At 37.2% G+C, this 72,089-nt stretch overlaps 1 protein-coding gene across 1 annotated transcript; it reads right to left on the bottom strand.

Moving 5' to 3' along the window:
- Window positions 1-3,242: 3,242 nt before the first annotated feature.
- Window positions 3,243-31,912, bottom strand: LOC134803748 (26S proteasome non-ATPase regulatory subunit 13). Its single transcript, XM_063776583.1, has 9 exons — window positions 31,760-31,912; window positions 31,564-31,677; window positions 29,582-29,717; window positions 27,525-27,673; window positions 25,706-25,865; window positions 24,802-24,987; window positions 24,106-24,246; window positions 4,744-5,019; window positions 3,243-3,354 (listed from the first exon to the last, which is right to left on the bottom strand). The coding sequence occupies exons 1-8, from the start codon at window positions 31,873-31,875 to the stop codon at window positions 4,867-4,869; spliced, it is 1,155 nt and encodes a 384-aa protein (XP_063632653.1). The 5' UTR covers window positions 31,876-31,912; the 3' UTR covers window positions 3,243-3,354; window positions 4,744-4,866.
- Window positions 31,913-72,089: the final 40,177 nt, after the last annotated feature.

A 72,089-nucleotide genomic window follows, 5' to 3' on the forward strand; every position in this document is an offset into this window, starting at 1 on the left:
GATAAGAATGATAAGTCATATATAGTAACAGCACCAGTCATGGGACATTTAAGAGGAAATTTGGAGTATTTATGATATTTCCCTTGTACATGTAAATGGTCTACCGCTTAGCGTGTTAAAAGATGAAAGTCCTATCCGCCTTTCATGTTTTAGGCGTGTTGTATCAAAGATACTGCAATGAGTTTCCACATAATTAACAAATTAAAACTATGCTTTTTTTCTCCAGTCATGGACACCAAAGCTCCAGTAATGGGCCCCCGGTAATGGACGTGGATCCAGTAATGGGCCCCCTATAATGGACATTGCTCTATCAGTATAAAATATTGAAATGGGGAATAAGTTATGGCAAAAAAATAAATTTTTGGTATAAAGCTTTTATCGCTGAATGTATTTTTCTTTCCACAGCCAATTATTATTGTATTAGATTCATCGAGACAATTCTAATATACCCAAACACAATTAGTTAGGGTTTATTGCGATTAAGTTCCCATGGCCACCTCCTGTCTCCATCATCAGATCAAGTCCATGTTATCATAATGTTGCATTATCATCCGATTTGCATACTTAATTACGTACTTACACAAAATTTCAACTGAATCGGAAATCGAAAAGTGGGTCAAATTCAGCTACCAAGATTTGACCCACACTAACTAACAAGGCAAGTTAAATAAAAGTTTGTAAAAACGATATTAATTTATCCTAAGTCCGAGAATACCTCCTGGTTGACATATTTCGTAACTACATTTTACTTCTGTATTGTTTAAAACATGAAATTATGGCATGGCAAGCATCATTATGTCAATTGTCCCATCATAGGAGGTATGCAGTTTTACAGCTCCTATAATGGGATTGGGCCAAATACCACTATTTTTTTACATCTGTGGAGTCACAACATAGTGTGTTGTATACCTTATCTCATGGTAAATGCAATTAACAAAACACATTGTAGTTTTCATCAAGTATTAATTAATTAAAATTTAATAAATTAACTCACCTCTCTTAGCGAAGTTGTTAAGAATTTTTAGTGATATTTTTTTTCAGTGGCACGACAACTTTTGGGTTGACGCACATTTCTTAAAAAATAACCGAATTTAATAAAAATTCAAACATAATCAGCTCTAGGACTCTTATTTATGATAGAAATATATCCAGTGTTTATAAACTACTTTTATATACTTATTTTAGAGGAATTGTGTTTTTTTGTCCCATTACTGGTTCCGTGTCCATTATAGGGTATACTACTATATGACATAAATCACTCGTATGGGCTATATAGACTAAGGTTGAGGTTGACAGCACTTTTTATTTTACTTCGTATAAAAAAACTCAGAAATACCTGTATACCAACATGACAAACATAATTTAGTTTACTTTAACTTACGGATTATTTGGTCTAATCTGTAGCACCGTCAAACGAAAGCAACCGAGAGTTGCCGAGAAATGGCCGATGTCGTAAAATGAAGATTGTTATGAAAAATTTTTCCTTACCTATTGTAAATTAAATACGCATCGGAAGCGATAGTTTTTATGCTCTAGTTCTATTCCCATATGTAGATACTTGATTTGAACAGGTTTTTCTTATCATACGTGCGTCGTATTCGAGAAACGTGTCCAAAACTTTTTTAGAAATTTGTAAGGCGCCATCTCGCTTCTTCCCTCGTTTTTTATCCCGTTCTGGTTTTTCAATTTTATATATATGATACTTATACCAGCTTATACCTAAATAATTATGTCAAACTTTAGTGTTTTAAGTCATGAATTATAAATCTAAGTTTTGCTTATAGTCAAAGTAAATTATTACTTTTAGTCTTGTATCCTTATAATTAGTAGTAGTAGTAGTAAAACACTTTATTGTACAAAAATCAAAACAAAACAGGAAAAATAACATTCGTCATTTTTTTTTTTTTACATACAATATATATACAGTGGTACTACTAAACGAAATTAATAACTAGCTTAAATCTAAAATAGGCCCTTGAGGCATTGTACCAAGGATGCTGGCGGCATTTCCTCGCTGTATCGCAATGCTGATACGTTGTGCGAGGTAGCCGCCAGCTCTTCGGTCACCAGTTACGTCAACCAGACGCTTCGCGATTTCTGCGAACAACTTATGCGCGCCACATTCGTCATTAGTACAAAGGCGAACATATCCCTTTAAGGGATCTCTTCCAGTTAACCTTTGAGCAATTAAATTAGACTGCACTTTCGGCAAATGCTATGCTGGGATGCTAGTGCCAGCCATAAAATTCCAAATTGGACACCATTCGCAGGCTTGACAAGTAGAACCTATATTGGCCCTTCGGTTTGCCAACCCCATTGGCTTATTAAATGGTTATTAACACGCTTTTATTAGGTCGACCTGTATGTAACTAACTATGTAATGGAATCTAAGGTAACAAATTTAACCATCTTCCAAGGATCGTAGCGTCATGAAAATTGGCAGCTGTATGTAGTTCTGATGACAATACAATAGTATGGTACTGTCGAACTGATCTGATGATGGAGCCGGAAGATATGAACTGGAACTTCATGATGGAACATCGTATCATAGCTGTGTTTGGATTTGTTAGAAAAGTATGGTAATGAACTTTGACCACGATTAGGTTTCAAGCGTGTTTTTCTAGTGTTTTTTAAATTAACACGCTTTTATTTTAGTATTTAGGATGTAAAAACAATTCAATTTCTTTCTCCAATGTGTATTGCGTCTCACCACAGAATAAGTAATACTATTACCGGACAGAAATGAGACTTCCTAGAAAAAAAAAAACCGAAATTTGACAGCGATTCAGGGTCGAATCATGATATCCCTTTCTAACTTATGGCACTATCCCTTTCGACTATTTAGGGTTGTCAAAATTCATGTAATTATCTTTTCTGTGGTTGTGCAGGCAAAGGGACGTCAAGTTGTGTCAACCCTAATAATTGCTCGGAGCAATGCTGAGCCGAACGGAGCCGAGTTTGCCCGAAGTCAGGAGTGTCTCCCCACTGTCTCACATTTTGCTTCAATAAGAGAGTGAGACGCACTGACATTGGACGGGTGGAATACCACCCTTAGGGTCACTTGCACCACCTCATTAACCCGGAGTTTACTGGTTAAACCTGGATTTACCATGGTTACCAGTACAATTTGACACGGGGTTAACGGTTTCATCAGTTAACCCCAGGTTAGTGGGATGGTGCAAGTGGCGTTTAGTCGCCTAAACGTATGAAGTTATGAATAAATAAATAAAAACACAGGTGTTTTATGTTGTTTTATTATTTTTATAGCAACATGCCATTTAATTGGGTTTAATACAAATACATTAATCTATGGGTAATATTAATAGCGGGAATTTTTGAACACCAGCTGTTAATCTGGAACAATAGAATGATATTAAATACATATTTGTGTTTATTTAAAATTTATACAAATCACATAAAAAAACCGGACAAGTGCGAGTCGGACTCGCCCACCGAGGGTTCCGTACTTTTTAGTATTTGTTGTTATAGCGGCAACAGAGATACATCATCTGTGAAAATTTCAACTGCCTAGCTATCACGGTTCATGAGATACAGCCTGATGACAGACGGACGGACGGACGGACAGCGGAGTCTTAGTAATAGAGTTCCGTTTTACCTTTTGGGTACGGAACCCTAATAAAAAGGTGGATTATTTATATATTAATGTTATATACATTTTTTAGGCTATAGGTAGGAGGTATTCAAAATTATTTTGACATGGTCTTATTTTCGAGTAGCTAGATCAGTGCCCCAAACGCGTTAGTTCCGCGTAGCATTATTCCCGATCGCATTTTTCCCCACTCGCGTTAGTTCCGCGTAGTATTATTTCCGGTCGCATTTTTCCCCACTAGAGTTTGTTTTTCAAAAAACATTTATTTCACCACTTAGCTAGACGCGGGGCTCCTATTTCTGGGCGGTTTGCCCTTCGGGCATCTGAAGCTACCTAACGAACCTAACCTACTTAACCTATTAATTTAGTGCGGCGGTTGGCAACCTGCGGCCCGCGGGCCGCATGCGGCTCGTGAAACTGTCACTTGCGGCCTGCGAGCCTCTCTGGCTATGTAATATTGAGAAACGACAATGTCTGATAAAGTCATAAATATTAACAAAGTGCGGCCCGCGTCAACTTACTCATCGTTAACTACGCTACTAAAACTACGCAAAAAAAGGTTGCCGACCGCTGATTTAGTGTGACGTCCATGAAAATATTACACTTTGGGGAAAAAAGTGTAGATAGGTTAGGTTCGTTAGGTAGCTTCAGATGCCCGAAGGGCAAACCGCCCAGAAATAGGAGCCCCGCTTAAAAATGCGACCGGGAATAATGCTACGCGGAACTAACGCGAGTGGGGAAAAATGCGATCGGGAATAATGCTACGCGGAACTAACGCGAGTGGGGAAAAATGCGATCGGGAATAATGCTACGCGGAACTAAAGCGTTTGGTGCACTGATATACTGTTATTTTCTTAACAATAAAGTCGCGTCAAGATCATTTTGAACACCTGGTCCGCTTAGAGTCTGACCAGCGAGTCGTGTCACAAGTTATTTAAAAAAATCTATCAAAGAAGCTGTCATTTAATTTCATAGTAATTTTATTGCCAGGTGCGGTTTGTACTGAAATTCCCGCGTTGTTTTCGTGACACGACTCACCGGTCGGACTCTAGCAACTTCTGCTGCTGACTAAAGTACACAGAGGGTGATCTAGAGTCAGCCTGTCGGTCTGTGGGCCGGGGTGAGTATCTCACCTAGAGCGTGAGCAGGTCGGGCTGCGCGCCGAGCAGGTCGGAGGCGGCGCGGGCGGCGGCGCGCCACGTGTCGAGGCGCGCCGCCAGCGCGGCGGCCGCACAGTAGACAGTAGTGTGTCTCACCTAGAGCGTGAGCAGGTCGGGCTGCGCGCCGAGCAGGTCGGAGGCGGCTCGGGCGGCGGCGCGCCACGTGTCGAGGCGCGCCGCCAGCGCGGCGGCCGCGGCGCGGGGCAGGGCACGAGGGCGGACCCACGTCACCGACACCGTCGAGCTCACCTGAGAGTAAAACACTTGTCATTAGGGGTCATCCATTAGTTACGCCACAGGAATTTATAGGTTTCTTGACCCCTCCCCCCTCCTTGTCACCCTTGATCACATTTGGCAAACCCCTCCCACCCTGGTGTGACGTCACATTTTTTCAACGAAGTCGGCATATGGCATTAAGAATTATTAATATTTCATCAAAATATTTTTGATAATAGAAATATTAGTAAATTTACGTCACCCTATTTTCTTCCCACGCACAGTGTTCGATTTCCCTCAAAAAATTTCCCTATGCTGTTAATTGCATAAATCAATCAAGGAATGCATTTGAAATGCAAGACTAGAACACCCAGAAGTCTATTTCAAATACTTTTTTTAATAAAAAATAAATTATATTTCATGACCTTGAAATCGAAAAACTACTAAATAAATTCTACAAAAGTATCTGATGAAGAAGTCGCTTTTTAATCAATGTAGTTCGATAAAGAAGCCTTTGGCGCATATTTTCTGGTTCTTAGTTTTGGAATTTACCCTCTGGTTACCGAGTTATTCATATAAATAGAGATTTTTTATTTCATTTTTTTCTCCTAAATAACTGAAAAGTGCGACTTGTGACTAGCACTGACAGATTGCTCTTAACTAGGTCAACCACTGGTAAAAAAATCACGTTACACTATCGCGGCGTTTGGGAGTTATCGAATTTAAAAATACAGTGTTAGGGTTGACCCTCAACTTGACCTTTAATTTTTAGTCAGAATTAATTCAAAATTTTCCTCTATTACAAAACTGTATATTGTTTAGACATACTCCAGGTACATAAATAAAAATATAGGAACACTGGATTGACGGGGGCAAAAGTGCACCAGTGCTAGTGAATAATTAAAAATCGACTAATCGTAAAAAACAATTTTATCCATCATTATCAAAATGGCTAAGTTTGAATACATTTAATTGTGTGCAAACCTCTTTCATTTATACTTATCACAAGTATTTTTTTTTTTTTTTTTTTTCCCTAGCCTACTTTGGTGTCCCACTGCTGGGCAAAGGCCTCCCCTCGTTTTTTCCACTCGACCCTGTCATCGGCATAAACAACACAAGTATAAACAACCGATATCTGACATTGACGGTGTCGAGTCACTTGTGATAGGGAACACCATTGCCGGAAAATGAACAGGAGAAAAACTATGATAGATCTCTTTCACCGTGCACTAGAATCATCAGATCCGTTCGTGTCTATGGCACACTACAGACAACGCCAAAAATCGTCCAGTAGGATTAGTCTACCAGAAGCAGTTCGTGAACTTCTGAAGCCGATTCATGAGGAAAACTTACAAGAGGCTGAAGTCGATGATGAAGATCTAGCTAATGATGGATTTTCGTTAATAGACGGTGATGAAAATCCATCCCATGTTGACGACTGCACGCTAGTTCTCGAAAATGAAAATGATTTGTATGAGCCACAAAATACATAAAATCTGAGACCAACTTGCGAAAAGAAACTATAACTTGACTTCTGAATTTCTTTCTTTCTTTTCTGAATTTAATGACTTTATTGTTTAACAAAGTGCACTGCACTTAAAAGTTTCTGCGTGGCCCAATGGTTGACTGGTAGAGAATGCCTTTTGGCAAGTCTGCCATTTGTAATTTCTTGTATTGTGCAATAAAGGTTAAATGAATAAATATAAATAAAGTTTCTTATGTTGTTCCTTAATTTTATTTAATCAGATTTTTTAATTACTCCGACCTTTCATATTTGTTTGACCTTTAAGTAACAACCCTAAAAAGTATAATTTGACCTTTATACGTAACTCCCAAACGCCGCGATAGTGGAACGTGATTTTTTTACCAGTGGTAGACCTAGTTAAGAGCCATCTTTCAGTGCTAGTTACAAGTCGCACTTTTGAGTTTTTCAGGAGAAAAAAAATGAAATAAAAAATCTGTATTTATATGAATAACTCGGTAAGCAGAGGGTAAATTCCAAAACTAAGAACTAGAAAATATGCGCCAAAGGCTTCTTTATCAAACTACATTGATTAAAAAGCGACTTCTTCATCAGATACTTTTGTAGAATTTATTTAGTAATTTTTCGATGTCAAGCTCATGAAATATAATTAATTTTTTATAAAAAAAAGTATTTGAAATAGACTTCTGGGTGTTCTAGTCTTGCATTTCAAATGCATTCCTTGATTGATTTATGCAATTAACAGCATAGGGAAATTTTTTGAGGGAAATCGAACACTGTGCCACGGGACGGGAAGAAAATCTCACTTCCTGGCCAAGGTAAGACGTAAAACTTTACACAAACCACGGGCGGTAATTCGTAGATCCCCAGACCGCATCACCTGCAAACACCTGCGATCTGGAGCATTTACGAATTTACCTCCCTAGGTATGTAATGTACTATTACAGTACATAGACATGGTGCTACTTTACCGCCCTAGGGCGGAATTAAGGACAATACGTGCCTATGTCAAAAATTTAAAGAGCCATATGTACTGTAAAACGTTGTACAATACACGTGCGAAAAGGTAATTCGCAACTCGTGCCGATTTAAGACACTGTCTTCGGTCGTGTTTCAATTTGTCACCACTCGTTGCGAATTTTAGGAAAAAAAAATAAACGAATAAAATTCCAAAAACTTGTTATTTAACTGTACAGCGAAAAAAATAATTTAAATATATTTTCGGTTACTAATGAAATAAAACTGACGTCATAAAGTTTGTGACTCCTCCCTTCCCCTTGTCACAACATGTCACATTTTTTTACCCCCTTCCCGCCCCCTAAATGTGTCATGTAATTAATGGATGACCCCTAATACACACTTGAAGGTTCCGTCACACAGGCGCGTTTTCCGGGCGGGGCATGAGCGTGTTATATGTAAAAGCAGCGCCCGGAAAACGCGCCTGGGTGGATTTCATTACAAAAAATTTCACCATACAAAAAAATATTTTTTTTTAATGTTTAATTTAACACGATTCTAGCTGGGTAAAGTAATAGGGGGCTGTATATTGAGGATATTTATGGAATTTATACAATCATTTGTGGCTTATATTTGAAGTTATCGCTTTCGGAAAATAAAAACGCAAGATGGTGATGACAATCATGGTATGGTAATGACTCTTTTATAGAGGGTAATGACACTGCATGTACGGTAATGACGATTTGGGAACTAATTTATATATGTATTAAAAACGTATTAAAAAAACAAAAACTTTTTTGAATTGTAAGGCTTTAGAACTTCAATAAACATTACAAATAACATGTTTTTGAAGATAAGACTAGCTACATAAATTATTTTTAGAAAATTATAAAAAATACATTTTATTCATATAAATAAATATATAACAAGTATTTTTATTGTATAATTTTAAATAATTTATATTCCGAAATAGGCAATTTATGTATTCATTTTTTTTTTTGGGTTTTTTCAATGTTAAATCATATTAACAATATTGTACTCTTATTATCAGTTTAAACCCGCATCTTCTTTTATCTACTGCATAACTTGGTATTTATATCATATTATAAAATTGCTGGCTTACCAGTGAGCTTAATTTTTATGATATATTACTTTTTTTGATAATTTGATTCATTGCATAAGTTTGTATTTTTGTTGTTTTATAAATTAACTTTAAACATAGCTATAATGATTTAAATCCATATATATGTTGTTTAATAGCTAAACATTAATATATAATCAGTGTTTTATAAGTTGCAAGAGGGTGGATTTCAAAATCCAGCGAAAACTTATGGTTCGGTCTTTATAAAAAAAACTAGTAGGTTGTGCGAGTTGCAACTTTTTTATATGTTTTTAAGAACTATTATCTTCATGTTCCTTCAATTACCATCTCCAATAACTTAATAGTTTTTTTTATATAAAATGTTTTATGTGTCTAAAATCATCACCGTCGACCGAAAAAATCTGAACCTTTTTGTTTGCAGTGAAAATTATAGCATACCTATCGTACGATTGCGATTTTTCTTTTACTTATATCTTTTCCATGTTGTTGTTTAACACATGAAAAAATATGCAATAATTCCTTCACCGAGAAAGTACATTTAAAAATATTTAAAATTTTGTCACGAATATTCGTCAACACCGTCATGGTAATGTCAATGTGAGCTTATCTCCGTGTATGAACAACGAAATACCGCTAAAGGTCCTTGCCCTATTTTTCACTTTAGTATAGAATGCCAAAAATGATTTCACTATAAAGTCACATCATTGAATCGTGAGAAATATTACGAACAAATTTGTAAAACGTAGTTTGTCACAACAGAGCATCATCACCGTTATGCTTTGGTTTAAAAAAGTTACAAATGATATATTAGAAATAATTACTGAAATGAATGGCAAACTACATGAAGTTTATTGTGTAGCATAGACATTAACTACTATTATTCGTATTCTAGAAATAAAAACAAGAAACTCTCAAATCGTCAACACCATACCCATCATCACCGGGAAAAAATGATGACCGGTGATGATTTCATGTGTATGGTGATGACGGTTCTCAGAAACTTTTCTAGTTATTTTGCTATAATTCATTATGAAATTAAGCTGTATGTTTGAAAAACGTTCTCTATGTCTTCTAACACTATATAATGTCTACCTTATAAATGTAGAAGAAGATATAACTATTTCTTTCACACTAGAGGATGCTTAGTTTTTAATTAACATTTTGACTGAAGTAGGCAAAATTTAGGTCATTTAGAACTTAGAACATACAAATGTTTTTTTTTTTATAATCTAATAATGTAAATAGAGTCTGTAATTGCATGTTAGTCGTGTTAAAACAAAGTATTTAAACAAGCAACATATATTAAGTTTTAAGCGACCATAGGCTACGGTACTGGCTCACTATCGTGATGGCTTTATGTTTTTTGATAATATTATATTAATTGATGTATATAATTACAGCAATTAATAATTATACCATTGGGTAGTCACCGGACCCAATACCTAACATTTTGTAACTTATGACATGCATTACAAGTAGGGGTCTTGCAACTTATAAAACACTGATTATATATTAATGTTTAGCTATTAAACTACATATATATGGATTTAAATCATTATAGCTATTTTTAAAGTTAATTAATAAAACAACAAAAATACAAACTTGTGCAATGGATCAAACTATCAACAAAAAGTAATATATCATAAAAATTAAGCTCATTGGTAAGCCAGTATGACAATACCAAGTTATGCAGTAGATAAAAGAAGATGCGGGTTTAAACTGATAATAAGAGTACAATATTGTTAATATGATTTAACATTGAAAAAACCCAAAAAAATAAATGAATACATAAATTGCCTATTTCGGAACATAAATTATTTAAAATTATACAATAAAAATACTTGTTATGTATATATTTATTTATATGAATAAAATGTATTTTTTATAATTTTCTAAAAATAATTTATGTAGCTAGTCTTATGTTCAAAAACATGTTATTTGTAATGTTTATTAAAGTTCTAAAGTCTTACAATTAAAAAAATTTTTTGTTTTTTTAATACGTTTTTAATACATATGTATAGTGTTGAGTCGCTCACTCGTGAGGCACCTCATTTGTACCACTCATTTTGTTAATTTGTCGCAGTACTTCATACCGCAAAAATGTCTTACATCACTCCTCTATTCATTTTACTCATTTACTCGCGCGCATCACAAACACCTCTTGCCACACAAATCATTCACACACTTCAAATTTAAAAAAACTCTTATCCTTTCAATTTCACTCGCGACCTTCAAAACTCATACGCTCCTCATAACCTCGCAAGAGAGTCCCTGGATCGCGCGAGGCGCTCGAGGTGCTCGCCCGCTCGCCGACACTCAAAACTCAAATGAAGAAACGAGTAATGGACGTAATGGTCAACTGCCGAACTACAAACCTTATTGCAACGACAAAAGGTCCACCGAGAAAAGCATTGAGTTTGTACCACTCACCGCCTCTCTGTGACATGAACACCTCAATCCTTTCAAAATGAAACAATGAATTAGAAATACCCAAAGAGGGAGTGAGACAGACACGCGCCGTACTTCAATATCGCCTCGCGTCACCACCGAAAATACGTTAAAAATTAAACACGAAAGACAACAAGCGTAAGCGCTGCAAGCTTTCATACATCTTACGCCTTTTTCATCCTAACTTACGTGTCAAAATGGCGCGAGAAATCAGTCTCAAAACGAATTTCGACGTGTTGCTTCTCTGTCGCACTTGTAAATTCGTACGTAAGTGTGACAGGAAGGCAACATGACGAACTTGGTTCGCGGTACGCCCTCTGTATACCAGGCGGGCATTTACGAAGCTTGCTTAGAAACAGAAATCCCTTAAGTAACTTAAATATTATTGAAATATAATACGGTAGCGTACACAATTTATGATAATTTCAATAAGTTTCAAGTTTATTAAATAAAAAGTAAGTATAATTTTCATAGGTAAAATAAAAATGTAGATGTAAATTATACCGATTTGAATTTGCAATACTTTTTATTAACATTCTTTGTAAACAAACGACTTCGAACTGTCAAGTTATGATTATGACATATTTATATTTATTTTGTTCGTACTTCGTTCACTACCTAGTTAATTTTAGTTCTCTAATACCTAATACCTAGTGATAATTCTTATAATCATAACAAAATATGGACATAGTTTTTGCCAGTAAATATACCCGCGGATCTTCCTTGGTGCCTTTTGCATGAAAAAATGAAGTGTAAATGTAGCCGGTGCGGCAGGCGCGAATGGTGCTTTGTTTATTATCATATTGATGATATTACTGTTAAATTATCTGAGGTGGTAAGTTAGTCACTTCTATATAATAATGACTAGTGAAAATATTGAATTTGTTCTCCTTAGTTTGTTAAAAATGTGGTAGTTTTATGGTTAATAGGTACTTATGAAATATATCACTACATATTATAAAACAAAGTCCCCCGCCGCGTCTGTCTGTTTGTGGGTTTGTTTGTATGTTCGCGATAGACTTAAAAACTACTGGACGGATTTTCATGTGGTTTTCACCTATCAAAAGAGTGATTCTTGAGGAAGGTTTAGGTGTATAATTTGCTAACCCGTGCGAAGCCGGGGCGGGTCGCTAGTGATTATTATACTTAAAATTATATCAAGTAGCAAGGAGGAGATCTAAACAATCTAACAATAAAAAAGAGCTACATTAGAACAAGTTTCATAAAAGCAGCAAATTAAGTTAGGTACTTTATGTTCTTAGTTTGATTCTAAAATTATCTTTCTCCTAAAAGTTCTATTCTTAACCTCCAGAATTGCACTCCAATTAAATATTACTACTTATTTATTTATAAAGGAAGTGATGAATACATAAATATGTATATACATTAAATATTTTTGTCGCCGTTGGAGTTAATGGAATAGTCGACGCTGAATATATGCTAGTACCTCACCTCATTTGAAGTAAGACATTGTAACACCTCATTTTAGAAAATGAGGTACTCATACAAACTCATTTTAAATTGATGTCCTACCCATCACTACATATGTAAATTAGTTCCCAAATCGTCATTACCGTACATGCAGTGTCATTACCGTCTATAAAAGAGTCATTACCATACCATGGTTGTCATCACCATCTTGCGTTTTTATTTTCCGAAAGCGATAACTTCAAATATAAGCCACAAATGATTGTATAAATACCATACATATCCTCAATACACAGCCCCCCATTACTTTACCCAGCTAGAATCGTGTTAAATTAAACATTTAAAAAAATTAATTTTTTGTATGGTGAAATTTTTTGTGCTGAAATCCACCCACGACCCCTACTTTTAATGCATGTCATAAATTACAAAATGTTAGGTATTGGGTCCGGTGACTACCCAATGGTATAATTATTAATTGCTGTAATTATATACATCAATTAAAATAATATTATCAAAAAACATAAGGCCATCACGATAGTGAGCCAGTACTGTAGCCTATGGTCGCTTAAAACTTAATATATGTTGCTTGTTTAAATACTTTGTTTTAACACGACTAACATGCAATTACAGACTCTTAAGTTGCACGATTTACATTATTAGATAATAAAAAATAAACATTTGTATGTTCTAAGTGACCTAAATTTTGCCTACTTCAGTCAAAATGTTATTTAAAAACTAACCATCCTCTAGTGTGAAAGAAATAGTCATATCTTCTTCTACATTTATAAGGTAGACATTATATAGTGTTAGAAGACATAGAGAACGTTTTTCAAACATACAGCTTAATTTCATAATGAATTATAGCAAAATAACTAGAAAAGTTTCTGAGAATCGTCATCACCATACACATGAAATCATCACCGGTCGTCATTTTTTCCCGGTGATGATGGGTATGGTGTTGACGATTTGAGAGTTTCTTGTTTTTATTTCTAGAATACGAATAATAGTAGTTAATGTCTATGCTACACAATAAACTTCATGTAGTTTGCCATTCATTTCAATAATTATTTCTAATATATCATTTGTAACTTTTTTAAACCAAAGCATAACGGTGATGATGCTCTGTTGTGACAAAGTACGTTTTACAAATTTGTTCGTAATATTTCTCACGATTCAATCATGTGACTTTATAGTGAAATCATTTTTGGCATTCTATATTAAAGTGAAAAATAGGGCAAGGACCTTTAGCGGTATTTCGTTGTTCATACACGGAGATAAGGGGCTATTCATAAATTACGTCATTTCAAATTAGGGGGGGAGGGGGGGTCTGGACATCGGATGACGGTAGCACGACGTAGGAGGAAACGGGGTCATTCGAAGCATGATTTTTGGATGATTTTAGGGGGGGGGGGGGGGGGTCCAAAATTGTCAAAAATCGATGACGTAATTTATGGACAGCCCCTAAGCTCACATTGACATTACCATGACGGTGTTGACGAATATTCATGGCAAAATTTTAAATATTTTTAAATGTACTTTCTCGGTGAAGGAATTATTGCATATTTTTTCATGTGTTAAACAACAACATGGAAAAGATATAAGTAAAAGAAAAATCGCAATCGTACGATAGGTATGCTATAATTTTCACTGCAAACAAAAAGGTTCAGATTTTTCCGGTAGACGGTGATGACTTTAGACACTAAGAAAATATACGGCGCATACCCTTTCCTGTATCCGACGCTCTTTATATATGGTATGGTAAACTATACATCCCTTGAAGCCCGAAGAAACATATACTTAATTAAATATTTTTTCCATATAATACGCGGTAAATTAACAAATTCCCAGCTGTTAGCACAAATACCGTTGCGCGTTCCCCGATTATCAACGAAGCAACTCCGTACTCGCCGCCGCGATCTGTTCGGCATCCCCCCGGCGCGCGCGCGCGCGCGCTAGCCTCCTCTCCACTGCACCACGCGTTGAAATTGATAAATGACATACTAGACAGCGACAAGCAGCTAGACATTTTCTTTTCCTCAGAGACTAAATTTTTAAGTGCATCATCTCGTTATTTGGAAAATATTGTAACCCCAAGCTCTATTGTAGAAACTGACAATTTAGTATAATTTTATTTCTTAATGTGAATATAATTTATAATATGAAATAATGATAATTTATTGAAATTTCGTTTGGATTATATAGTACTGTAATATTTGTTAATATAAAAATTAGTTCGTAATGTGACATACATACATAATTAGGATAAGTTAGTGTAATTTCATAATGACATAATTAATATAAAATGAGTATGTACCTATTTAATGACATAATTCGTAATGACTAATGAAACAGTGGATAGAATTGTATAAAATACTTATTAAAATGTATATTCACAACACTATTAGCACGTAAGGTTTATCTGTAAGTGCTGGTATGTATAAAAATAAACAAATAAACATAAAACATTTTATATAAAAAAAACTATTAAGTTATTGGAGATGGTAATTGAAGGAACATGAAGATAATAGTTCTTAAAAATATATAAAAAAGTTGCAACTCGCACAACCTACTAGTTTTTTTTATAAAGACCGAACCATAAGTTTTCGCAGGATTTTGAAATCCACCCGCCTGTGTCACGGAATCTTTACTAACCGAGAATGGTCATTACTAATATATAAAATTGAAAAACCAGAACGGGATAAAAAACGAGGGAAGATGCGAGATGCCGCCTTACAAATTTCTAAAAAAGTTTTTGACACGTTTCTCGAATACGACGCACGTATGATAAGAAAAACCTGTTCAAATCAATTATATACATATGGGAATAGAACTAGAGCATAAAAACTATCGCTTCCGATGCGTATTTAATTTACAATAAGGAAAATAAATTTTCATAACAATCTTCATTTTACGACATCGGCCATTTCTCGGCAACTCTCGGTTGCTTTCGTTTGGCGGTGCTACAGATTAGACCAAATAATCCGTAAGTTAAAGTAAACTAAATTATGTTTGTCATGTTGGTATACAGGTATTTCTGAGTTTTTTTACACGAAGTAAAATAAAAAGTGCTGTCAACCTCAACCTTAGTCTATAGAGCCCATACGAGTGATTTATGTCTTATATGACTTATCATTCTTATCAATCAAAGTAATTACTATATTATTATTATCAATTTGTATGTCGGAGAATGGCTGAAATGTGCCACCTATCGCCTTCAAGAGGCGTTTTGTCATGCAAACCTTGACAAATAGAGCAAACTAGGGTGTTACGTACACTTGAGTGGCGTTCGACGCAGTTCCGCCAAGACGTCATAGAGTGCGCTCTTAAAACAATTGAAGTCCAGAACAATTGAAGTTATGCTGTCAATCAATCTTCAGAAGGAGCACGATGAGAACGAACGGGAGAAGATGACGTCTGTGGCGGCTCCTGGGTCTAATCCACTGGTTTGCTTAAGATAAGAAACGTAACGCGTGCTGTGATTTGTAATGAGTCTTGTGCAGTAAAGATTGTGAGTTGAACATCGTATTTCATTGAAGGCCCTCGTCATCCACGATTGAAGGTTCTGATGTGCTGCCGATAGTATGATACGCCCACAATTCCCGACATCAGAAGTGTGGCCGAACACACGGAATTCGCTACGGAATTCCTCTTAGAAGCTCAAATTTGCCAAATGAAGGTGGACTGAAGGTCCCAAAAATCTACCCTGATTTTGAAAATCCCTGGCATTCCTTAATTCAAGAGTTTTAAAGGCCTTAGAAAATGAAGAAATCTCATGCTATCGCTGGTGGAAAATAAAGAAGTATCGTGATGGAAAATATTTGAAGTGAAATGACAGTTGACATATTTGATATTTTATAAATTGTGATCCAGTTTTTGCATTGCTTTTTATGTTATGTTGTGTGAAATTTTCGTGAATGTTGTTAATGTTGTAACTCTAAGTAATACGTTTACAGTCCTTTGCACCATGAAGAATGAAGATAGTTGCTGCGAGATCTCCCGTCTCGCACGGGTTGGAGCTGCGGTTGCAGAAACGTGGGTGCCTTAGTTTGTTTACAGAAGCTGAGAGGAGCTGCATATTTACTGGTTGCCAGACTGTCGCTGGAAGTTGGAAATCGCGTGAGTTGCGTCCATTGTTTTATGATTTGTAACTGTGTTGAGTGTACCTCACAAAGCCGGCGTGATGGGTTCTAGTTAGGAAAATATGAGAACAGATACCTACGAGATATCTACTCTAGCCTTTAATGGTCAGAATCAGAATGTATGTAAAAAAACTTTTGGTACGTGGACTTGTAATCTGCTGTTAAGACGATGTAAGGCTGTTTAACGATTTTCTGAGCACTATGGCATGTAATACCGTCACAACTTGAATAGCTTCTAGCAAAATGCACCTTAATTTTTTTGTGTGGAGTCGTACTATTTCAAATTGTGTCGTGGACCAAATAATATTATCGTGAGAAGCGTCACGAGTGGTTGATGCCATTATTCGATCACACTGTGAATATAAAATTCTCACCTTTAAGTATGATTTCTATTTTGCTAGCTTGTGCCTATGATGGTGGTAAGTATGTGCGTGATATTTTTTTGATATGAAAAGTAAACCGAGAACTTAGTGGTAAAGTTCATGACCGTTGACGGATAGTTCTGACTTAGTTTTAATCATGTGCAATTGTGCATTCCTTTGATTACTTAAAATGACTTCACATCCAAAATTAACTAGTCAAAACGAAACGTAAACGTAATGAGTGAAAATTGTGTTGAAGAACCTAAATGGTGATTATTTTAACCGCATCGAAACCGAAGGAATCCTTTTGTGGTCATTTTTGCAGTCAGATTTTAGAGTTTACAGTACCTACAGAACAATTTTAAATTTAGACCCGACATTTAATTTTTCAATAATTCTGTGATTCAGTGATATGTTGTTTGCGATGTGTATCTGTCAAAGGGCCATTATGATTATCAAATTGAATTTGATGAACAATGATAAAATAATTTGAAATTAATTGATTAACTTTGGATTCGATTTGACACTTGATTTGACTTACTTATCACTCAATGGGTTAAGATAATTTTGCATATTGCATGAATAATAATAGCTGAGTAAGCAGTTTGAGAAGGATATTATTCATTGATTTATTAAAACACTACCTATTTAAAGGGACACATTTTGGGATTAGATTTCTCTATGTAGGTATACCACTTTCCGCGTTGGTTTTATGACATTGTCGTAAGAAACGAAACGTGAAGTTCATGCCTCTTTGAGGATAGTTTATTTGAGAGGTTCATCACTTGAGTTGGCGGTCGCAACCGGAACCTGAGTTGTCCAGAGGGCGTTTGAGGGCTGGGTGCTGGAGGGCACAGTCCTATTCGTAACTGCAATTCATGAATGAGGGTTTCGGACCGGGCGATGAGGCTAGCTGTGTGTTGGAACCAAGCTGTTGTAAAACCAAGGTGTTGGCACTGTTATTTGGAAGTTGGTGTTGACTTGTAGGCATTGGTTGATGTATGTGAAAAGAAAGTATTAATGATTAATTATGTGTGTATGCCAAAGAAAAAAAAAACGTGTCAATGATTATGTGCAGATAGACACATTTTTAGTTTTTCGCTCGACACTCAAAGCTGTGCGCGCGTGCGTCCATTAGGGACAAAACACACGCAACGTGATTTAAAACAAATTTTAAAATTCCTCATATTATGGTTAAAATTATTGTTCCCCTTAAATGTCAAGGCAAATGACAGAACGGTTTTGGCATGCTATTTTAGTATTTTTCGGTAGAAGGCAGCAAAAATGAGACTTGAAAAAAAGGTAAAATAACGCTTTGTCTATTACACTTATTATCCAAAATTATTAAAGTATGTTACAACGTACGCTATTACGCACGTTATGGAACTAGTACAAAAAGTTGTTCGTACTCCTTACAGTAATTATAATGTTCCTTATGATCTTTTACGAAACTAGTTGTCGATGTTTAGCGAATAGAGTCGAACGCATTTATTTTCTGTTTGATCGATAAAGAAGTTAGCAAAATTTGAGTACCTACAGCGGTTTGATTTAGAATAGAAATTCTGCCACTAATACCTGTTACGCTAGATCGTTCGTTGTAAAACGAGTTGTGAACTTCATTATTAATTTCATGCATGTTCAACCTTTTTGAACCTCTTTGAGAGCTATTTGGTTTTTGAAGTATTGTGTCAGTCAGCTAAAGACAAGTCGTGTCAGTGTGTAAATATCACATAACACATAATGATCAAGTTTTCTTGCCTTTTTCTTAATAACTTTATGAAAGCGATAAAAAAAAATACAATTTGGTTTTCGTAGAAAGTATAATACTGGATTTACCTGATAATATATCAAGTTTTGAAAATTTCTCAAGCTGTCTTGTAAATGTGTTGTCCGTACAGAAGGAATAAAATAGAGAAGTCGGTTTAAACTGAACTGAACGCAATTTTGGTACGTGTTTAAACTATTTAATATGAGAATCGAATAAGTAAACTGTCGTAGTCCTATTCCGAAACTTAAAATTACGTGTCGATTAATTACAATATGCTTCTTTTTGTTTATGGAATTAATGATTGTGTTTAGGAATACACAAATAATTAATGGTGCCAAAATTTAATCAAAATATTCAGGGTAGAAAGCTGGTTTGAAATCAATTGACCTGGCTCAATCTTTTTATACTTAGGCGGGTGATCGAACGAGCGAGCGAAGCGAAGTGAAGTTCTTACATTCAACTTGGAACACACGGCTGGCTAGGGGCACGTCCCGGCATTTCGATGTTTTTAAGCTGAGCTATCAGAGGATAGTTTGATACACAATAACTTAAGTAAATTTGTTCTAATTTAAATGAAATTGGGTAAACGTGTAGTTGAGGGCATTGTATTTTAGTCATTAAATTATGAGCAGGCTCGATCAAGGTGTTATTGAGTTAGAAGAGCTTAAAAGGCTAGAAAGCTATTTGTGAGGGGTCTTGCTTTTCTGGTCATCTTATTTGCAAGATAGTATGGTCGAGTTTGGTATCAAATGAAAGTGCTCGGCTTTTATAATATTGTTTTTAAGTTTACCATTTTTAAATAATTAACAAGATAAAAATAAACATAATGTAGGTATTTGACATTTGACAAGAAAGATAACGGCTTACCACAGATACAGTTTCTTTTAATCTCTATGGTGTTGTGATGGGCTCCGCAGACCTTGCAATAAATCACATGCGGTTTTCGATCCTTTGCCGACTAAGTAGTAGCAAAAAGAATAGATAGTATAGAGGGGTTCTGTCATTGTAAATTTTGTAGTCACTGTAAATTTACTGCCATCTATCGACACACGACTAAAACTCAAAATAAAAACGTATAAAGTTATCAAAAAATGTATATATATGGATTAATGATTTTATTATCTTTATATCATTTTGATCCATGTTCATTCACTGATATCTATGTGTTAAAATTGCTAAATATGAAACGGTGTCGTCACGCCATCTAGCCGAAGATAGGCTAAAGGTGTGTGCGCCATCTATTCGAGAATGACTTTTACTTGAATTCCGAGGCACGTTTTTTCCTTAGACTTTATTCGTCTTATACGAAGTTACATATGTCTTTGGTAGTAGGTTCATTAAATTGATCTAACTTTTTGGCGAACCGCGAGTTCTCAGTTCGGGGCGAACTACTAGTTTAAATCAAACTTACTAAACATTTTAACCATGAGATAACGGAGATGATACACGCGTCTTGGGTGAGAGGCCATTGTGTGCGTGCGGCCAAGTATCTTTCAAACGGATAAACTAATTTCATAGCTGTTTTCTGTGACCCTAGCTAACATTTTGAGGTAATGATTAAAATGGCAAATAGATCTGGATCAAGGTATCAATGAAATCAAATAAGAAAATCTATTAGTGGGAACACTAAACTTTTAGGGAATACTAAACGTTTAAGTAAAGAATAGGTGCGCAGATAATGTTCATAAAATCAGTTAAATATGGAAAACCATTTATTTTCGAGAACTCAATTCAAGATGTGTTTCAACTGAGGGGAATCTCTGTGGTGAGGTTCATTTAAAAGCTAGTTTGTATTGTATCGTTATGGTGATATTATTTTCACGCTGTTTGGATTATGGTGATATTATTTTCACGCTGTTGCATTTTAAGTCTCTTAATGAATTGTTCGAAATATATCTCTACCCCATTTCCGTTGAAATATGGCCTGATTGAATATCGTGATGCTACTGATGCTGAACTTGTTCATTCACAACAATGATCTATGTGCGTGTTATTGAAAGAGTTGAGTTGAGTTGCCTGTCAGTATCCAAAAGTTATGGAGGAACTTACTTTGGTCAGGTAGGCCGAGCAATGAGCTTAGATACCTCAGATTGTTGTATTCTGTCCGCAGATGTATGCAGTGATGCATACAATGTCAGGATGCCGTGGAGGTGCAGATGTTCTGCGCTCTACAGTCTCTTTTGGGAGAAGAAGATCTCATCTTCGCTCTAGTCTACCAGTGAAAATCATAAAGGGGGATGGATAACGTACGGAGGGACCCGTACAATGTCAGGTTGGCCGTGTCGGAGAATGGCTGAAATGTGCCATCTATCGCCTTCAAGAGGCGTTTTGTCATGCAAACCTTGACAAATAGAGCAAACTAGGGTGTTACGTACACTTGAGTGGCGTTCGACGCAGTTCCGCCAAGACGTCATAGAGTGCGCTCTTAAAACAATTGAAGTCCAGAACAATTGAAGTTATGCTGTCAATCAATCTTCAGAAGGAGCACGATGAGAACGAACGGGGGAAGATGACGTCTGTGGCGGCTCCTGGGTCTAATCCACTGGTTTGCTTAAGATAAGAAACGTAACGCGTGCTGTGATTTGTAATGAGTCTTGTGCAGTAAAGATTGTGAGTTGAACATCGTATTTCATTGTAGTGATGGGTAGGACATCAATTTAAAATGAGTTTGTATGAGTACCTCATTTTCTAAAATGAGGTGTTACAATGTCTTACTTCAAATGAGGTGAGGTACTAGCATATTTTCAGCGTCGCGTCATTCTATTAATCCAACGGGCCAATGGTGACAAAAATATTTAATGTATATACATATTTATGTATTCATCACTTCCTTTATAAATAAATAAATAATAATAATTAAGGAGTGCAATTCTGGAGGTTAAGAATATAACTTATAGGAGAAAGATCCCACATAGTAACTTAATTTGCTGCTTTTATGAAACTTGTTCTAATTTAGCTCTTTTTTATTGTTAGATTGTTTAGTCCTCCTCCTTCCTACTTGATATAATTTTAAGTATAATAATCACTAGCGAGAGCGACCCGCTCCGGCTTCGCATGGGTTAGCAAATTATACATACACCTAAACCTTCCTGAAGAATCACTCTATTATGATTGAAAGGTGAAAACCGCATGAAAATCCGTCCAGTCGTTTTTGAGTTTATCGCGAACATACAAACAAACACACATACAGACAGACGCGGCGGGGGACTTTGTTTCATAATATGTAGTGATATATTTCATAAGTCTTGTACCTATTAACCATAAAACTACCACATTTTTAACAAACTAAGGAGAACAAATTCAATATTTTCACAAGTCATTATTATATAGAAGTGACAAACTTACCACCTCAGATAATTTAACAGTAATATCATCAATATGATATTAAACAAAGCACCATTCGCGCCGGCCGCCGCCGGCTACATTTACATTTCATTTTTTCATGCAAAAGGCACCAAGGAAGATCCGCGGGTAAATTTAATGGCGAAAACGATGTCCATATTTTGTTATTTTGGTATAATTATAAGAATTATCACTAGGTATTAGGTATTAGAGAACTAAAATTAGCTACAACGACGTACGAACAAAATAAATATAAATATGTCAAAATCATAAACGTTTACAAATAATGTTAATAAAAAGTATTGCAAATTCAAATCGTTATAATTTACATCTACATGTTTATTTTACCTATGCAAATTATACTTACTTTTTATTTAATAAACTTGAAACTTATTGAAATGATCATATATTGTGTACGCTACAGTAATTTATTTCAATAATATTGTAGTCACTAAAGGATTACTGTTTCTAAGCAAGCTTCGTAAATGCCTGTATGGTATACAGAGTGCGTACCGCGATCCATGTTCGTCATGTTGCCTCCCTGTCACACTTACGTACGAATTTACAAGTGCAACAGAGAAGCAACACGTCGAACTTCCTTTTGGTGACTGATTCCTCGCGCCATTTTGACAAGTAAGTTAGGATCAAAAAGGCTTAAGATGTATGAAAGCTTGCAGCGCTTACGCTTCTTGTCTTTCGTGTTTAATTTTTAACGTATTTTCGGTGGTGACGCGAGGCGATATTGAAGTACGGCGCGTGTCTGTCTCACTCCCTCTTTGGGTATTTCTAATTCATTGTTTCATTTTGAAAGGATTTTTGAGGTGTTCATGTCACAGAGAGGCAGTGAGTGGTACAAACTCAACGCATTTCTCGGTGGACCTTTTGTCGTTGCAATAAGGTTTGTAGTTCGGCAGTTGACAGTGTGGGCCATTACTCGTTTCTTCATTTGAGACATTTTGAGTTTTGAATGCCGGCGAGCAGGCGAGCACCTCGTGCCATCCAGGGACTCTTTTGCAAGTTGTGAGGAGTGTATGAGTTTTTGAGGTTCGCGAGTGAATTTGAAAGGATAAGAGTTTTTTGAAATTTGAAGTGTGTGAATGATTTGTGTGGCAAGAGGTGTTTGTGATGCGCGCGAGTAAATGAGTAAAATGAATAGAGGAGTGAAGTAAGACATTTTTGCGGTATGAAGTACTGCGACAAATTAACAAAATGAGTGGTACAAATGAGGTGCCTCGCGAGTGAGCGACTCAACACTATTTCATTGAAGGCCCTCGTCATCCACGATTGAAGGTTCTGATGTGCTGCCGATAGTATGATACGCCCACAATTCCCGACATGTATTTTGTTGTTTTAAATTTATTTTTGAGTTATATTATTCAGATTGACTTTCACGGCTTCGGCAAACATTGCCATTCGTCCGGGGAACGGGCTAAGAATGCTGAGATGGGCCAAAAATACAAAGTTGATAGTAAGTTATGTAGGTAGATTAAAGTGCATGTTCAGATGTTATTGAGCGACCTGATAAAAATAAGCAAATGTACAGTCAGCAGTCGGCCAAATATCGTAATATAATTTTGTTGCCATAGAAATAAGGATGTGGTCCGATATAGTGGCGAAATATTGAGAGACAAAAGCGGCTAAATTCAGTGGTGGCTCGGACACTTAGAGAGAATGGGAGAGGATCGTGCCGTGAAGAGAGCGCAGGTACTTGGGACAACAAAATGGGAGACGCCCGAGTGGACGTCCTAGGTACCGCTGAAACGACGTAGTTGCTCAAGACCTGCTCAACCTCGGCCATGGCGACTGGCGAGAGCTATCGCAAGACCGAGAGGACTAGACTACCTATGTTTGTATGAAAAGGCGATTTAAGGGCGGCTTCATAACGAGCAGCTCCACCTCGTTAAGAGGCACCCGGGCCTCCTGAGCAGTTGTGTTATACATAATAAGTATGTTATTATATTATAATGCAACACTAATGTAGTGTATTGAAATATGAGGGTACTTCAGCAAAACCAGTCTGGATTTGTCAGGTACGCAAGCACATGTGCTCTCCCGAATTTCGGCAATAATATCGCGATATAATAACTAACTTGATCAATATGTCCCCGGATGAGTTTCTCGGCTAAAGCCTTCATAACAAGCAGTTCGACTTCGTTAAGAGGCACCCGGGCCTCCTGCGCGATCTCGGCGAATGTCAGCTTGCGGGTCGCGGATGTGCGGTTGAATGCCATCTGAAATACAACACATATTGTATGAAAACCATTTATACAGTGTTTATTTTTAATGGGGCACTCAAGGTACGTTCCAGATCTCGTGCCGGTACACCAAAATGGTCTTAATTTTTGATTAACGATTATTAACATTTACAGGTTTTGGAAAAAAATTACAGTCAGCGAAAAAATCGTTAATTTTTAATTGTTTTTTTTTCAGGATATAAAGGAGCATTCCACGGGCTCTCCCGTACAAACGCATTTTATTTCCTGTGTTGCGACTTTTTTTTTCGGCATTTAAAGCAGGTGATTACTTTTCTGTGCATATTTTTGACCATTTGTCATAGAAAAGGATTAGTAAAATAGGCTTTTAGCTAATTAGTAAATTAGGCTAAAAAAAGACCTAAAACACTCGAGTCTTTTGGATCACTACTCCAAAAGCTTAAGTAAGGTGTTGAGTAGCACAGTGGTGGGCCCGCGGGCCGTACTTTGCCCACCACTGGACTAGCAAGACCAACAGAAGAAAGTAGTTCCTTAAACGTTGACATGTCAAGATGGGGCTCGCTGGATATTTACCTCCATGAGGCAGGTGATGGCGACCTTCTGCCGCACGCTCTGGTCGGCGCGGCGCAGCTCCGGCGCCGGCGCGGCGGCGCGCAGCGCCTCGAAGGCCGCCACGTCGCCGCGCGACACGGCTAGCACGAGTTCCTTAGCCCACGCGTCCGGGGTGTTCTCCAGCGACTCCAGGATGGGATGGGCCAGCTGGAGGCATAATACTCACTATTTAGATTATAATTCAGTCTTAAAGGATATAACCAAAAGGAGTAGCCATTAACAGGCGTTCCCCTCTGTGGAAAATAGGCGGCCGATGGTCATAGACATTATATGGACTGACGTTTATCTGACGTGGCTATTTTTACGTTATGTTATTTGACGTGCCCCTTCCCCGCAAAAATCAGCAGACTGTCGGGTATATCCTCTAAGTTCAGAGTGGTAGAGTTCTTGTTTGCCACCCGACATGATCATGACATGATAAATTTCTGATTAAATGGGGTTGGTGACTGTCAAAAATTTGCATAGACGGCGCTATTGTAGCTTGTCCCTTTTTCTATGAGATTTGGTTTAAAGGGCTGGCATCGGGGCATAAAATCTATTTAAAAAAAGAAAAATTTGACATAATTCTAGGGGTTGACCTTCCAACCCATATTGTATAATTATTTATATTGCAAATTCTACTAGGGCTTCGCCCTCGGCGCCGTCTACGTAGTAGTACTCCGAATCCTGCCGTTGAATACCCGAGAACTCCCTACAATACCATATATACTCGCTTCCATATTCCATAAAGCACGTGATGGTGACCTTCGAAGGTGTTAAGCACCGGGAACCATGGTAACTCCAGGTTTAACCGGTTAACCCCGGGTTAGCGGGATGGTGCAAGTGGCGCTAAGACACTGATGTATTTGAGAGTTATTGAACTCACCAGCTCGCCTAGATCGTAGACGTTAGGGGCGACGACCGCGGCTATAGCGAGCGAGCGCGCCAGCGCGCGGCGCTCCGGCGGCGGCAGCAGGGCTCCGCCCTCCGCGCAGCCCACGTAGCGCAGCGCCGCGCGGTAGTAGCGCGCCATGGGGCCGCGCACTCTGCGACACCACAATCACTTATTCCTACACTTCTAATGTATATTTTTCTACTCGTCTACTGTAATCCTAGAATCAAGAATTCGTATACCGAACTGCGATTGGGTACTTTTAATGTATGGGCTCCCGACTCGACTATAATATTCATTTCGAAACGGTTTAGTCGACTTCGACTATAATGAAATTGACCGATCACAGCTCGCCGCCGTCGAGAAGACGAAACAAAATCAAATTAATTATTCATTTTAGGTTGTAGAAACAGTTTCTTCATAAGTTAGAAACGTGAATGTGACACCCTTAATATAGCAACATCCATAGACTACGAAAACCGCTTAGCGTTGCTTGTTAGTCTCCATAGGCTACGGTGGCCAAAAACGAGAAAAAACTGTCTAAAAATTTAATTTAGCGCGGAGCAAGTACCAGGGCCTCATGAGTTACGAGAAGGTGTCGTTGACCAGCCCGCCGGGACGCATACGAGTATGAAGATTGAAGGTATTGCGGCTGTTCGAGTATCTTAGCTGTATACTTTTGGTATGTTTACCTATATGATTCTACTAGTTAATAGTATTTTATACAATCGTGATATAATAGAGAGTTTTTCAGTCGAGTACCGTGTTTAGGCAACGAAGCTTGCAAGTCAGGTACGAGATTGAAAAGCTTGATTATATCACTATTGTATACAAATTATCAAATATTTATTTCACTGTAACTATTGTAGGGTACGATTTTATAACATTTTATATTTGACATTATATTATATTATTTTATTAGTACTTTTCACCTGTTATTTAATTGTTTAATTTAATTATTGAAAACTTATTTACTTATTTGCTGACATGTCCCATCTTTTACTTCGTTTAATTAGATTATAAGTATGTAATTAGTTCATAAGTTTTCTAACACAATGTATTATTGTTATAGAAATAAATGAAATGAAATGAAATATACAATACTTTTTCTACTAGTTAACAAGAATAATACTTTAAACTAGTAGAATCATACAAACAAACCAAACCAAAAGTATACAGCTAAGATTCCCGCGACCCGGCCGCCGCGCCCCGCGCCCTACGGCGGGCTGGTCACGACACCTTCTCGTAACTCATGAGGCCCTGGTACTTGCTCCGCGCTAAATTCAATTTTTAAACAATTGTTTTCTCTATTTTGGCCACCGTAGCCTATGGAGACTAACAAGCAACACTAAGTGATTTTCGTAGTCTATGGATGTTGCTATATTAAGGGTGTCACATGCGCGTTTCTGACTTATGAACTAATTGTTTCTACTATACCACCTAAAATAATTAATTTGAGCTATGGTTTTGTTTCGTCCTCTTGATCGCGGCGAGCTGTGATTGGTCAATTTCATTATAATTGACTAAACTGTATCGAAATGAATATTATAGTTGAGTTGGGAGCCCATACATTAAAAATACCCAATTGCAGTTTGGTATAAGAAATCTTAATTCAAGAATTACAGTCGACTAGTAGAAAAATGTATTATTTTTCTTGACGTAAAAAAGTATTGTATACAATAGTGATATAATCAAGCTTTTTAATATCGTACCTCACTTAGGCAACGAAGCTTCTGAAAAACTCTGTATTATATCACGATAGTATAAAATACTATTTAGTACAGACTACTAAAACTAGAGAAATATAAAATACCTGTAGTACTCTGAAGCCAGTTTGTAGAACCGGCCATGCACCGGGGTGACTCCGTCTGCGTCCTCCAGCGAGCCCTCCAGCTCCTCGATGATCTTCTCCGTGGCGTCGAGGTCGTTCAGCTGTTCTAAGTAGATCTCACCTTGAAGCACCTGAAATATTAAATACATATTAGGATCATACTATGTTCATAAAGACAAATTAATTTATTTTTGACTCATTTGGATTATTATTCTTGAATGACATACAAGAAAAAACCGGCCAAGTGCGAGTCGGATTCGCGTTCCCAGGGTTTCGTACATTACACATTTTTTATCAATGTATATTTTTATGTGGAACGTGAATGAAATGTCTTTAAAAAACCCGTAGGGGTCGGATCAAAAACTAAGTAATTAAGGGGTCGGATCAAAAACTAAGTAATTAAGTCCGACTCACGCTTGACTTCACATTTCTTATAGGTTTTCCTATCATCTATAGGCAAAGAACTATTTTGTGTATTTTTTTCAACATTTTAGACCCAGTAGTTTCGGAGATAAGAGGGGGAATGGTCGGACAGACAGACGCACGAGTAATCCTACAAGGGTTCCGTTTTTTCCTTCAGAGGTACGAAACCCTAAAAAATACCTTTCTTCGGACAGGGTCTAACCCCTCTTGCAGTGAATGTGTTAAATTATCCTTTTGTCTGATATATAAGACATACAAATTCACCGCGGTCTGTTAAATAGGATAAAACTTCGTGTAACTTCATACCGCCAGGGAACAAGAGCATGCTCGATGAAAAATTCTATGGCGGTTAAAAGATTAAAAATTGTAAAAACACATGCTTCGGCAAAGCAAATATTTTTGTAAGTGTGAATCTAAATCAGCTAGGTAGTATTGTTTATTTTACGTTGTAAATAAATATTAAATATTATTAAGGACATTTTTTACACAAATTGACTAAGCCCCACGGTAAGCTCAAGAAAGCTTGTGTTGTGTGTACTCAGACAACGATATATATAATATATAAATACTTAAATACATAGAAAACAACCATGACTCAGGAACAAATATCTGTATAATCATACAAATAAATGCCCTTACCAGGATTCGAACCCGGGACCATCGGCTTCATAGGCAGGGTCACTACCCACTAGGCCAGACCGGTCGTCATATTGTATGTATGATTGTATTTAATTTACTTTTGTTATCAAGTTTATTTCATGTATTTCTTCACTATAACTAATGCTTAAAAACTTTAATAAGTAACATAATTATATGAAATTAATAGGAATGTTATCCAACAACACTAGTGCGGCATGGCCTTATAAGGGGCTGTCCATAAATTACGTCATCGATTTTCGACCCCCCCCCCTAAATTCATCCAAAAATCATGCTTCGAATGACCCCGTTTCCTCCTACGTCATGCTACCATCATCCGATGTCCAGAACCCCCCCACCCCTAATTTGAAATGACGTAATTTATGAATAGCCCCTAAGTCATCATGACATATTACGCACAGGCGCAGCTGGCGCTGATTGCCACTGCAAAGCGTGGAAAGTGTAGGATCACTACTCAGGCGAGTGCGTGGCAGCAGCAACGGCCTCCTCAAAGTATTGTCGGAGAGCCTTGACTGCCCTATAACTAAATACTGGGTCGAAGTGGCCATCGGCAGGGCCAAATAGGATGAGGCCGCGACCAATCGCGGGCCAATTTGACATATTTTGTATATTTTCTGTACCTACTAACTTAGTTATTAAGCCAAAATTGTTACTAACATTATAAGGATCTTTGATCTGCAATAAATGATTTTTATTTTATTATTTTTTTAAAGTGCAGAGTGGACGCGTTTACATTATTGATAAGGCCGTGCTGCGTTTGCGTTCGTGGCCCACAAATGGTCTCGCCGGAAGACCAGCGCTGACTGTCAGGTTAGCATTATGCTGAGGTGGGACCATTTCATGGTAAACTATACACTTTATGCTTTAAACATACTTTTTGTAATACGTTTGTATGAAATGTAGTTTTAGTTCCCCATGAATAAATGAAATTATTCTTATTCTTAAAGAATGTTTCGTACCTTGCAGAGAGCCAGTGCCTCGTCATTCATCTTAACCTTACTCTCCACCTTCTCCAGAAAGGCGATGGCATCTTTCTTGTTGTCAAACTGCTTCACAATGTGCGAGGTGATCTCCACCAGCGAGAGCGGGTTGATTCTGGAACATACAGGGGAAATGTTAACAAGAGCGCTTGGGGTATTCCCACTAGTTACCGAGATGTTACCATTGGTAACTACTAGGAGTTTTTTACCACCTTTTACCACTGGTAACTACTGGGAAAAAAAATCGTACCAAACCAGTGGTAAAACACTTTAAACTCTCGCGTTTTGTACACATATTTAATTACACAAACAGGTCTACCGCAATATAATATGGTGCAACACAGCTGAAACATTGGAATTTAAGGTAAAAACAATGAAATTATATTGCAGTAGACCTGTTTGTGTAATTAAATACTAGTGGTAACATTGCAGGCTAGCATGCACTGGGCCCAGGACAGAGGGGCTTGGAGAGCACTGGTGAAGAGTGCCCACACTCGTCACGTTCCTCAGCCATGACATGAGGCTACGAGACCAGTGGTGGTCAAGTAAATTACTAAGCCAAGCCATAGTTTATCATGTATTGTATTGTATTTTATAAAATTGTTAAGGTCTTGTTATTATTTTTGCTTGTATGTAAATTCAATGTTGACGTGTAAAAGTGCCCTTGTGGCCTATTTGCTGAATAAATGTTGATATTTGATCATCAGACCAGAAATCACCTTTGTCGTCTCACATGGTAACAAAATTATTTCCACATTGGGTGTTAACACTTGAATTGACGTGTTCCATTTTACATAATAATCCTTCACTTCGTTCAGGATTCAATGAACGTACACGCCGTAAATGCCATTTTGCTCCCTTGTGACACAATCTAAAATTTACTTTAGGAGCAATTAAAGCATTACATTTTATAAGAACAGCCATCATGAGCAAATTAGAATGAATTCGGTAATGGTTTGATGATGATTGAAATGAAATGAATGAATGAATGAAATAGCCTTTATTTCAGACAAGTATTTTGTAAATACATTTCATTTTGTTCTTAACCTATATATATCGTCGTTGAGAATGCCAAATCCGTTATGTGCACGATTTTTGATTGACAAATAGTTACCTAGCAACAAAATACATAAGGTATTAATTAATTTGATTAAAATCGCGCACATACCGTATTTGGCATTCTCAACGACGATATATATATATCTAATTTTCATCTGTATGCCTTTTGTAGGCAAAGGCCTCCCCTAACTCTTTCCATTTATCCCTATCCTTTGTTATTGTAGTCCAGCAACCTGCTGCGCTCTTAATCTGATCATCCCATCTTCGTGTAGAAAGTTGTCTTTACTGGTTTTTTGTTTTGCTTGATTTTCTTTGTTCCGGGTGAGGGGGTATTGGTCGTTATCCCCACGGGGACCAGCCGGCTTGGGGACTGTTGTTTTGTTTGTTTGATAGTTCTGTATTAATATTTGGTTTTATTGTTTTCCGGTGGCCGGGGTTAATTAGTTTTTTGGCTGTTAGTGGAATGTGTGGGTGAGTGGGTGGTTGATGATGATTAATGGTTCATATTTCATAGAGAAACAGTAGTTTTATGAATAAAAAGTTGTGATTTTTTACTTAAGGGTGGTATTCCATCTGGCCAATGTCATTACGTCTCTCTCTCTCTCTCTCTCTCTCTCTCAAAATGTGAGACAAAATACACATTGGATAGGTGGAATACCACCCTAAGGGCTCATTTAGACGATGCGAGAACTCGCATGCGACTTTCATTGCGGTTTTTGATCGGTCGGTTGAATAGGACGTAACCCAACAGACCGCAATGTAGGTAACTAAAATCGCATGCTAGATCAGCCCTAAGGCTCGTGTTATTCCGCACTTGTACAGAGTATTTCTTAATATATACGAAAATATAACGGGATACTTGAGACACAATAAAGCACAAAATGACTTGCATTTTGACTTACTTGTTCTCAAAGGTCGTTAAAAAGTTGTTGTACAGTTGGATGAGGGAGTCGCCGGTCTGTAGCGCCGGGTGGTTCACGAATTCTTGCAGTTTTAACGTTATTTGGTGCCATAATCTGAAATAACAAAGCATAGAGGTTATGGTTGTTTACAAGCAACATTTTGGACGAAAATGTAAGACAAGGTGTATGTACTTACTTTTTGTTGTATAGTTCTTCTAAATTAGCCCAATCCGCTGCTAAAGCAGGCTCGGCAGCCTGTTTTTTGGATAAAAAATCGTTAACATCAATGACTGCAAACTTTACGGTCGCCATCTTTCAAAACTGTAACGTCATTGCAAATGAAGTTAGCTGCAAACGTTTGACAGCATAAAGGCAGTATTACACTGGCATACATACCATAGATATCTAAAAATTATAAAATTAATACTAAATAATTAATTAAGTCATAGGTTTCAGTTATTTAAAATAAATTATTCTGTATTATGTGCGTATTTCGAATTCAAGTAACGTACAGTAGTAATTTACCTTCTTATATAGATTTTATTCCCCTATAATAGGCTCCACTCCACTCGTGTATAGAATCTTTATTTCCACAGGCTCTAATCTGAAGTTAGCAAAAGCAGCGCCATCTGTCGTCGAATAGCTGTATACGTTTAAACTCTACTTGTCGCTAGATAGCGACACAAATTACTCGTGTTTGCGAATTCGAGATCTAGAATGCTTTTGTGGAGCAATTAAAATAAACTTTTGAAGAGCATTGTTAGATGTTACCTAGTTAAGTTTAGTTCTTAGAAATATGAATTGTATAGCGGATATCGAGCATCCGCTATACAATCTATTAGTCCGGTGTGTTTTTTTTTATTAGAATTTTAATTTGAAGACTTACCTATACATGCCTATACTTAGCATCCAATAATAACTATTCTATGTATGCTTACCGCAGGCTATAACCATATGCCGCGTAAATTACTTGCGTAGATGGCGAGGGTAGTAGGCACAGCCGTAGTTGGGGTAGATTTGTTAGACCTGTATAGGGTTGCCAACTTTTTTTTGGTGGAATATAGTATTTTCCAGATTAAGGCATCAAAAATATATATAGTACATTTCAAAAAAATATAGTACTTTTAGATAAAATACTAAACATGGGTGTAAATATACGTTTAATCGGAAATATAGTATTTTAGCGTACTATATATTTTTCCAAAAGTATATAGTACAGAGAGCCAAAATATAGTACAATGACTACAATGTATATAATATAGTACGGTTGGCAACCCTAGACCTGTACCCCAAAAGCATAAAATTGTTTTAGTAATTCACCGAATCGCATTTCACCTTGAATGAAAAAGATATCACTAGATTTTTTTACTAGACGCACTTTTTCGCGTAGCTTTTGACATTAGTATGATTAAATTGTAGTATTTAATTTTTTGTGTAGTATGTTACCGTAGACGCATTTCGCCGTGATCGACTTTTTCGCGTAGCTTTTGACATTAGTATAATTAAATTGTAGTATTAAATTTTTTGTGTAGTATTTTACCGTAGACGCATTTCGCCGCGATCGACGTTTGTTTGGGACTCTAATTTGTGTTAGTTTAAGAAGATAATTAGGTTTCTTTTAAGGAGTAATAAAGCAGCTTTGTGTCTTAGATCATTTGTTTTACTTTCTTTAACGCCAAGTATCCGAAATTAAGAATTACACCCAAGTCTACAGAATCATCAATCTACTCAATCTTCATACTGTTGCGTTGTATCACGTCGCCAATACAATACACGATCGAGGTGAAATGCGACTAAAGTAATAAACGATTGAGTAATAACGCGAAAGTTAAATGCACGATCGAGGTGAAATGCGACTAAAACTAATAAACGATTGAGTCACAACGCGATATTTAAATGCACGATCGAGGTGAAATGCGACTAAAATTCTATTCACTTCACTCAGGCTAAGACGCTTAAAGTGCTTTATTGTTCATATGTTAGAAGTAAGTTAGAATATGCCTCTCAGGTCTGGAACCCTTGCTACCATACATATATAGACAGAATCGAACGCATTCAACAAAAATTCGTAAAACACCTTTGCTTTAAATTAAAATATCCCTACAGTTCTTCCAACTATCTTAAAATATGTAAGCACCATCACCTTGTCCCTTTACAAAAACGCCGTGAAGTGGCCGATATTAGCTACCTAATAAGTATTACTAATGGTGTAATCGATTGCCCCGAGTTGCTAAGTAAACTGTGTTTCAAAACCCCCTCTCGTTCTAAAAGGTATCATCCCCCATTAGCAATCAAAAATGCATCTTCCAAATACAGACAGAATAGTTTTTTAACGCGCGCCAGTCGTAACCTTAACGAGTTGTCTAAAGAATTTGATATTGATATATTCAACTGTAGGTAGAATCCCTAACGTGAGACGTAATGTAGTGCAGAGATATTTCGAGTCTATTGAGTGAGCGTGTTGTCGCCTTCTTAAATACCTACAAATGTATTATTAATATTTTTACTTTAATATTCCTCATTTTGTTACTTATTAATTAGTATCTTTGTTACTTTCAATTTATCTTTACTAGATATAATTTGTGTTGGCTTTGTTCACATATGTGCTTGCGATAGTGCGTAACCTTAGTATAAGCAAAGACATATGTAACTTCGTATAAGACGAATAAAGTCTAAGGAAAAAACTTGCCTCGGAATTCAAGTAAAAGTCATTCTCGAATAGATGCCGCACACACCTTTAGCCTATCCTCAGCTAGATGGCGTGACGACACCGTTTCATATTTAACAATTTTAACACATAGATATCAGTGAATGAACATGGATCAAAATGATATAAAAATAATAAAATCATTTATCCATATATATACATTTTTTGACAACTTTATACGTTTTCATTTTGAGTTTTAGTCGTGTGTCGATAGATGGCAGTAAATTTACAGTGACTACAAGATTTACAATGACAGGACCCCTCTATACCATCTATTCTTTTTGGTATAAGTAGTACCTGTTAGTTTAGTATTGTGTTACTACCTGTGAGTTCCTATAATTGGCTTTCTGTATCCACTATAATTTCTATGGTATTGTCATAGCTGTTGGTTCTCCAAATAAATAAATAAAATAAATAAATAAATAAATAAAACTTATAGCCATTAGAAAAAAAAAAACTATTGAGACACAATGCGAAAATTAAATATGAGATCGAGGTGAAATGCGATTCGGTGAATTACTACAACAATTTTATGCTTTTGGGGTACAGGTCTAACAAACGTCTGCCGCGACAGACCAATAAAATTAAGACTGACAATGTCATATATTGGGTATAGTAGTGTACCTACAGTACAATCCACTCGTACTCGTGTTGTAGTGTATAATTGTTTTCCATCGTATTTTCACGGAATCTTACGAACGTGTCTTGCTATTTTAGTCAGTCTCGGTACAAAAAGTACTGACATTGACTGAACTACAATACAGATGTAGTAGGAAGGAGTAGGAAGTACTTGATCCCAAAATTGTATAATGAAATACCGTATGATATAAGGGAATGTAAATCAGTTAGGATGTTTAAATTTAAAATGAAAATGTTTCTATTAAACAAAATTAAGATAAAGTTACCAGCATAAGCAATAAGATGTATATAAGTTAACAATCAATTAGGCAATTAGCTAAGTCTACCCATCTATGTTTTAAGGGAGTTCCCTCTGCCAACAAACTGCCCTGCAGTTTGGCAGAAGAAAAAAAAATCTGTATAATGGGGTTTATTTCATCTGAATAAATGATTTATTTATTTATTTATTATTTACTATATTGACTGAGCATGAAAATACGATGGAAAATAACTATGCATTATGCACTACATGTATATTTTATGGGTTTAATTATTGTAGGTAGGTACCCACCTACACAACATAGGTTTGGTTTACTGGAATGCTATTAGAATGATGAGAAATGCAATTTTTACTTGCGATTTGCACGCCTAAATATAAATTGCACCTAAAGTCAGTCCATGAAAAGTCTGCAGCGGATTTGATAGCCCACGCAGTGCACGTGTTATTTTATACGTCAAACTTCTATGAAATTATGACGTATAAAATAAATGACACTTGTACTGCGTGGGCTATCAAATCCGCTGCAGACTTTTATTGGTCCGAATCTACTTACTTTTAACACCAACAGAACTATAAAAAAATCGTACAAGTGCGAGTGGTACTCGCCCATTCAGGGTTCCGTACTTTTTAGTATTTGTTGTTATAGCGGCAACAGAAATACATCATTTGTGAAATTTCAACTGTCTAGCTATCACGGTTCATGAGATACAACCTGGTGACAGACAGACAGTGGAGTTTAGTAATAGGGTCCCGTTTCTACCCTTTGGGTACGGCACCCTAAAAATGGTAAAGTTAAAATCGTGACCCTATCGCTGTCGCATCACACCATCACACTAAAAAACTGCATTCTCTCGCCGACCCCTAAACTCACCCTTGCGAATCTTGCGATATTCAATATCGCCAATTTCCTAACTTTTTACTAAAAAGTTTGACAAAAAACCCTTTTCGCAACTCGCTAGGGTGCAACTGGTAGCCATTGTTAGTCTGCACCTGGCCTGATTAGTTGTATTTTATATTTTTTGTAGGTTTTAAAAAAGGAATTCGGTGTTTTTTACTGAGGTGCGTTACTATTTTCTGGGTGAATTCACGCAGTTTTGTTACAGGAAATTGCAAATTAAAAGTTCCGATTGTGTGATTCTGGTAAAAAAAAAACTCATTGTAAATAGGTAGGTACATGTACAGTTATCTTTTAAATATTTGGAATAATTCAGTCTATAGTTCGTTTTTTTTAGAAAAAGACTACGCGATCTTGACGTGTATTTTAATTGAAAAATGCTTTTTAAAAATCAGTAACTATTGCTTATGAAAAGAAAACAATGTAAATAATCGTATATGATTCATAATTGTTACATACATGATACATATTTGCCGTGACTTATTTTTCAAAAGTGATTTTCAATCAAAAGACACGTCAAGATTGTTTACCTTTTATCTAATGCAAAAAAAACGAACTATCGCCACTTTTAATTTGTTTCTAAGCTTAATAGCATAGTTTGCAGACATTTCTGCGTGATACAGAATCAATTTAGTATACTATACTTGACTACACCAAAAAGAATAGATAGTAACTATACTTAGTATTTTTCAAATCGCATGGGTACTGTGACAAATGTCATGTCAATGCAAGCTTTTGCATGATTTTGCGTTTTAAGGCTATTTGTATGGAGATGACATGCTGTTTGAAAAATACTATAACCAGTATATGGAGACAGGGTTCAGTTCTAGTAATAAAAATGCAATACACTTTCAATTTAAATTTTTTATTTCATACGCATGAAAAACACAGAGATCAGGGTGCATATAACCAAGGTGACAATTAAATTATTTGCGGTATGATAACGAAATGCTTTGTGTCTCTCTACCACTCTTCTGTATTAGTGCGACAGTGACAGTTGCGTTTCGTCATAGAGAAAAAAGTACATAGAGTGCTTACTCCATACATCAGTTTTGATACCGAAACTACTATTATTTTCGTAGTCGACATCTAGCATCCAGTAGCGGAATTATCAGTACTGCTACTTGACAATAGACCGAAAAGTCTAATGCTCAACAATTTTCAGCTAATATTATACCGGATTAACCGGAACTCTATTTTCAACTCCTTCTGCTTCTAATATTAGTTGTAAATTGTTGTTCAATACAATTTTCGTGAGTCGCCACACGAGAGACATCTAGTATCGAGTAGCGGTATTGATAATTCCGCTACTCGATGCTAGATGTCGACTGCGAAAATAATAGTCTTTTTGGTACCAAAACTGATGTATGGAGTGAGGGACTATATTCTTACTATATTTCTCTATGGTTTCGTTCGCTACGGAGCGTAAACGATTGAACAAACGAACGAACGAACGAAACGATCGAACTACGCATCCAGGTGGTTTATAGATACATTCATTAAAAATTTTGCTGCGAAGGTGTAAAACAATAAATACTTTCAACTCTATTTACGTCCCCAAAGGGGTTGTATGTAAAAAAATCCCAATAGGGGGTATTACTGCAATGTTCTGCCGCCAGAGTGCAGCACTAAGCTAGCTAGTAAACCATAGAGTAACTTATACATACTGTGCCTTAAACTGTTCTTGACAAGTTTTCACAGACAATAAAATATGACATTGATGCATCAAGGCGGTTATTTACAAAGGCCTCCTAGCCTAGTCGGTAGTGACTCTGCCTACGAAACAGGAGGTCCCGGGTTCGAATCCTGGTAAGGACATTTATTTGTGTGTTCATCACAAATATTTACGGATTTAGTTATGGATGTTTTCTATGTATATAAGTATTTATATATATAATATGTGTAGTGTATGTTATATATATCGTCGTCTAGTACCCACAATACAAGTATGAGCTTACTGTGGGTTGCTGTGGGACTAGGTTGATCTGTGTAAAATTGTCCTATAATATTTTAAACGCGATAATCGAAACTCATGCTATGCAAGAGTGATAGAGAGGTTAAATAACAAAATTTCGACTCTCTCGTTTGCGGCAGACCCTCAGATTGTGACTGATTGTGGAAGTGGCGCCCCCTACGCAGAGTTCCGCCTAATATTCCCTGTTAAAAATAAACGAAAGAATAAATTTGACTTCTCCGATGTAAAACATATTATCTTCTTTTTTCTTCTTCCTTCTGCCTCGTTCTCGGTCGTTCTGCCGCCGCCCCGGAAAGCTAGCAGGCTGCACAGTCCACTAATAGTTGTAATACATACTATACAACCTACTACCTCACCGTTGCGGCGGCGTTCCCATTCTTCAAGCCCCCTGGCTTCTCCTGCTGTTATATATTGACTAACATACTTAGTTATTTATTTTATATGGTGGCAAAGTTGTTGTTTTCCTACAAAAATCATGGGTGCTTTACCCTATAAAATATAAAAATATTATTTTATCGCTAGATTAGTTAAAAATGTATAGTATACAACTAATAAAGCTGCTGAAAATAGCTCTACAGTCATACAGAGTGCAAACAATGGAGAAGTGTCTCTATGAAAGTGTAATAATATTAATGTATTAAATGAATAGGTACACAACAAGAATTGCACAAACTTAAAATGCCAGTTTATCCAAATCAAAATGATTTTAGTAGGTTATATGTAATTTAACACAATAACTACTTTCAGTTCAATTATCTAAAAATATTTACTATAAAATAACACAAAAAAGAGCCCGACTATAAATATTAATAAAATAATCTAAACTAGTTACTACCGAAACATAGCATTTACAGCAAAACTCAATAAAATAAAAGATAAAAAGAAAGAACACGAAAAAAAGATAAATCAAATGAAGAAACGTCGACATCCCGCCAAAACTGTGGCCTCGTATACCAAACTTGTGTGGGCACGCGCTGCCGACTATATAGTCCAGCTGACACACGACTATAACTGCCAATCACCCATACCTATATATGACTGCATGACTATAACTGTAAAAGCAATCAGTCATGGACTTCAGTACCTGGACTATTACTGTCGTAACATTAGACTGTTATTCAGTCTCAATGAAACATCTAATCATAGGCTGGTACACACAGCTGCAAAAGTACATACTCAATTTTTGAAATAATTCCATTCACAAAGTGGGTATGCGCTATTTGCAGCTCGCTGTACATGGACTACAACCAATTTAGCACTGGAATAGTAAATTATGACTATAATTGCTAAAGTCACTAACATAGTCTCAATGAAACATCATGTCATCTTCCTAACTGGACTATAATAGATGTAACATTGGTAATGGTCTTATGTCAGTTTACTCATTGTCAGTATTACTAGTGAATATGAAAATGAATGGAGATAGTTAATTCTCATAGTCCGTTTAATTATTTTTTCAGTAGACCACCCAAGTGTCAGTTATGTATAGTCATAATAGTCATAGCCAGGACTATAGTCGCAGGCGTGCCCCATCGACGGTGCGCACAAGTTCGGATCTACGGGTTTCAGTTGAGTGGGCCAAAGTGCTGGCTAAAAAGAAAAGAAAACACTCGACTATAACTCAAAACTCAAGATTTTGCGATTATATATAACTCACCATAAATTTGATATGGAAATAGTTTAACATATTAAAAAAATACACACCAAAATACCTAAATAAACGAAATTTTGCTTTAATCGCGAAAAAAGGTTTATTTTCATTTGTCCCCGCCCCATGTGACCGCCGCCATACATGAGGCGGGGATAGATGGCAAGAATTCATATGAAATTATTCCCATCTGTACCCGGTGGGGACAAATTTGAATAGGTATAGCCGGAAAAACGCCTTTTGGTCTGTCAAATTGATACGTAGGTGTAATATAGTAAAACAGCTAGAGTCGAGTTGAGAAAGAACATAAAATTACAATACAAATAAAAAGATATGATCGAGAGCTGAAGGTAGAACTCTTAACGTATACAGTACAGTCACCTGCAATAATATGTTACATAACGAGGGCCGCAAAAATATCTGACACAATCTTATTTGTAGAGCCATAAGAACGAGTCACACATTTTTGCGGCCTTCGAAGAGTAATATATTATTGCAGGTGATTGTATTGTTATTTCCAGAGGGCCAACGGACAGGCCAGGTCGGGTTTCAGTTATTCTATCTGTTTCCGATATGATACTGATCTATCAGTGTCAAAAGTGACGTTTTTGGTTGAAGAAATGTCACTTTTGACATTGACAGATCAGTATGATATCGAAAACATATTGAGTAAAGCGTTATCCAGACGGGTCGGATCAAATCGGTCGATTGGATCAGAAATTAAATTGGCGTCAATCTCCATTTTTAGATTTATGGTGATATTAGAGCCCACTAAATTGAAAAAATGTCCCAGAACGAAAATACTGGCCACACAAATTGGTATTCTTACGTCCGCACCTCATTTTATCGGTAATATCTCATTATCGGCCGTTGAATTCGGCAAGCCAAATTGGCGTTTGCGTCCGCACCTCCTGATTCGATCGGGCAATTTAATCAGATTGGCGAAAAATTGACTAATCTGGATACGCCTTAACTAAAACTCGAATTGGGCTAGGAGATACAAGTGGATTCAGGTTGTCTATGGTTCTGATTAGATTCAGTTTTGAATAGTAACGGAAATCTGCCAATTCTATCTAAATTTATTCATAACTAGAGTCAATCTAACTATTTATTGACGATTATATTGTATAGATTAGATAGCTCTATCTATCTATCAAATTTTATTGAAGAAAAAAAATCCGACAAAAAAATCTAAAATTGGCTCAGATTCCTTAATATTTTACGCAAAATGACAATAACGCCATCTAGTGTCGACTACAATCAGCTCCCTTTCAAAAGATTGGAATGTGTTAACAAAACAGACACATTACAAAGTGCTTGAATTTACACAATTTTCTAAAATGATAAGTGCATAAAATATAACAATGAGTAGCGAGGAATTAATCAAGAATGTAGTAACTACACAAATCATTTATATGCGCGTTGATGATTGCTGAAAAAAAGAGTGTTACATTTCATATTTTCGCGTCAAATTTTTTTTATATTTTTTCCTAACGAGAACGCGATTCCAAATAAGCCCCACTATCTTTGTTACACCTTGTATAGTTCGTCTTTTTAGCATTTGAAAAAAGGTAAACAATCTTGACGTGTATTTTTACTGAAACACACTTTAGAAAAATAAGTCACGGCAAATATGTAACAATTACGAATCATATTTAAGTACGATTAATTACATACTTTTGCTTTCATGTAATAGTTACTGATTTTCAAAAAGACTTTTTCAATTAAAAGACACGTTAGATCGCGTAGTCTTTTTCTAGTGCTAAAAAAACGAACTATATATAGTCTCAAGAAACTTGAGTTCCTTCCAACACTACTTCCCCCATTTATTACGCTGTTTTTAATTTAAATACCATAGCTATCAGTTACACGCTAATTCTGGAGTCAGTTTCATTCTGGTCAGACTGACGGGAGAATTATCGTGTAACACGCGGACTGATGGACTGATGAAAATTTAAATTTTTAGATAATATTCGTTATTATATCCGTTTTGAATGACAGAAAACTGATAGGAGACTGATCGTGTAACCTGTTTGTGTCATTCTCGCGTTTGTCACCATGTTAGACAAGACTAAATGACTGTGTTGCGTTCTGTGTCCAAACGGCGACTGTGTCGTAATTTTATCAGTCTGTTGTCAGTCTGGACTGATCGTGTAACCGTGTCCATTTTCCATAATTCTGGCATCAGTCAAAACTCGAATAAAGGGGCCCACTGATTAACAGTCCGCCGGACGGTATCGGCCTGTCAGTTGTTCGGAACTGTCAAAATTTTGTTCTAACTGACAGGCCGATACCGTCCGGCGGACTGTTAATCAGTGGGCCCCATTATTAGACTTATGACTGAACTGACGCCAGAATTAGCGTGTAACCGATGTCATAACGTTTAATCCAAATTCGGATTAAGCATACCAAATGTGTGACTATATTCACAGTCAAACAATTTGATCCCCGGGCCATCTAATACCGTGTCACAGTGACAGTGAATGTGAAAGCCGCTAGGGATTTCATATCATTGTCACTATGACAAGGTACTAAGTAGCCTAGAAATCAAATTAAGGTGCATTGGGATAACTTTGAACACGGGGTTATTTTGAAAATGGCAAGTACGTCACGAGCTTTAATTTGGGACCCATTTCCATTAAATGTTGTTAGGACATTCGTAATGCAATAAGGTTGAAACTTCAGTTCGATAGTGTCGAAATGTCAAATTAAGACATTTAAAAGTCATAGCGAATCGACCCTTGAAATGATAACCTCTTTGCAAAAAGTTATCGCTCCGGTTTTATAATCTGTTTAAAGTGACATTTTCAAAAATATTATTTCACAAATTGACGTAATTGAGTGGTTGCCGCTAGAAACGTAAACGTAAGTAAATGTCGATGGTAAACATTATGTCAATGAATGATGACACTGCGTTTAAATATTAGCTCTAAATAGCGTCAGTTTGCTACACGATATTCAACCTTAGGTGGGTCCCAAATTAAAGCTCGTGACGTACCTACCTACTAAACTATATACTAGCACTTAAACTTATAGTAGCACTTCCTATCGTAGCGACAGGAAGGGCCACTTGCACCATCCCACTAAGCCTGGCCGCACACGTTCGGAATTTTCATTCGGTTTCATTACGGAATGACAGGGAACGGGACGTCGCTCTACAAATGCATAGCGCTGTCTCGCTCGCACATGTCATTCCGTACGGCAAATTCCGACCGTGTGCGGCCAGGCTCACCCGGGGTTAACCGGTTAAACCTGGAGTTACCATGGTCACCAGTACATTTGACACTTGGTTAACGGTTTAACCGGTTAACCGGGGTTATTGGGATGGTGCAAGTGGCGCTAAGCAACATGCCTTGGTAAGTGCATTAGAGTTACAGCAAGAAAAGTCTGCAGCGATTTTGATAGCCCACGCAGGGCAAGTGTTATTTATACGTCATAATTTCATAGAAGTTTGACGTTTAAAATAACACTTGCACTGCGTAGGCTATTACAATCGCTGCAGACTTTTCTTGGTCTTACTATAACCAGGCGTGGCTCACTCCGCGATTTCGTGGCTTTGCTACAGGTAGCTAAAAGTACATCCGTTCCACACCAATTTTGGTGGCTAGCCATAAGCCGCGCGTGGCGCTGTCGCCACCTAGCGGCCATATCTGTGCTGATCGTAACAGACGCGTTTTGTTAGAGAGTGAGTCTTCTGTACCTAGTACTATTATTTATTCTGTGCTATAGCATGTGTTTTGCTAAACTTTGTATTAACTACTTCTGCTTTTATAATATATTTGCCATTATCAAGATCACTCCACTTTCGAAGTTATCCCAATTCAACTTAGTGGACTGTACAGTCACGTCTGAAAATATCTATACGGACAAAGTGATGCCAAAAATATGTGTACACGACCTTATTCCCCATATAATATGTGTATACATATATTTGGCACTTCGTCCGTATAGATATTTTTAGACGTGACCTGTACACTGCCCAGTGTCCCTGCTTGCTGCGTCTGGTCGTCACGGTTGTGTCAGGAATGTGGTCACCCTGTAGTTTTCTTAGCCGCACCTGAAATAAAATAATGAGATATTGAGTCACATTTTAAATTAAAGTTATCTATATAAACATATGAAATAGTTCGTTATATATAGACACTATTGTCGGTAGAAACTCGAGTCTAAATTTGAAAACTAGACCTGTTTTTGCTAGACTCAGCGCTAAAAACGGTCCAAAACTTCCAAGTCTATCAAGTTTCAAGTCGACTCTTCCGAACAACTGACAGGCCGATGCCGTCCGACGGACTGTTAATCAGTGGGCCCCTTAAGACTCGACTCAGTTTCTCAGACTCTTACTATTTAGTCGAAGAGTCGACTTGAAACTTGAGTTTTAACGTTTTTAGCGCAAAGTCTAGCAAAAGGGTTCCGTACATTACTCAATTTTTAACAATGTTTTTTTTTTATGTGGAACGGGAATGAAATGTCTTTAAAAAACCCGTAGGGGTCGGATTAAAAACTAAGTAATTAAGTCCGACTCACGCTTGACTGCACAATTCTAATAGGTTTAGGTAAAGAACTATTTTGTGTATTTTTTTCAAAATTTTAGACCCAGTAATTTCGGAGATAAAGGGGGGGGGGAATGGTCGGACAGACAGACAGACAGATGCACGAGTGATCCTATAAGGGTTCCGTTTTATTCCTTTTGAGGTACGGAACCCTAAAAACTATATACCTACATTACATTACGCACTACACTAACAATACTAGGTGTCACAGACTCCAAAATCCGTTAGAAAACAAAAAAAACAATTTTTTGTCAAAAAACACAATGCTACAAAGCGTGAGACCAAAACAAAAAATATCAAAAGCTCAATAGAGACAAATTGTGAACGGTTTCGTGTTTTTTGTATTTTTTTTTACAAAAAAAGGAAGGGAATTTTGCAATGATTACGGTGTCTTCGATTAATGGCTTCCGATTTCTTTGAGGGATCAGGTAAAATAGGGGAGGACGTGTTATTTATAAAATTAGCAACGTTGTAGTGACGATGACGTCCCTAAATAATTCTTAAAAAACAAACATGATTCAGCGTTAAAAAAAACACAATGCATCTATCGCTTTATCCAAAATGCTTTTTAGAATAGAACAGAATAGAAATAATTTTATTCGTGAGCACAAACCTGGCACAAACACAAAAAAAAAACTTATACTGTACAGAGAAACATAAAAAAAAGAGAAAGTGCACCGAAATGGTCTCACCTCAGCATGATGATTTTTGGGTTGATCTTTATTTCATTATAATTATAGTTTATAGTCAGATTTTGATAAAATTTGGTAAATTTGAAAAGCTCGTGGTTCTGGGCAGAATAAATAAGACTTCCCAATTTGGGACAAAAAATGTATGTAATTTTCCTTCGAGTTATGAAAATACCATACGTTTTCGTATGATTTCGTAGAACATACGAGTACATACAATAAAATTGCGTTTATATTTTCTATGCAAGGAACAGACTAACCCTTTTCCAGGCATAGTAAACCTAGCGACCACATACTCGCCAATAGAATTTCAACCTTAGGAATCCGATTTAAGGTTCATATTCGATTAGTCTTTCGGGAAAAGTTACTCATCATTAAATAAATCGACAAAGCTGCATACCAGCTGCATACAATTTATATTTGTATTTTTTGGAAAAACCTTGTATATTTGGTGCGGCCTGGAAAAGGGTTAAATGAGCTTTCTATTATATTTACTATGGGCAGTACTTCATATAGTAAAAAAAAACAGACCTTAAATAAGTCATACTGTGCTCAAAAAATTGGCTATAAGGCCTATAAGGGATGTTTTCTATGGGAAAGCCAAAAAAAATTTGGGGTTGTTCTCATAGTAAAAGTTGCTCAGTATGCCCCATATTTAATGTTTTATTTATTTATTTAATATAATTATGTCTTGTTTATTTATATGTATATTTATGTAGCAAAATATGGCTAATTTAAAAAAGCCTGTATAATCTGTGGCATCTGTGCATGTAACCTCATTAAAAAAAACAAATTGTGTATTTGTGTCTTCAAGAGTAAAGAACGCATCCCCTCAATATCAACAGGTGTTCGCGAATTTCGCTAAAAAGTGTAAAAAGCGAAGCGTGAGAAACGCGGCAGATGGTCGCAGGCGCAGCTTTTTGTAACGGTGGCAAACAAGCATATAGGGTTAGCTATAACGACGGTAGATTATTAACACGATCAATTCAATTTCAACGTTTTCAACTAAACAAATATATTAGTTCGCAGTAAAAAAATAAATTACGAATTAAGCTTTTTTATTTTATTTTTTTAGTCTTTACTTTCATCTGCCATCGGCTTTCTTAACGAATCAAGCCTAAAAATTTTAAATACTTTTCATCACACTCGCTCAGTAAATGTGGAATTGCACGCAGGTTTAGCGGGAGTTATAGAAAAAGCGTTCTCCCTAGGGAGTTATGAAGTTTCTAGTGCCATAATTAACAGTTTTTTGTCTTAATACTTAATTTTTGTATCGCAAGTGTGATGAAAAACATTGTGTGTAACTCGGGGCGTAATAATATTGCAAACTCGAGTCTATAAATCGCTCCGGCAAGCCGTCGCGATTTAACTTACTCTCGTTTGCAATATTCAACTTACGCCCCATGTTGCACAATGTACTATTATGGTATTTGATTGGTATGTAGGGCTTGCAATTCGAATATTCGAATATTCGAATATGTCGAATATTCGACCTGTTTTGATATTCGAATATTCGGCCGCTCAGGTTTCGAATATTCGAATATTTTTTATTACTAGGTAAAATCTATTTTCATCCGTTATAGTTACAGTTTCTGTGTATTTTGCCGGGTATTAACAGTGAATGAGGAACCGTAGGTACCCAAAGGTACCCAAATGCGAAGGAAATAATGTTTTTACTGTCTTCCTCTCAATAGGCTTCATGAATACAGTTAAACCTAAGAACCTAACTCAATTTCAAAGGAAACGAAATCAAAAAGTATGTTTTATTACGGTGCGGCTAATGCTTTTTCTAGGTACAAGTAACTTTACGTAAGTTTTAAGATAAAGGGTCATTTTGTTTATTGAGTAAAAGCGTACCTTAAGCGAATATTCGAAGTCTAAACCTTGCCCTTTATCGCAATTCACAAATTTGATCATACCAAACCTACCGAACTAGGTAATCTAACCATGCACCTTTAGCTAACGAATAATCCACCCCGTAGTCAGCCAACTTTTTCCCTTAAATATTCCAATACCAATTATATAACTTATTATATAACAGCCGACCATTAGGAATCAAAACTAAACTTGCCAAGACTAATAAAGTCAATAAAGATTCAAAATACAATGGAATTAAAGGCCATTTTACAGGCTTCTTAACGAAGCTTCAAAAGAGATGTATACGTGTAATTGCAAATGCTCCTGTAGACAGCAGTTGTAGACCTTTGTTTAAACAGTTCAACATCTTGCCTTTGGCTTGCATATATATATTAAAAATTTGTACTTTTGTTAAGCAATTTCCAAATTATTTCGTAAAGCGTTCAGACTTGTTTTGTGCTAATCCACGACCACAATATAAAAATTTCCTCAATCAGCCACGATGTATGACCAGCATTTATAAAAAAAATGCTTTTAATATGAGTATTGTGATCTTTAACAAGTTGCCTGTTCAAATAAAAGCTCTCGAAGGCAATGAGTTTAAGCAAACTTTAAGAAATTGGCTTCTTGATCAGTGTTTCTATAGTATACAAGATTTTTTAAATAACGTAGATTAAGTAACGACCTGTGTAAATTTGTAAATAAATGTTATCTGTAATCGAATTGGTTATGGTTAAAACTATATAAATGGCTGTAGGTAATTATAAAGTATTTGATAATTTTAATAAAATGTTAAAGCTTTCAAATGTAACTACATATTTTTTAAGATGCCTTTATGGATTTGCATGCTGTTTGTATACAGCTGAAAAGGTGGAACATAATACTGTATAACAATAAGACCTGTAATTACCCTTTTTTGCAAATAAATAAATTGTTTGTTTGTTTGTTTGTTTGTCAAGAAGTTAATTTAAATCAGAAAATGATTAGTGATTACCTCCTAAAATGTTTTCTCTCTTACATACGCGTTTGGATGGTTAAAGTTATATTAATTCACGCAACGACGCATTTATAATAAAAAGTTTTATCAAGAAATATTGAAAATGTCTAATTTTTGCGTTTTAGGTACTTACTTGCTTTTATAAACGTGGGTATTTCAGAGTAGGATGATAAAATCTAGTCAATAAGTGGATTTCTGCAAAATATCATTAATTTTAGCAATATGTGAAAAAAGCTTTTGAATAAAACGATAATAAACCGATTTTTCGTTCCTTTTCTTATTTTTTTAAAATATTCGAATAATTATTCGAATATTCGAATATCTCGTCAGAAAAAGTCGAATATTCGAATACCTGAAAGTTTCGAATATTTGCAAGCCCTATTGGTATGACAATAAACGTTTTTTTCTTGCAGTCACCTAAAAATTGTTCCAATCTGGTTTAAATTCTGTTGTTATTATAAATTTATTACACTATATTTGATAAATTTTAAATTATATACTGTAGGTACCCTAAACCCAGTACAAGAGTCGATTTTTATTTTATTTTCAATTTTTGCCATCAGTTTTCGACAAATTAGTTGGATTGATATATCAGTTCCATATTCTATTCTGCGGCGGTAGCACGGTCGCATTTTTATGGCTTGTCACCATGTCTGTTACGTTCTATCAAGTATGTAAGTGCAAAAGTGACGGGCATAGTGACAGGCGATAAAAATGGAACCATGCTGAGCGCACTGTATAATATATTTCACCGTAAATATGTCCTAAAAATCTTCCTACGGGTTACGAAAACGAAAGCTTATGATAAGCTATGATATTTTCGTACCCACAACAATAAGCCTTCTTGAGCTTACCGTGGGACTTCAATTTGTGTAAGAATGTCCGTATAATTTTGTAAATCAACGAATATTGGATATTTCTTTGGGACCAGTTTTGATTTCGTATTTATTCCGCCCCGAAATGAGCTCTTGAAACCGTCCTTTAATCAAATTTACATAAATCGGCCAACTAATAAATAAGTTAGCTATTATTGTTTCTACTCGAAATAAGTTCTCCACCGGGACCCGTAGTCAAAACAGCACTAAACATAGTCTGCTCGCCGTCTAGACGAGGGGGTGTTAGTGGGAGGGAGGAGGGGGGAAGGCAGTCTAGACAGCTGATCGACTTTATACAGTCTAATTGTCGAGCTCAGCTTGTTCCTCTAGGTAATGGTAACCTGAAAATAAGTCCAAGTGATCTTTTGATATGGATTTACTGAGTTGATAAACTAGACATATTGAGGCAGATCTAATGAGACTGTACATCACTTAGGGAGGCATTTTAGTATATTTAGATGTGTTTTTGTGTCTTTTTCACCTTTAATTTAACGGCTTGAGATTTTTGAAGTGAAAACTTCTTTAGCGGCGCTGTGCACTTTTTGTGATGGGGAAAAAATGTTAAACTCGCGACAGCGAAAGACGTAAGACGCTTCGTAAAACGGAGTAGACGGACACGTGACCTGATAGAAAAACTGTTACAATGTCATTGAGTTTTCACTTCTGCCGGCACTCCCGGAGTGCAACCCGTTGTTTTTTATTTTATTAAGGTCCAGGGTGCATGGTACATAAATCATATGATACAGAGCGACACATTTGAGCAAGAAATTCAAAATTGCTCACATAATATATGCAAATTCACGTAATGAATATGTATGAGACGGTTATATGTTATATAATGTGGTTATATATAGCCGTAATTAATGTTGGCGCCAGTTATGTAATATTATAGATGTTTCTTTATAGATCTGTTAGAAAAGTAGGTCTGTCTGTCTGTAGCTTCAGATTTGAAGCACCTTTCTATGAATTCTATTATATTTATTAAAAAGCATGGATACTTTTAAACGAGCGAACGATCTATCTATCTAATACCATACATATATTATTATACTCTTTGCTAATACCTTTAAGCGAGCAGTTCTTGTTTATATATATGTCGCAGACCGTCTATAATGAATGTATGACGGCTGCGTTTGATGGAATGTCAAGTATTGAAATAGTCTATGCTTGAGTGTGTTTGACTGCGATACAGTGACTTTTATTTGAATGACCCGAACAGCTTCTTTAATGGATTGGTTCCTGAGGGCCTACCGCGAACCACGTTCGAAGTGTTGCCTCCCTGTCACACTTACATACGAATTTACAAGTGCGATAGAGAGGCAACACGTTGACCGTGGTTCGCGGTAGACCCTCTGGCTGATCCTGAGGACAGCCCGAAATGAGATAACCATAGTCTAATAAAACATGGTCTTCCATTCCCAGAGTGACACGGGGCTACGTCACAACAACATGGCCGCTATATATAGCGCTATCGCATATTATCATATAGCGCTGTCGCATTATGACGTAAGCCCGTGTCAGTTAGGTGACCTAGAAAAGACGGGAATGGAGTACCAGGCGGAGTATATTATTATACCATGGAGATAACATCCTGAGTGGAACCGTCAGTCAGATTTGGATTGGAAAAGTGTCGCAGTCAACCTCGCTGCATTCCTATAATTAATATTTTATGAATTCTATCGTTTTAGCTGTGCCGTTCATAGAGTATCTTTAATTTATGTGTTCCCCGTCAGATATATTTCGGGGATCTTGAAAACGGCTCTAACGACTTCGATGAAATTTGGGGGTTTTCGGGAGCGATAAATCGATCTAGCTAGGTCTTATCTCTGGGAAAACGCGCATTTTTGAGTTTTTATGTTTTCCGGTCTCCCAGATATTCGGTGCTTATTTGTAATAAAAATAACCCTCAAAATATATTTTTTGTATATGTATATTGACGATTTGAACATACCTTTTAAAAGTAATTTCGTTATAGGTAGATCTTCTTGTATCATTCCTTCAGCGTGTCATTCACTTATTGACTCCTGAAATCAACAACAATAAGTATAGTTAATATAACAATATCGTCATATTGTAAAAGTATCCGGCAAAAACTGGCTAACAGTAGCCCATGATAGAACGAGGTGGAAGAATGTGAAGGAGCGGTACAAGGGGGGGGGGGTCTGAAGGAGGGGGGGTCTGAAGGAGGGGAAGGGGGGTAAGAGGGGTTCCTATAAATATTAAGTATAGAAAAAACTAAAACCGATGTAAATTATGTATAAGATATTTGGGAAATAAAAAGGCTTAAAAAAAGTATAGTTAATTTCAGGGGGTTAGTTTTCTTGATCAGGGGTACTTATCTTGATATGGGGCTTAGACAAGTATAAACGTTTATAGAAAACGCCAATGGAAACGAGTAATGTATGGAAATGGCCAATTGACTTTGGTACTCCCATCTTAAATACCGGCAACGCACTTGCAACCCCTCTGGTGTTGCTATACAATATTTCTTTTTATAAAATGTAAGGAATCGAATTACCATTCCCTTATCCCCTTACTTTATTTCCTTTTGGAAGTTAAAAAAAAAATGTGAAACTTTCTGGTCCTGTATTTTTTTTATCATTTCCATATATTATTTAATATCCACATTATTGTGTTAATTGCATTTGCTATTTAGATTTTGTTATAAAATTCGACACGTGTCATCATCCCTGTAATATGTAGGTTAGCAGAGGCGGTGTAACACACTGACGGCCCGATTCGAACTTTAAGATACGTCAATTAATAGATCTAGAAACGATATGGATTCTCAGTGTCAAAAGTGACGTTTTTGTTTGAAGAAACGTCACATTTGACACTGACATCTAATCCATATCGTTTCTAGATCTATCAATGGGGTTGGCAACTGTCAAAGGTTTGCCTAGATGGCGCCATCATAGCTTGCCCCTTTTTCTATGAGATTTGGCTTAAAGACCTGGCATCCAGGGTATTAAAAAAACAAAAATTTGACACAATTCTAGGGATTGACGGGGCAAGCTATGATGGTGCCATCTGCTAAAAACTTCCACCGGCCAACCCCATTGACGTATCGTTTCTAGATCTATTAGTTCGAGTCGGGCCGTGAGTATGCTCCGCTCGCGGGACGATTGTTGTCTCATAGGGAGTATTACTGCAATGTTCTGCCGCCAGATTCCAGCACTAATTTGTTTAGTAAACCATAGAGTAACTTACACATACTAGGCCTTAAACAGTTTTTTGACAAGTTTTCATGGTAGGCCATGTGATTGACCTAGTGACGCCCTCTACGCAGAGTTTTGCGTAATATTCCCTATTATCGCGGTGCGGGTGTATATCTCTGGGAATAACCCGATATTATGTACGTTCCCGGTACTAGTATGCGAGGCATGTAACAATCTAACAATCTAACAATGATAAGCTACGTCAGGCCGCGCCCACAGGAAGTCCAGCAGACTGATAACGTTGTGACGTGGTATACTAAACGGGACTTTTTACAGTTAGACCAAGATAAGACTGCAGCGATTTCGATAGCCCAGACTCTGCAAGTGTTAATAAGCGCGCGGTTGTTTTATGCGATAAACGCAGCGTCGAACGCAATGCGTTTGCCGCACACCCATTTAAATAAGATAATCTAATGATAACGGTCATTACATTAATTGTTTCGTCGTTTTTGATTGAAGAAATGTCACTTTTGACACTGACAGATCCGATCCATATCTAATCCAGATCAAATTCATATACTAAAAAATAACTTCATTTACGTTGCCAGGGAGGTTTTGGGATTATACTGAGCAACTTTTACTATGGGACCAACCCCGAAATCGCGAAAAATTTGGCTATTTCATACATTTTGGCTGGTCCATTTTCTATGGGAAGGTAAAATATTTTTTTCGCGATTATGGGGTTGGTCCCATAGTAAAAGTTGCTCAGTATAATCCCAAAACCTACCTGGCAACGGGCATGCAGTTATTTTTTAACCACCCTGTATAATTAAAATTCGAAAACGTCCGTCTGGGCGTCCCACATACCGCTGGAGTGACGAAGCCCAAAAAGACCTGTCCGCCCTCGGAATGCCCAACTGGCGTGGCGTGAAGATCCTTTTTGGGTCACTGAGCCAGTGATGTATGTATATACGGGTATCTTCTTCTTCTTTATATTTAAGAGCTGTGCTCTTGTCGGTGGAGCAATCTGCAACTCGTCCGGTCCTCTGCCAACTCCTTAACCTTCTGGCCCCAATTTCACATCGGTGACAGGTGCGACGAATTGTAAAATCACTGTTGCTGACGTCACAGGCATCCATGGGCTACGATTACCACTTACCATCGGGCGGGCCGTACTCCTGTTTGCCACCATCATTGTATTAGTTAAAAAAACTTTATTATATCGGATAAAAACAGATATTTCTCCTGCGAAGTTTCTGACAATTGTCAAAGATTTAGAAGAATTGTAGGTAATTCTTGACAGGTAATGAGTTATATGTCGGAATTTCGTGACAATTGTAGTGTTTCTTGTGACAATTGTCATAAACTTAGCAAGAGAAATATCTGTTTTTTTCCGATATCATAAAGTTTTTTTAAATAATACAATGATGGTGGCAAACAGGAATACGGCCCGCCCGATGGTAAGCGGTAACCGTAGCCCATGGATGCCTGTGACGTCAGCAACAGTGATTTTACAATTCGTCGCACCTGTCACGTTGGTGAAACTGGGGCCTGGTATGACACGACCTGAACCTATGTATGTATCTATGTATAATTAAAATTAAAATATTAAAATTGCCTGTTGGGCAATAATTCTCTGTTTACCTGTTAACACGATACTCCGTCGACTATGTCCAGGCACAGGAAAGTAGGTACTCGTAGCTTTCAGTAACACCAACACTGAAACAATTGAAAATACATAATTAAAAACAAGTTTTTAGGGTTCCGTACCCAAAGGGTAAAACGGGACCCTATTATTAGGGTTCCGTACCCAAAGGGTAAAACGGGACCCTATTACTAAGACTTCGCTGTCCGTCCGTCCGTCCATCCGTCCGTCCGTCCGTCCGTCCGTCCGTCCGTCCGTCTGTCACCAGGCTGTATCTCACGAACCATGATAGCTAGACAGTTGAAATTTTCACAGATGATGTATTTCTGTTGCCGCTATAACAACAAATACTAAAAACAGAATAAAATAAAGATTTAAATGGGGCTCCCATACAACAAACGTGATTTTTGACCAAAGTTAAGCAACGTCGGGAGTGGTCAGTATTTGGATGGGTGACCGTTTTCTTTTGCTTTTTTTTTGTTTTTTTTTTTTTGCATTATGGTACGGAACCCTTCGTGCGCGAGTCCGACTCGCACTTGCCCGGTTTTTTTTTAACTTTATGGCCTGGTTACGAGACCTTAGCCACAAAGTTTTATGTATGATAAAACTAGGAGCCCGGTTCTGAACGAAGAATTTGGTATTGTTTTGATATCGTTTCAATACTTTTAATTTGATATTGTTTCAACTTCAGAGTGTATAAGCGAGAAGTGGAAGTGGGAGTTAGAAGGGGTAGACCTCGGCGGACTTCCTCTGATCAGATCGGGGAAATCCTGAAGAAAGGCCAGGTCAAGAGCACCCTAAACCGGCGAGCGTGTATGAGGAATGTAATGAGAGTCAAGGAAGCGAAAGAGGTATGTCAGGATTGTAGCAAGTGGAAATCCGTGGTCTCTGCCTACCCCTCCGGGAAATAGGCGTGATTATATACTTTTGACTAAGTAAGTTTTACACTGCCCCAGGGTCCCCAGGGAGTCGGTTTAACATACCATAATTGTATCTTTTCATCACGCTGGCTGTTTTTAGGAGACTTTCTTGGACTGGATTTAGGGTTCCGTACCCAAAGGGTAAAAACTGTCTGTCTGTCTGTTTCTCTGTCTGTCTTTCTGTCACCAGGCTGTATCTCATGAACCGTTATAGATAGGCAGTTGAAATTTTCACAGATGTATTGTTGTTGCCGGTTATCACGGTTCATGAGATACAGCCTGGTGACAGATAGACGGAGAGACAGACAGTGGAATCTTAGTAATAGGGTCCCGTTTTTACCCTTTTGGGTACGGAACCCTAAAAAGGCTCATACTGCGTGCAGCTTATAGCATTTAGCACCTAACTGGAGACGTCATGGCTGTCATTTTCTGTACGAAACAGTCTGCTGATTTTTGCGGGGGAGGGGACGTCAAATGTATTGCTGTTTCTACATGATTTGTACGAAACGTACAAATAGCCATGTCAGTCCATACAAAAGTTTGCACAATTGTGCATGTTTTTCGGCAGAGGCACAGAATAAATAATAGTACGCGTCTGTTACGATCAGGACAGATATGGCCGCTAGGTGGCGACAGCGCCACGCGCGGCTTATGGCTAGCCACCAAAATTGGTGTGGAACGGATGTACTTTTAGCTACCTGTTGCAAAGCGACGAAATCGCGGAGTGAGCCACGCCTGTCCACGCAGTGCAAGTGTTATTTTAAACGTCAAACTTCTATGAAATTATGACGTATAAATGACACTTGCACTGCGTGGGCTATCAAATCCGCTGCAGACTTTTTTTGGTCCGACTCTATAATGTAAGTAGGTAAGTAAGGCTCGCCCCGTGTCGCGGCTTGCAGACGGGCCGCAGACGTTTTTTGTCGGCGCCCGCCAGGACCGGTTTCAGTGCCCAAGCCATGAGAGAAAGCGGTATAGCTTGGCAAAAAAGAGTAGAAATTAAAAAGCGACAACACTGTAGTGTCGTCCCTTTCAAACCAATTTATATAATAAAACGGGACGACACTACAGTGTTGCCACTTTTTAATTTCTACTCTTTTTTGCCAAGTTGTATGTAATGAGCGATTTCGAATTTTGTTACAGTCAAGTGTAATAATAAGGGTGCACAAATCATACTCAAAAATATGTCCCATATAGCTCTTATGTCAGCGAATTAAGAAATACGGGACATACTTTTGAGTAAGTTGTCTACACCCATATTTTTAAACTTCAGTGTACAAAAAAAAACTGAACTACCTTAGTTATATTAGACTTAAGTATATCGACCGACGACAAGGTTTACGAACTGTCAGTTAACTGTGTGGGCGATGATACAATAATTTAAGGAAACGTATGAATGAAACATTAGAATCGTGTTATCAATGAAATACATCATCTCCGTCTGTTTGACTGGAGAGCGAAAAATCGGCTCCTACTACATTTAATTTGACTGTGCTCAGGTAGGTAATTAGTCTCATTTTTTACTTAGGACAACTTTTTCGTACTATTTGACAGTCAAGAGATTTTATAGACAACACCAACAGCATAGGTATTACCTGTCTCTTCTATGGGATTTGGCTTCAAGAGTTAACGTCCGGGTTAAAAAAAAAACATTAAAAAAACAAGAATAAAAAAAAATTTAAATTAAATAAAATTAAAAAAAAAAACAAGAATCTGACGGTATTTGTAAGATTTCTTGGTACAGTCAAGTGTAAAAATATGGGTGCATGCAAATTACTCAAGAATATGTCCCATAGTTCTTAATTGGCCGACATAACAGATATGGGACATATTTTTTAGTAAGTTATATGCATATTGCATACCTATATATTTTACACTTGACTATACCTATGCTGGCGCCATCTGTACAATGCTTCGATCGGCGAACCCCAAAATCGCTGCCTCTCGTGCCCTAGACCAACTGTCCTGCTATCGAACGACGGGTTACCGACTTACCGCTCCGCCACGGTTTCTCCCCGGCCCGCACAGTGTTGCTACGCGGACAGACTGTGCAATATTATCTGAGCATTTCTCAAAAAGTTTGTACATTTCGATCACCTCTTAGATTTCTATAAAAATTGGTATGCTGGTAAAGTACGAGTACATGAAGCTCAACAACTACCACCATATTTCCCAAAATGTCCCAGAAAGTTTCTATGAAACATGCCTTTTTGTTACCAGATTTCCTTACACATTTGGTAACAAAAAAGGAATGAAAGGAAAAAGGAATGTTTCATAGAAACTTCCTGGGACATTTTGGGAAATATGGTGGAAGTTGTTCAGCTTCATGTGCTTTACCAGGATACCAATTATTATAGAAATCTAAGAGGTGATCGAAATGTACAAACTTTTTGAGAAATGCTCATCTACACACTGTCCCAATAATCACTGTCTCTCGCTGTCCTAAGATCCAGTTATTTTTGCAGTTTTGAATTTCCCTTCCTTCCTTCCTTTACTCTATTAAAGTTCGAAATTCGACCTGTAGTTGTCCTTTAAAAGGACATCAGGACTGAGGATGGTAGTCCGAGTATCATATCGAACGATGACTTCGACCATAGTCTAATAAAACATGGTCTTCTATTCCCAGAGTGACACAGGCCTACGTCACAATAACATGGCCGCTATATATAGCGCTATCGCATATTATCATATAGCGCTGTCGCATGATGACGTAGGCTTGTGTCAGTTAGGTGACCTAGAAAAGACGGGAATGGAGTACCAGGAGGAGTATATTATTATACCATGACTTCGACTCTGTATCGAAGCTGACAGCAGGGTAGACAAAAAAAACTTTTTAGGGTTCCGTACCCAAAGGGTAAAACGGGACCCTATTACTAAGACTTCGCTGTCCGTCCGTCCGTCCGTCCGTCCGTCCGTCCGTCCGTCCGTCCGTCCGTCCGTCCGTCTGTCACCAGGCTGTATCTCACGAACCGTGATAGCTAGACAGTTGAAATTTTCACAGATGATGTATTTCTGTTGCCGCTATAACAACAAATACTAAAAACAGAATAAAATAAAGATTTAAATGGGGCTGCCATACAACAAACGTGATTTTTGACCAAAGTTAAGCAACGTCGGGAGTGGTCAGTACTTGGATGGGTGACCGTTTTTTTTTTGCTTTTTTTTTCGTTTTTTTTTTGCATTATGGTACGGAACCCTTCGTGCGCGAGTCCGACTCGCACTTGCCCGGTTTTTTTATTTAGAATGTTCGGTCTCCACATGGTTCTCTTTAGTCAAAAATGTATAAAAATTATGTGCTTAAACCAATACTTTTATAACTAAAACGGGGTTTAATCGCTTAAAACTTACGTTCATTTATGGCTTGACGTTTCGAACGTGACGTTACGTTCGTGGTCACAGGCAGACAATCAGTTATAAAAGTTTGAGTGAAAATCGTGTTAGTTTATATGATATACTTACAACAAACATTACAATAATCAAATATTACTATTTCTGTCAGGGATCAAACATTTCAAAAACTAATTAAATCTTTGCATCCTCAGTCGGTTAATCAAACATTTTTCAAGCTTTACTTTGCACTTTCAAGCTTTTTTTAAACACCATTGTACGAAAGCATCCCTTTCGCAAAAAAAAACTCCTTTGTACCATTTTTTTGTGTCTAAAAACGACTTATTTTAACGGAAACATGTCGAGACTTAGAACTTTTTAAAATAAATGCATTTGAGCAGCTGATTAGTAAAAAAATGCAGTTTGGCGATGCAGTTTTGTTGTGGCGAACTTATTTCGAGTGGAAACTGCTAAAATAGACTCTATGCACGGTAAAATAAAGTTGAAAATTCTAAACAGAACAGTTTTAGGGTTTCGTTTTGTTGTGAGTAAACCAAGATGTGTCCATAAGTTAATCTCATCAATTTGATATATGTACTATGTAAATGGTGCTGGCGCAGGATGCTGGGGATTCCCTGGACAGCACATCGCACCAACGTATCGATTCTTCAGGAGCTCAAGATCCAGACGAGGCTTTCTACCACCTGCCTGCGAAGGATTCTGGAGTACTTCGGACACATAGCCAGGAAAAGCAGCGATAATCTCGAAAAATTAGTGGTCACTGGCAAAGTGGAAGGAAACAGACCTAGGGGCAGAAGCCCGATACGTTGGACTGACCAGGTTCGCACCACCCTTGACACCACCGTACACGACGCTCTTCACGAGGCAGCAGATAGAAGTGTGTGGCGCCGAGTGGTCCACACAAAACTATTTCGACGAGATGGTCACGACCCTCAGCATTGAGGAAACCGACGCGAGGAGGAGGACTATGTAAATGGGTTGTGACTTGTGATTAATGTCGAAAATTACTTTTACAGTAGGTACATATTTATTTTCCCGCACTAGTGCGTAAAATAGCACTTTTCGTGCGTATGTCAAAAGTTTAAAGGGCCATATGTACTGTAAAACGTTGTACGATGCACGTGCGAATAGGTAATTCGAAACGAGTGGCGATAAATTAAAACACGACCGAAGGGAGTTCCTCTTTTCCGCACTTGTATCGTAAATAACTATTACGACTTTCATTGTCAGTAAGTTGAGTGCATCTTAAGTTCTTAACCTTAATTTAAGGTCAAGAAGGCCAAAAGTAAAAAAAAAAAAGTTTCACCACACCAGCTCGAGAAAGCTCTCTTTATTCCCAAAAACCGAGAAAGTTGTATTTTCTCCACGAGGGTGGCAAAGTAATGTCCTCATTTTGGCTGTTAGAAATTAGGTAAGTACGTTAGGGTCTGCGCGGAAAGAGATGAGTCGTAGAATGTATGGGCTCCCCTACATTTCACGATTCTTCTCTTTCCGCACAGACTATACTTAAGTGATGATTTTGCATAATACATACATATTTAATTATTAGTGTTTTTATATTTAATAAATAATAATGTTAAGTTGGGTTTGGTGTATAATGTCATCATCATCATCATTTTCCTCGCTTTTTGAAGCTCTCAATACGCTGCTCCTAAATTCTAAATGACAAAAAAACTTGCTGGGCGCAACGTTAGCAGTTAGCACTTAGCCGCAACATGCAAATTTGCGTACAGTCAGCAGCAAAAGTTGCTAAGCTGGCATGGTGTTCAAAATTCCCTTGACACACTCTTATTCTCTTAACAATAAAATCACGTCAAGATCATTTTGAACACGTCGCCCGCTTAGCAACTTCTGCTGCGACTGTACTTGTACTTGTTGCACAAAAACAAAATAATAATTAAACATAACAAAACAATAATACCTAAGTAATAATTAAACAATTCTTAGATTCAATACGGAACCACTACCTACTACAATACTATATAGACTATATAATGCCACGCGTTAAATTTTTAAATCTTTTTTTACACCGTAACGCCATAGCTATTGATTTTATAGATTTTTCTATTGATTCCACATCTATTGTCAAAGGAATTAGGGTTATTGCAAAGGGTGGAAGCTAATTTAGAAAAAAAAAACTATTGTTGTATGAAAAAGTAACGCCCCGTGAAGAGAATAAAGCGAATAAATGTGCAATTGTCATCTATTGATAGAAAATACGTGAAAAAAGCCGCGCGATTATTAACAGTTTTAAAAAGTTCAGTTTTGTTGCACGATTTTTAATATTTGAGTGTACTTTTCTTTCAGGCTTTACCTGGTTTTTTTCCATTAGACGTCATTTTGACGTGTCTCTTTATAGAAAAAAAACTTTTGAAAAATAAGTCACAGCTCACAGTAAATATGTAATAATTATATAGCAAGTAATATGTTCATTTACATTCTTCTGGTTTCATAATAGTTTTACTATTTCTTTAATATGTAGTTATTTACGATACAAGTGCGGAAAAGAGGAAATTCGAAACGAGTGGTGATAAATTAAAAAACGACCGAAGGGAGTTGCGAATTACCTATCCGCACGTGTATCGTACAACGTTTTACAGTACATATGGCCCTTTAAACTTTTGACATACGCACGAAAAGTGCTATTTTACGCACTAGTGCGGGAAAATAGGACCATATGTACTGTAAAAGCATTTTTCTAATAAAAGACACGTCAAGATCGTGTAGTCTTTTCTAATGCTAAAAAAACGGAGTAAACCTTTTTTCGTTAGATTTCGATAAAATTTTGTGAATATATGGTTTGGATTATGTAGACCAAGAAAAGTCTGCAACGATTGTGATAGCACGCGCAGTGCAAGTGTTATTTATGCGCCATAATTTCATAGAAGTTTGACGTTTGGTCTTTGACTTTAGTTACCTATTCTGTACAATCATCATCATTGGTCTATTATACACACTAAACAAGCAGTGTCAAGTAGGTCGACGATGTTTCTTCGTGGCTGTGTAAGCCAAGACGGGAGCGGCAAACACGACCACAGGCCTGGCAGGTGTAATGTGCAATTATATGTACACATAGGCAATTAAGCGCAATTATACACATACAGTCAGCAGCAGAAGTTTCTAAGCGGGCGAGGTGTTCAAAATGATCTTGACGCGACTTTATTGTTAAGAGAATAAGAACGTGTTAAGGTTATTTTGAACACCTCGCCCGCTTAGCAACTTCTGCTGCTGATTGTACATATACACATATAGGATTCTTAAATAATTTTAAAGGTCTCAGAACTTTAATAATTTGGCTCCGCAAACGATTTATCAAACATTTAGTACCCCATAGTACGATTATAGTACCATGTCGTATGAATACATCTGCAATATCGTTACCACTGTAGTATAGGGTTGCCAACCGTACTATATTATATAGTATTGTACTATATTTTGGCTCTCTGTACTATATACTTTTGGAAAAATATATAGTACGCTACAATACTATATTTCCGATTAAACGTATATTACACTCATGATTAGTATTTTATCTAAAAGTACTATATTTTTTTTAAATGTACTAAGTTTTTGATGCCTTATTCTGGACAATACTATATTCCACCAAAAAAAAGTTGGCAACCCTACTGTAGTATACCCACATTACTACGACAAGGTTGTAACGTTATAGACTGTGGGGCCCCACGCGTGAGGAAAATATTAATTAATAATTATACATATTTATTAATGTTTCAATCGCCTTGCGGTCCAGACAGTACGATAAACGGTTAGAAGTCTCGAACGCCCTGTTTATTGGCCGAGCGTTAGCGAAGGTCTCCGTTACAGCTTGGGCAAAAATGCTTTTTCACATCACCTATTCGAAAAAGGGCTTTTTCTTCCCCGCTAGGAGAGATCAAAGTGGCACTATTCTTCCCTGCTAGGAGGGATCAAAGTTGTAGGTACTTTTCTGTTCTAGGACACGATTTTTTCTTTTTTGCATACTATTTTTTTTTGGTCAAATAATACATATTTTGGAACATAACAATTTCCTCATAGTTGATGTGAAAAGCAGTATGTGTCACACGGTATCAAAATTATTTCGTCTTGGGCGTTAACACTTGAATCCCTCATTACGCTCAGGATTCAATGTACGCCCTTGACGGAAATATATAATTTTGATCCCTTGTAACACAAACTACTATTGTATGTCCGAATCACGGTCCGAATGTTCTCTTCTGCAGGTCGCATTTATTCAACAAATTCTCGTGAAATTTTGTATGCAAGTTTGAAAGTTTTAGTACATATTAGAATCTTTTGTAGTTTCGTTTTGTGAAAAATTTTAAAAATGGCGGAAATTGGCATGGAGGACTTAAGCTGCGTCGCTTAAGAGCATTGTGAGTGGGATTGCCAGATTTTTTGAGATATAAGCGGTGGCTAAAAAATAAATGCAATTCCCGTTGCCAGGGAGGTTTTGGGATTATACTGAGCAACTTTTACTATGGGACCAACGCCGAAATCGCGAAAAAAAAAGTACCTACACATAGAATTTAATAAAGTATTTCGTTATTACTTAAAGGGGCCCACTGATTAACAGTCCGCCGGACGGTATCGGCCTGTCAGTTAGAACAAAATTTTGACAGTTCCGAACAACTGACAGGCCGATACCGTCCGGCGGACTGTTAATCAGTGGGCCCCTTCAGGTACAGTCAGCAATACTAAAGACCGTAAAAAAGAAATCCTATGAAATAAAGTGTTTCGCGTCAGGATTGTACTAAAACTACATATCGCTGGCTCAATATTACAAAGTTCTATGTTACATTTTCAAGATAGTTGAAATTCGACTGTCACTATGCCAATGTTCAAATTTCAGTTCGATAGATTAGATTAGATACCTATATGTATTTATTTCTTAAAGAACAAGACACAGTATTTTACACAAAAGGATAAAACAAAGGCTTTCACTAAAAGACCGTCAACTTAACATTAACATTAATAACAGAAAATTAAAAGATAAAAGAATATAAAATTAATAAATAAAACAATGTCACACAAAAAAAAGAAAATGTCAATGTAAGTATACTTAGCCAAAAAAAAACAAAAAAAAGGGCCGACCTAGATATTATTGAAATGTCAAAACAAGATAACCAAAAAAACTATATTAACAAAAAATACTAGGTAAGTTATACTAAGATAAAAGTGAAACATAGAACCCTGTAATATTGGGCCACCGTGATACCGTTCTTGTCTGTCACTTCCGCGCAGAACTGTACTCGTGACGTACTCGGACCATTTTGCGGTCGTATGTCACAGCCACGGGGTTCACTGACCCCTGGGCACACTATTGTTCTACGTGAGCCAAGGTCACATATAGTATCAGATGATACTTACTAGCTAACATTATCAAATCAACCTTCGTTACAATGCATGACATAGGTATTCTCAAAATACATTTCTGTGGTTGACGGATTAAAAAAAAAATTGCAACATCATTTCTAGAATCCGTTTAAGCTATCTTTGCAGTGATTCCCGATACATTAAAACCGGCCAAGTGCGAGTCGGACTCGCAAACGAAGGGTTCCGTACAAACGTATCTATAAAAACGGTCACCCATCCAAGTACTGACCCCGCCCGACGTTGCTTAACTTCGGCCAAAAATCACGTTTGCTGTATGGGAGCCCCACTTAAATCTTTATTTTATTCTGTTTTTAGTATTTGTTGTTATAGCGGCAACAGAAATACATCATATGTGAAAATTTCAACTGTCTAGCTATCACGGTTCGTGAGATACAGCCTGGTGACAGACAGACGGACGGACGGACGGACAGCGGAGTCTTAGTAATAGGATCCCGTTTTACCCTTTGGGTACGGAACCCTAAAAACCGGTCAAGTGCGAGTCGGACTCGCGTTCCAAGGGTTCCGTACATTACCCAATTTTAACAACGTATTTTTTATGTGGAACGTGTATGAAATGTCCTTAAACAACCCGTAGGGGTCGGATCAAAAACTAAGTAATTAATTCCAACTCACGCGCTTGACTGCACATTTCTAATAGGTTTTCCTGTGGCCATAAAACAAACCTAACCTAACTTAACCTATCTATAGGAGAAACTTACGAAAATCCAGAAAGTTAACGCTTTCAGAATTATGACTAATGATAATCTGACAATCATTACTATGACTTCCAATAATTATGTCAAACAAACGGATCCGGTTCTAGCTACTGGCAATTAAAATAAGTGTTTTGGCAAAAGTTTCATTTTTGGTACAAGCTTTTATCGCTGACTGTACTTTTCTTACGACAGACAACTAATACTCATCGAGACAATTCTAAAAACCCCTAACACAATTAGGTTGCGTTGTTTCATCATGGAGTTCCTATGGCCATGCACCTCCTGTCTCCATCATCAGATCAGTTCGACAGTACCATAATATTATTGTATTGTCATCAGAACTACATACAGCTGCCAATTTCCATGACGCTACGATCCTTGGAAGATGGTTAAAGTAGTTACCTTAGATTCCATTGCATAGTTACATACAGGTCGACCTAATAAAAGCTTGTTAAAAACATCGCAGTTTTAATACTTTTAATATGTAAATTTTGTAAATTTCGGAAACTTTCCAACACCGCATAAGTACAGATTAGCCAATGTATACAAGTCCATTGCATTGTGTATCCCAGACAGAGCGGCACCGTTGTACACGGAACGAAAAGGTCGTAACTCTATATGGTCTCCATACAAACTGTCACCTTTTTATTCCACGGTACAGGCGCACCTTGGAGTCAGTAGACCGGGAACTGTAGGCTATATTGTGCATTATTGATTTAAGTTGGAGGTTAGTCAGCTGTTACCTGGCTACGACTAAGTTGAAAATTATTTTACAGTACATATGGTCCTATTTTCCCGCACTAGGGGGCTACATCGGATGACGGTAGCATGATTTAGGAGGAAACGGGGTCATTCGAAGCATGATTTTTGGATGATTTTATTTGTCAAAAATCGATGACGTAATTTATGGACAGGCCCTAGTGCGTAAAATAGCACTTTTCGTGCGTATGTCAAAAGTTTAAAGGGCCATATGTACTGTAGAACGTTGTACGATACACGTGCGAATAATAGGTAATTCCCTCTTTTCCGCACTTGTATCGTAAATAACTATTACAGTACATATGATGCTCCATTACGACACACCGTGCTATAATAAGCACATTACGTAACTACGTCGAAAATTTAAGGGCCGTAATGCCGCCACTCGTTGCAAATGTCACACTTGTATCGTAAATAACTATTTTTAAACTCTCAATGCACTAAATCGATTATGATCAAAAAAAAAAACGGGTTGCACTCCGGGAGTGCCGGCAGAAGTGAAAACTCAATGATATTGTAACAGTTTTTCGATCAGGTCACGTGTCCGTCTTACGAAGCGTCTTACGTCTTACGCTGTCGCGAGTTTAACATATTTTCCCCATCACAAAAAGTGCACAGCGCCGCTAAAGAAGTTTTCACTTCAAAAAATATTATAGGACATTTTTTTTACACGATATGACTAAGCCCCACGGATAAGACATACGGACAGACGGAAGACATACGGGTGAATCAACTTTCTTGTCACTCATTGCCATGGTTACGGTCCCCTAGGTCACTCTTAAAAGCTTAGATTTTTCGTACTTTTTTGCATGGGGTGTGGGGGGTTAAAAGGGAAGTCGTCGCGAGAAACTTTTTATTTAGGTAGGTGATACCTATGTTTTCAAATTAAATTAAGAAAAATAGCAGTTAAAAAGATCTCTAAAACTCATGCTGATATTCAGCTAAACTACGAAAGCTTTAACGGGAAATTAAAAACAGTTTAAATAATCCTATTGACTACTGTACTGTATTTTTTATCAAAAACTTATATAAGTACTCTTTAATTTATTTATATTAAAAATTTTGGAACATGTAGAGATCCTTCAGGAACTCAGGCACGTAACAGTTATTTGTACAGTCACCTGCAATAATATGTTACACAACAAAGGCCGCAAAAATATCTGACACGATCTTATTTGTAGAGTCATAGGAGCGTGTCACATATTTTTGCGGCCTTCGAAGAGTAACATATTATTGCAGGTGACTGTACCTATAACAGCAAAACTATTAGGTAGGCATAAATTATACGAATATCCCATTTCCTTTTCAGTCAAAACAGAGAAGTTACAAAAGTAAACTTTGAAGAGTTGTAAAATAAATACATAAAATATGTAATAATATCAATACTTACGATAAAAACTTTCTTACGTTCACAATATATCACTAACCAGCCCACAAAACTCACAAAAACACAGCGCAAAGTCTAATAAATATTACGACGCATCTTAGTTTTGGCGGGAAATCTGACGGCGACCGACATACTCTCCCCTCGAAAGCCAACGCGGTACTGAATTTAATTTAAAACGAGACCCCTACCAACATACAGGTAATAAAAAGGTCAACTTCAATCGAAAAACTACTTTATTTATTAACAGTTATGGTCGCTTTTTAAATAACACGATTTGAATTTCGAATTTGAGAAAAAGCTGAAATAAGCTCGAAATTGGAATAGATGATAATATTTCATTATTGATGATTAATTGAATGTAAACTCTATAACTAAGTAATAAGGTAGATATTTCTATAAATGTTTTGTCAGAGTTTGTTGTGCCTGGATTAATAGTCAAAAAAAATACAAATAAATAAGACGTCTTCTAATTAATTATTTAATTAGGATAATAAACAAATATTTTCTCCTTGAGTTAATAAATGATTTGTTTTTTGACGGGATCTATTATTTTCATTAGGATTTCTAACATTTTCGTATACGTTTTCCCTGACAATAATCCCTATTTATTTTATATATGTATGTACAGTCACCTGCAATATTATATTACTCTTCGAAGGCCGCAAAAATATATGACGCTCGTATGGCTCTACTAATAACATCGTGTCAGATATTTTTGCGGCCTTCGGTGTGTAACATATTATTGCTAGTGACTGTACATATTATGTGCCTATATCTAATTACAAGATACATACGTATATAACACATGATGATATAAAGATATACCTACGTCGGGTTCAGTGGGCTATCGATTCGGCCCGACCTAGTCAACACGCTGCCTGTTGACCGTGCTACATACAATCGCTATCAGATATATCGGAGCGGTCAAGGCGCTCATAAATATCTGAACACGGCTCTATTGTCAAGGCGTTAGAGTACGTGTTCAGATATTTTGAGCACCTCGGTCGCTCCGATATATCTGATGGTGACTGTACACGACATATTACATTTGAAAATGGAATAGAAAACGGTAGAGATTGAGATAGAGTCTGGCTAGCCAAAAATTGTTGACAGATATTTCGTTGTTGTATCACCAATTGTCTATGATTAAAAAAAAAACTAAAAGTCAGTTGTCAATCTATGTCATTCATTCAAATTGTTTTCGGTTTAAAAGGGATATATTTGAAATAATATTAATAATATCTATACTGAGTGAGGTTCGCAAACTATTATTTAAGCTCGTAAATAATTACGACAATGTGCGAAGTCGACGTGTAGCGTTATATAATGAAAAACTGCAATGTTTACAATCCCTAAACAAATGTAAACATATTAGGAGGTTGGTGCTCTATAAATATTTTGATACTTAGCATTTAGCATATTTGGCATAGTACTTATGTACTTTTTTTTTTGTGATTGATTTATATTGCGGTGTTATCGAAATAGGTCTTATTTACACTACATTTAATTTTTCGCCTTGTTTCAATGGTATATGGTGAGAAAATGTTAATATATGTGTTTATCGTTGACTGTACATACATAGTGGTAGAAATTATGTGAGCTGACTTTGAGTGCACGTCAACGTATATTTAACTTATATCCTTAGGTACCTTACATGTGCACAGAAAATCAAAAATATTTTCTAGTATCAAAACTATAATTCCTACTACACAAAGTGTGACCCGCCCATGATTTTTTGAATTTCCCGCCAAACATTTGTGTAATATTTCAGTAGCCAGACTCTAGAGTTCAGGAGGCCGATTTTTGAATTTAGAACGTTTGATTTCGTGTACTTATTTCGTTCAATAATATCTCCACTACTAGGCGTTTAAATTCTACTAATGGAAAACGAAGAAATAACCACTCGATTCCCAATTTCTATTGCTCGTATTCCAAAAATTAGCATTTCGCCGTTTTCCACAGATTTTCGAGTGGATCATATCCATAGCCGTTAAGAAATTTTTCATCACACTCGCTCAGTAAATGTGGAATTGCACGCAGGTTTAGCGGGAGTTATACAAAAAGCGTTCTCCCTAGGGAGTTATGAAGTTTCTAGTGCCATAATTAACAGTTTTTTGTATTTATACTTAATTTTTGTATCGCAAGTGTGATGAAAAACATTGTGTGTAACTCGGGGCGTAATAAATAATAATATTGCAAACTCGAGTCTATAAATCGCTCCGGCAAGCCGTCGCGATTTAACTTACTCTCGTTTGCAATATTCAACTTACGCCCCATGTTGCATAATGTACTATTACCAGGGATAGACTTCCGGGTCGGAATATACTCTACCTTACTTTAAACAGGTCTCAACATGTCAAGGTTCATTCGCCTCAGGAGCGCGGTTCAAATCTAATAAGTTGTTATAGTTTTGATACGACATCGAAGATCGCTGATCGAACCGCTGGTGGCCTAGCGGCAGTGTTGGCCGAAAGTTAATGCGAATTGAAAATGTTCGCCATTAACCATTATAATTTGAACCTTAAACCGTAACGGACGATTACAGTTTACGATTCAATTTATAATGGTTAAAGGCCAGCATTTTCAATTCGCATTAACTTTCGGCCAACACTGCCTAGCGGTAAGAGCGTGCGACTTTCAATCCGGAGGTCGCGGGTTCAAACCGCGGCTCGTACAGTCACCTGCAATAATATGTTACTATTCGAAGGCCGCAAAAATATCTGACACGCTCTTATGGCTCTACAAATAAGACCGTTCAATTCTTGGGATTCGTTGTCAAGCGGACCCCAGGATCTCATGAGCCGTGGCAAAATGCCGGGATGATGATGAAGATCGAAGATCGCTCACGCTTAATCAGTGCATGCGAAAAGTGAAAGTATTTTATGAGATGCACGCCAATCACCGATACCAGTGATGTTGCGAATATTCGCATCCGCATCCGCATCCGCGGAACATCCGCATTCTTTTCAACATCCGCATAAAATCGATGCGGAGCTCACGCGGTTGCGGATGTCGACCAAGTCGGTAACAGGAACGTCTTAGCGGCGTCGTAAGTGCTAGGACTGCTAGGTAATTTCGTCATTAATGTCATTATACATATATAACGAAATCGTCTAGATCCCGACAAGTCGGCCAAGTTACTGTTTTTAAATAAAACGCACCTATATTCTTGCTCGAATACTAAACGTTTCGTTTTTTTTTAATTACTGTAATATTTGACGTTTTTTAAGTACCAAATCTTGACATCCGCATCCGCGGATGTGAGGCGTTACATATCCGGATGACAAAAATCTGCATCCACAACATCCCTGACAGATACGTTCGACAAGGCCGTATCAAAATCATAACAGGTTGTTGATTCTGAATCGGCTCCTATAACTTTAATGGTAGTCACAAACTAAACGAGATTATGATCTATTTGAAAAGTAAGATGTGTCCGAAAGCCGTCAGGGGGGCGCCGCTGCTGCACAGACAGTCATATAAGATTCCAATAAGTATTTCCACAGCTGAATAATCTTATAAGTTCTATACTTATATAATATCCTACAGGATAATTTCTGATATAATGTTAGAGTCAGACCGAGACAAGTCTGTACCGATTTTGAAAGCACACGTAGAGTGTCACTTTAAACGTCAAACTTCTGTGAAATTCATCATCTTCATCTTCCTCGCGTTATCCCGGCATCACAGAACACCGCCTCTAGAAATCTAATATTGGCCATTTTGTTCCCGACGCAAATCACCAAACTGTGAGGTGCGGGAGGGGTGCTCACGGCGTTGCGATTGGTCGTTTCAAACATGGCGCGCTGACACGTGTAAGCGTAGGGATGGGACATGTTCATTACAGGTAGTGGGTACTGCTACCAGTGATACCGAAATTTATTGTGGTAAAATTGTTACCAATTTAGAATACTTAGAGTAAACTTACTTAATAATTATATTGATTAATTTAATATTTCATTAAGTAATTTAACAATGTACCTGAAATGTTTACTTAACATATTAGGGCATTTCTGTTTAAAGTACCCAGAACATGAATTTTAAAGTTTAAATTTTTATATTATTTCCACTCAGAATCGCAATCTCTTTCGATACGAGAAAAAAGTGTCGCCAAAATCTCATACAATTATTTTCTTTTGTCCGTTTTATTAAGGTCATAGAAGGTTGTATTGAAAACATATTCAAATGGACCAATAACATATGCCTATTACAAATCAACTCTGAGTTGTCTCGCACTTCTTTGAAGTTCATCATCAGGTCCATTTCGTGACATGAGACCTAACTGCTCACCTAGAGGATTCTAAAAAAACTCATACAACATATGTCTAAGACATACCAACACCGAGTTCCCTCGCACTTCTTTGAAGTTCATCATCAGGTCCATCTCGTGACATGAGACCTAACTGCTCACCTAGAGGATTCTAAAAAACCCATACAACATATGTCTATCACAAACCAACACCGAGATCCCTCGCACTTCTTTGGAGTTCATCATCAGGTCCATCTCGTGACATGAGACCTAACTGCTCACCTAGAGGATTCTAAAAAACCCATACAACATATGTCTAAGACATACCAACACCGAGTTCCCTCGCACTTCTTTGAAGTTCATCATCAGGTCCATCTCGTGACATGAGACCTAACTGCTCACCTAGAAGATTCTAAAAAACCCATACAACATATGTCTATCACAAACCAACACCGAGATCCCTCGCACTTCTTTGGAAGTCATCATCAGGTCCATCTCGTGACATGAGACCTAACTGCTCACCTAGAGGATTCTAAAAAACCCATACAACATATGTCTATCACAAACCAACACCGAGTTCCCTCGCACTTCTTTGAAGTTCATCATCAGGTCCATCTCGTGACATGCGGCCTAACTGCTCCGCCAGGCCAGCCTAGAGGATTCTAAAAAACTTACACAACATATTACCTATATATTATGTCTAAAATGGTACAATACGGTATGACGAAGCACGAAGTTCCCGCAACTGAAAAACCATCATCGTCACATCACTAGTCGAAAGGGAAAGGGATAGCGCATTGCATTTTCAAGTTGACGAAAAGGGACGGACATACTTCGCCTCTGCTTACGACCAGTATAAAATGAACCCCGCGGACAAGAAACATTATTCAATGAAATAATGAATTTGACTTTCCTGTGGGATGTTATTCCATCTGTTTCGTAAGTAGATGTCTTAGATGACTTGCCACACCATTTTACGCTGCAATATCCCATGATTTCCCAATGAATTCAATAGTTTACGATTTATTTTCTTAGACTCGTGCACACTGCTAACAGGTCGTAACCTTGGGCGCAACTGATCGGAGCGGCGCGCGAACAATCTTATATTTGACCTATACACCATACGGGCGGTGGCCGCGAGTCGTCCTATAAGCTCGGTCTATAGGGGTTGGTCTGTGCCCGGCATATTGCCACGGCTCATGGGAGCCTGGGGTCCGCTTGACAACTAATCCCAAGAATTGACATAGGCACTAGTTTTTACGAAAGCGACTGCCATCTGACCTTCCAACCCAGAGGGGAAACTAGGCCTTATTAGGATTAGTCCGGTTTCCTCACGATGTTTTCCTTCACCGAAAAGCGACTGGTAAATATCAAATGATATTTCGTACGTAAGTTCCGAAAAACTCATTGGTACAAGCCGGGGTTTGAACCCGCGACCTCCGGATTGAAAGTCGCACGCTCTTACCGCTAGGCCACCAGCGCTTCTGTGAAATTAATGACGTATAAATAACACATGCACTGCATGTGCTATCGAAATCGTTGCAGACTTATCTCGGTCTAACTCTATAACTATTCGGAAGTTAAGTTCGCTACAGTATATTTAGACTATTACTTAGGTATATATAACCTACATGGTTCGTATGAATTAGTGACATAATAAAAAAAAACAAATTATAACTCCTGCGAGAACAATATACTTAGGCTGTTGTCCTTCAGTACACCTGCATGAAATAAGGATTTTTCGAACAAGTGTGATGAAAAATCATTGAAAATTTGAAATATTTTTGTCCCGAAATATCTATCTCAGACTACCTAAGTATAGTATTTTTCAAACTGGAAGGGTACGATGACAGGTGTCAATTCAATACAATTTTGCGACG

Source organism: Cydia splendana, chromosome 27, assembly GCF_910591565.1.
Source record: "Cydia splendana chromosome 27, ilCydSple1.2, whole genome shotgun sequence".
In the NCBI taxonomy this organism is placed as follows: Eukaryota; Metazoa; Arthropoda; class Insecta; order Lepidoptera; family Tortricidae; genus Cydia; species Cydia splendana.

Coding starts and splice junctions, on each gene's coding strand:
- LOC134803748 (XM_063776583.1), bottom strand. CDS start 31,875: ATGGCGACCGTAAAGTTTGCAGTCATTGATGTTAACGATTTTTTATCC. Junction 29,718..31,563: donor TTAACGACCTTTGAGAACAA/GTAAGTCAAAAT, acceptor TGTATGTTCCAG/AATCAACCCGCTCTCGCTGG. Junction 5,020..24,105: donor TCCGGGGACATATTGATCAA/GTTAGTTATTAT, acceptor TTTTACTCTCAG/GTGAGCTCGACGGTGTCGGT.